Genomic DNA, 66099 nt, shown 5'->3' on the forward strand with positions numbered 1-66099 from the left:
CCTTGCCTTATCCTATTTTTTAGGGTTTGGTTGCCTTTGCCTTTGCCTTTGTCGTGCCTTACCCTATCTTTAGGGTTTATTTTCACCTTACCTTTGCCGTGTTCACAGGGTTTCTGTGTCCTTTACCTTACCTTTGCCGTGTTCACAGGGTTTCTGTGTCCTTTGCCGTGTTCACAGGGTTTCTGTGTTCTTTGTTTTGCCTTTGCCTTGTTCGCATGGTTTATGTGATCTACCGACCAACTGGCTGCACTTGGATTTGGTGTTGCCACCGACAGACCGAAATGATTAACTTCGATGTGGCCTTTGCTCCACGTGTGGCCCACCATGTAGTGGTCCCACGTGAGGGGGCATGTTGAAGTGGATCGACATTTTATTAAGAAGAAGCTCGATGCAAACATGTTAATGAGGGAAGTCTCTTGTTATAGCTTTTCACAACTCTCTTGGCAAGTTGGGCATTGGTGATATCTATGCACCAACTTGAGGGGGAGTGTTAATTATGTAGTCAATTAATGTGTTAATTATGTAGTCAATTAATGTTTGGTAGCCTACAATGTTTGGAGGCTTGACTAGGTTGGTAGCCTACAATGTTTGGTAGCCTACAATGTTTGTAGGCTTGACCTTGGGAATTCCAAGTTGCCTAACTTTGGGGGCTTGCCTAACATTGTGGGCTTGATTACTTGTATATATATGTGTTGATTGTAAGTAATGAAACATAAGTGAAAATCAGAAAATATTCTACAACTCTCATTCTCTCTACACTTTCCACTCTCTACTCTCAATATTCTCTATGTTTTAGCAGAATCCAACTCTTATAAGCATCAGTGACCTCAGTAGTGACACCGAGCTCAATATCAATGACAAACTTCGGTGGACAAACAAAGGAGCCATCAAAGTGGTCAAAAAGATCATAACCTTGCAAAACTGATTGAAATTGAAAGGACCACTTTACGAAATTATCATCATTCAAGCGAATGGTAAGCATCCCCAGCAAACCCTCAATTTTGGGCGAATTCACCGTCATGACCAGATTCAAAGAAGAATTCACAGAAAAACACACCGACCCAAAATCAAACACAATCGATGCAAGAAATCACTACAAGGCTTCGTGCCTGAACAAGAATGCGTTACACAAGGCTTCGTGCCAACAAATCACAGAAAATCCAAAGAAAGAAGGCTTCGTGCCATGAAATCAACAAAATTCACTAGAGATCAATCACCAAGAATCAAGAGAAATCGAAGAATAAGCAACAAATTTCATATCACTGTCACCAAATGTCGAAAAATCACTTCAAGGAGACACAAATTCACCATTCTTAAAGATAAACAGTGAACCAAGAACTGAGAGAAAGAATTAGAGACCTGAGAACAGCAAGCGAAAAGAGCAAGAAATCACGTTAAGAGGCACAGCGATCGACCGAGGCTTTAGACTAATAACAACTCACGTAACACATTGACAGCTGGCACACCAGCTTAAGACAACTTGGCTACACGTAATATATCTTTAACATAACTTGGCTACACGTAATGTACTCCATGGTTGCTTGAAACCAGAAGAGTTAGAACCAGGCTATGACTGCTCACGCACAAGGGTTTGAGTCTCAAGACAATTGGATTGCAGACACAGGAGCAACTCATCACATGACACCAAATTTATCTGTGCTTAAGACTGCTACTCCATATGATCAAGATGACAAGATAATTGTTGGTAACGGGGAAGGTTTGCATGTTCAACATATTAGCCATGCCAATCTTCCTATCACTTCTTCTCAGTCTTTATTATTACCTAATGTTCTGCATGTTCCACAACTATCAACTTATTTGCTTTCTGTCTACAAGCTCTGTCAAGATAATAACTGCATGGTTACCTTTGATGATGTTGGTTTTTGTGTGCACGACAAGGCAACAAGGGCAGTTCTTCTCAAGGGAAGGAGTAGCAAAGGCCTTTATCATTTTCCTAAATATCTACCATTCACTTATGTTTCTTCCCCCACAGCCTTTCTTGGTCAGAAAATAAACCGCATCACGTGGAATCAACGCCTAGGCCATCCTACTAATGAAGTACTAGTGAAGATGTTGCACTTTTCTCAAATAGTATGTTCTCCCGATTCTTCATCCATTTGCTCAGCTTGCTTAGGTGGTAAAATGTCTAGGCTTCCTTTTCCTGTAAATTCTGACAGAGTAGTACATCCCTTTCATAAAGTTCATAGTGATATTTGGGGTCCATCTCTAGTTGTATCCATTGAGGGTTATAGATATTTTGTCCTGTTTGTTGATGATTGTACCAGATTTATCTGGATGTTTCCTCTTATCAATAAATCAGATGTTTACTCTACTTTTGTCAAGTTTCATGCCTTTATTTCTACCCAATTTTCTGCTTCTATTAAGATTTTGCAAATTGATGGGGGAGGAGAATATCAAAGTCATTTGTTTAAATAGTTTTTGACATCTAAAGGGATATTGCATCAGGCATCTTGTCCTTACACTCCCCAACAAAATGGGTTAGTGGAAAGGAAAAATAGGCATATAATTGAGACTTCTGTTACCTTACTAACTGTAGCAGCTTTACCTCTTCAGTTTTGGTCACATGCCTGTCTGCATGCTAGTTTTTTGATCAATCGAATGCCTTCTAGGACTTTGGGATTTTGCTCACCTTATCAAAAATTGTTTCAGAACCCACCTGAGTTACAGTCCCTACGGGTTTTCGGGTATGCTGTGTTTCCATATCTTAGACCTTATAATGATAACAAGTTGCAGCCTAGGACTTGTCAATGCATATTTCTTGGATATGCTAATGGTTATAAGGGAGTTATTTGCTATAACAGAGATTCAGGGAGATTATTTTTGTCTAGGCATGTTGTTCATGATGAGACTGTGTTTCCTTTTAAGCTAATGCACTCAACCCATACCTCAAGTTCTTCTCCAGTGCCTAGTTCTCCCTTGCTTCTTCCAGTCATTTTACCTTCAGCCCCTGCTCCACCCACAGCTTCTGCTAATATCCCACTTAGGTCATCTATACCACCATCTTTACATACATCTCTGCAGGATTCTACTTCATTTGCTACTCCTCCTTGCCCTTCCACTATGTTGCTTGTCCTTACAGATGCACAATTACAAGTGATACTCCCTATGAGTTCTCCTTCTCCTCCTGATAACGGTCATCTAAAGCAAACTTCTGTTTCAAAAAGTTCTACATAAGCCGGGTATAAGGCTTTGGCTCATTCTGCATCTGAGGTTTCGTGGATACGACAGATTCTTAAGGATATGCATCTATTTCTTGCAGCCCCTCCTCTCCTGCATTGTGATAATTTGTATGCTCTTGCCTTAAGTTCAAATCCTGTCTTTCATTCCAGGATCAAACATTTAGACACCGATTTTCATTTTGTTCGTGAAAGGGTTCAGCGTGGGGACATTCACGTTCAATATGTGCCTACACAAGAATAGGTAGCTGATTTGCTCACCAAGGGGCTTCACAGTCTAGCCTTCTTACAACACTGCTCCAATCTAAAGCTGGGCCTGCTAGCTTAGCTTGAGGGGGGATGTTAGAGATCTATTACATGTAGCCAAGTTGTCTTAAGCTGGTGTGCCAGCTGTCAATTAGTTACGTGAGTTGTTATTAGTTTAGAGACTAAGTCATTTGATAGCTCATTTATTCAGTTAAAAGCTAAACTCTATAAATACTGAGCCAACTAATATTGTAAGGTTTAACAGAGAAAATCAATAAAAAAAATTCCATAACCTTTCAGTTTCTTCTTCGTTTCCTCTGTTCTTACTTGCTTGATTATCACCAATGAGCTAAGAAAACATTTCCACCTCATGTTCATCCTTGCGTTGGTTTTGTAGCCATTCATGCATTAACCAACTCATTTTATGGTTTTTCTTTCCTTTTAACTTTGTCTTTATCTCTCTCTACCACTAAAGCAAGGATAGCCTGCCAGTCTCCCCCTCCCAACTTAGGTATCATGCATGTTGCCATTATGTATAGCCCTCTAACTCGTGAGGCCAAATCCAAAATATCCCAAATTTTAGCCCAATTTTCCTTTCAACCCAAGAAAAGTAAGGGGCCAAAATTTGGGAAAACTCAAATTTGGGGTCAAATACCAATCCAGCTATTGCCTGTACTGGATTTTTTTTGATGGAGCCCACTAAAAACTGACGCAAACCATATGCAAGCAGCTGTGAAAAGGGCTCGCGCTGCTACTGTTGTAGACCTTCTAGCGCCACATGTCGCGCGCTGTGATGTAGTCTTTGGAATCCAACGTCACAATTCAAACCACCCTTTTTTCTTTTATATATATATATATATATATATATTTTATTTCAATAGTAACCCAAATCAATGATTTATATTAAATCCAAGTTATTTTAATGGTAAAATAAAGATCCAATGGTCAAAATAATATTTTAAATTAATCTAAATCAGATCCAACCCCAAAACTCACTCCGAAGTCTATAAATACCCACCCATTTCTCAAATAATCTACCAAAAATTATATTTGTGGAATTTCAATTTTAAAAAAGATTAAATGAAGAAAAGTTATCCATTAAAAAAAAAAAAAATTAAACTATTCTTAAACAATTTAATAAAGTTGCGGACTTAAAATTTGAGTTTGAAGGGTTGGAGTAAAAAAACGGTTTGAGTCCGAGCAAAATCAAATAGTTACTTTTAGAGGGGGGAAATTTGGGTTTAGCCCCAAATGGGTTGGATAAGGCCTTAAGAGAGAAAAAAAAAATTAATTGAAGTCCAGTTAGCCCACAAATATATATATGCTGGATGAAAAAGAGAGTGCATCAAGAGAAAAATCATAAATTTATATAATAAAAACTGGAAGCCCAGCCCAGTACTCCTCTAAGGAGATTGGGCCCAACGAACTCATCCACGTTTTCAAGTGTAAACTCACCATATCCCAAGCTTGGGGGCCAATTCCGCGTCCCATATGCCTCGTCTATATATAAATTCCTCTCAGGTTCATCCTCAAAACCCTAACAAGCTGCCAGGAACTCCTTGAATTCGAGTGGTTTAGCAAGAGGACCATTTCTCTCATCTTGGCCGTGGCAGCGGAGCAAACATGAAGGTTTGTATATCCGTCTTACTTTCTCCGATCCCCAATTCTAATGCATTTCAGTCTTTCACCGATCGGCTTTCTGTTGTTTCAGTTTAACATTGCGAATCCCACCACTGGGTGCCAGAAGAAGCTCGAGATTGACGATGACGCTAAACTGTACTAAAACCCTCCCTCTAATTCTCCTCCATTTCGTATTTTGCTTACTTTTGGGAAAGGATAGTATCATTATTTGTTAGGCAATAGAGGTTGTTGATAGATTTGGATCGATCTTATGAACTTGAGGTCTGTTTGGTTGCGGAAAAATTATTAGAAGAAAACGAAAACTGGAATTATGAGTTTAGGGTTGTGAGCTTGTCGATTATAGCAATCATTTCATCTTGAGGAGACTGGAGAAGTTTTATTTTTCAATTTAGCTATATGTTTGGTTAGCAATGTAGTGGATGGATGTAGGCGGCATGAATTGCATCTTCTTTGTATGAGTAACGATCATTTTATCTAACTGATGACTAGGAGGTTGGTGAGAAATAGAATTGCATTCTGGGTTTATTTCATTACTTGATGAAAAAGGAATTTCTTTTGGTATTTCCACAATTACACCAAATGAATTGAGTATTTTAGAAAACGATGGATGCATTTTATGAGAATAAAGATTACAAATGGAGTGAATGATTTTAAATTTTTACTTCAAAATGTCATGCTCATAAGTAAACTTGTGGTAACAATTCTTTTATTCATTTTAGTTAGTATGTAGCCTTCTATTAAGGTTAACTTTTTGCACTATGTGCTTATGGATAAGTAGAAGGATTGCCCTGCAGTATATTTCTTTATGGAATTCCAGCTCTGTGTCAGAGAATTTGTTCTGAATGTGCATTTTACCTTTTGCTTATTGACTAGGGTTTTCAAGTAATATTTGTGTACTGTGGTGATGCCATATGATTCTTTTTTTATACCTGATGTATATGTACTTCGTAAATACCAAGGAAATTAAGAATACTCTTGGGTTATAAAGAGCGAATTGACTTCAAAGTGTTTTATAGTTGCTGGAAGTACATTTTCCAGTGACAGACACATCGTGTATTGTTAATTATGTTCACATGTTTCTATTTATGGTTTTGCCAATTTCATTCTAGACTTTAGCTTGACATATCTTGTGCTCAGGTTTTTTTAATTTTTATTAACAGATTGTATCCTAAACAATGTTTTATTTAATGTATCTTAGATTATGACCACTAAACTCTTTGACATGTAGTCGTGCATTCTGGGACAAGAGGATCTCTCAAGAAGTCAATGGTGATGCCCTGGGCGAGGTATTTATCGTTTGCGAGATTTGATGTTTTAGTTATCTTACAATAGAGTACTCATTACAGTTTTTTTCCTTCTTTTACAGGAGTTCAAGGGCTATGTATTTAAAATTATGGGAGGCTGTGACAAGCAAGGCTTTCCTATGAAGCAAGGAGTGTTAACCCCAGGCCGTGTTCGCCTTTTGCTCCATAGAGGTATGTTATAATGTACCAATTTGTGTATGAGAGAGACCAGCAATTGATTTTGAGTTCATGTTGTAGTACCTAATATTAGATTTCTCTTGGCTCAACACTTTTGGGCAATGAAACTGATTGATGCATATTGTTTATTTAGGTACCCCGTGCTTCCGTGGATACGGAAGGAGGAATGGAGAGCGAAGAAGGAAGTCTGTTCGTGGATGTATTGTCAGTCCAGACCTCTCTGTATTGAACTTGGTTATTGTTAAGAAAGGTGACAATGACCTTCCTGGACTGACTGATGTTGAAAAGCCAAGAATGAGAGGTCCAAAGAGGGCATCAAAGATCCGGAAACTATTTAACCTCACCAAGGATGATGATGTGAGGAAGTATGTCAACACCTACCGCAGAACATTCACAAGCAAAACTGGTGGGTTATATTTTCGGTCTATAAATTTTGTTTTCACACAACAGAAATATGAAAAAGATACTCTGCTAGAATATTAGTCACCATGCAGTGATAAAATTTCCGTTTAAGTTTGTTGCGACTCTCTGCCCTTGAGATAAAATACTCAATTTAATGGTTTGCAGGCAAAAAGTGCAGCAAAGCTCCCAAAATTCAGAGACTGGTTACTCCATTGACTTTACAGAGGAAGCGAGCAAGGATCGCAGAGAAGAAGAAGAGAGTTGCAAAGGCGAAGTCTGAGGCAGCAGAGTATCAAAAGCTCCTTGCTTCCAGGTTGAAGGAGCAGCGTGATCGACGCAGTGAGAGCTTAGCCAAGAGGAGATCGAGACTTTCTGGTGCTTCTAAGCCATCTGCTGCTTAGGTCTCTGGAACAAATTTTGATCTTTTAGTCAATGAGTTAGTGAGCGAATGAGCATCATAGATAGTTTAATGTATTTTTGATTGCTTACTTGAGCCTTCGTGATTTTATTATGGATGTCGAGCATGTTAAGTGGTTGACATTTCAAATTTTGTTTGCGCATTTAATGTTGGAATTTATTGGTGGTATACCTTCTCTCCCTTTCTCTCCCTGTTCTGCAATTCTCCCCTATTCTCAATTTCGTATGATGAGAGAAGCCAAAATTTATAGCATACTACACCATCTTGAAAGATCCGAGCCTTTGTATTTAGCATCGGCGCAGTTTTACACATTTGAACTAATACTAACCATTAGATTAATCTAATGAATTCTAATTAGTCCACACCTATATATATAAAGAAAAAGGCAAAGAATGGTGAAATATTCAAAATACTAGAAAATGCTCTTAGTTAATTCAAACATTAAGAATTGAAATGATTAATTAAATGAGGATAATATGATAAATTTATAATTTTTTCATATTAAAAAAAATTAAAATTAAAAACAAAATCAAATAATAGGTCCTACTTTTATAGAACATAATTACCCATGTTATCTTTTCTTAATTCTAAAAATAAAAATAAAATTAAAAAATAAAACCACTTGGGACATGCGTGCCAAGGGGCTAGTTAGCATTATTGTACTAACATAAATAAAACTCACAATTTGCACCTTACTCTCTGTATCCAACTTTTGAAATATAAATATATAAAAAATGTCTCATCAAACATGAACACCCCTCCCGACCCAGCCCCCTTACCTACCCCACTGCCAGCCACCCATGGTTCTATTCTATCTCTCTTAGTTTTGGATCACTGACTCTCAACAAGACCTACGGATTGAAGTCCTTCATTGCTAGGAATCTCTCCTGACTCCAGAACCAACCTCTAGTGATAATCCAGTTCTACAACTAGGGAATAATTTTATCAAATCTTGATCACGAATAATTCTCCACAAGTACTGCAATTGATATCTTATATATGCCTACCAATTATGGGACCTAGTGAGCGGCGGCCGTGGCTGGCTGTGAGGGGCTGGGTAGGGAGGGAGGTAGCTGTCGCTTGTTGGAACTTTTATTTATTTATTTTTTATTTCATAAGTATTGGCTAAGGTGCAAATGGTGAGTGAGTTTGAGGTTAATAAATGCACCTATGATAAATGCAGAGACTCGGAAACTTCGGAATTCCATACTAAATGATGTACAATGTTGAAAATTCAATTAAGTAACATTGGTTTGAATTTTAGATGAACGCATTGGTTTTGGAATTAACCTTTTGAAAAGCCGGCATGAACAATAAACCAAGAGTACAGAAAAATTAGATGGATTGGCCCTGATCAGCAAAAACAAAAAAGTTTTAAGGATTCATAAATAATCAACCACCCAAAAAAAAAAAAAAAAAAAAAGAAAGAAGAAGAAAAAAGTGACGATAAAGATAAAATATAGTCAATTCCATTGATGGGTGTTTATTCTAACATCACCATGCCCTCTCAAGTCAGGTACGTGGGGTTACAGGAAGACCGCTGTTAACCACCCTGCAATTTCTTCTCACCTCACCTTGCTGCTCAACCTGCAAGTCACCCATCTTTATCATCCCCTCAACAAAGGCCTTGAAAAACTCATGTTGGTCCCTGCTAAACAGTTCAACAAATGCCCTAGTCTCTGGAAATGTGAAAAGTGTTTGATCTGAATTCAGAAACCCTCTTCCCGCAACCAAGTCCTTGAAGTACTGGTTATCGAACACTACCGGTGTAGCGTCAAGGTCTCCGGTCACGTTTTGATCCACATTCAAAGGGCAGAGCTTGTTTAGCTTTCCTCTAAACTTTGGATCAATGACAGGGTCTGGCCGGCCGGTCCCAGATTGGTTGTACAGCCTGAACATGATGGAGAAGCACCGAGCTTGGCCGATGGAATGTGAACCAGAAAGGGCAACAAGGTCTTTGACAGACAGATTGAATTTGCCAAACAGGTCAATGAGGAAGCTTGCGTTGGCTCTTGGACTTGGCATAACGTTGTCTGAGGCTTCTTGGCTGGCGCTTAAGCTATCCAATCTGCCTAACTTCACTTTCCAATCAGGTCCTCCTGTCTGATTAACACTAATTTTTTTAATTATGGACAAAACATAAACAGAAAAGAACTATACACTTTGCACTCAAACCAAGCCCATGTTGATTATTATTCATCACTTTTTTTTTCATTTTATATCAACAGAGGGGGGTTCGAATTCGGATCTCTTCAAATATTAGGAAGAGAAATTCCACTAAAAGAAGATCGAAGTAACGATATAGAGAAGAGAGTTTCATACCAATGCAACAGCATCTTTAGAGGCCATGATGATGATATCTGCACAAGAGACAATCCCAGGGCAGACCTTCTCCAAGGCTTCCTTGACTTCATCAACAACCTCATAAGATCTCAGTGAATTTATGTTTGCAAGGGCGAGTTTTTCCCCAAGCATTGTTGGTGTGTCATCAAGCAACAATGAAGCATCACAACCCTATAGATTTTTTTTAACCAAAGAGGGAACCAATTAATTAGTTGTTGAAGAAAAGCTTATAAGGAAACGCAGGATTGTAATTTTTATATATAGTTCACTTACATTAACAAAGCAATCATGGAATTGGAAGCGCATGACAGAAGCAAGGCTCCGGGGCTCTCGGATCAGAGCCTTCTTCATGACCTGTCGGACCACAGCTTCGGCTTTTGGGCACGATTTTGAGTAGTAATGAGGCCGGAGTTGTGCACCGGCTGCGCTGACTATTATGTGGAGGAGGAAGAGTGAAAAGAGGGGAGACATTGAATTTTTGAGACAATGCTCACTACTAGGTAGGTGTGTATATGAGCTGGTGAAGTTTGGAGTTCCGTTTGAGGGTTTTTAAGCTTGTTTGATGCTTCTGTGCATGTACAGAATCAATGGGTGTGTAAAATGATTCTTTCCCCTTTTTTTGTTTTCTCTCTCTCTTTTTTGTTTTTAGTGATATGGGGTAAGTTTATGACACAAAGGCAATAGTATTGGATTACCTGTTGCATCCCTATTTATCAATTCAATACTACCGCCTTTGAGTTATAGGAGGAAACTTTATTCGCGCTATTCACTTGTATTCGTACACTCTTATGAAAGAATATAAATAATACTGTCATTTTAAAAATGTGAAAAAAATAAAAAAAAAAATTACATGAAATGTTATTTTAGCTCTTCACTTGTATTCCTGCACTCCTATAAAGGAGTGTAGATAACACCGATCGTGTTATTTACACTCCTTGGTAGACATTCAAAAGGAGATTACACATAACTCTCTTTAATGAGTTCAAAACGGTTGAATTTCTTTAATTATAGACTGACATTAATGGTTATTTGACTCATTTTCAAAAGATGTTATGTATTAATCCATTGCTTTGCTTTACCAAATCCCAACACACAAAGGCCGGTAACGTGGAATGGACTAAAACAAATATTAGCAGCCATTTAATGTCTGCAATTAATATTGCATGAAGAAAGAGCAAAGCCAGCTCAATTTTATGCTAAATCTTGCAAAACAAATCCCCACATGTCTTTTATTTGCTCACTTTTATGTTGAAGGGAATACAAATCCCCACAGTAACTCTTTCTCTTGACCAGAACGTCCATATTCTCCTTGAGTATATAAACTTGATAGATCCTTTTGTCAACGCTAAGAATAAAACCTAGTGGCTTGAGAATAACCCTTTAACCGGCCCAAGAGATAACTATTCTTCTTCAGTTTACCCAATTGGTCATGATGAGACCTTTTTATGTATATTTGAGATTTGACCCTTAACACCTTTTCCCAAACAAAATAGGCCGAAAGGAAGCCATGAAGATTGAATATTGAACAACTTACTAAACTATATCTAAGAACTAAAGTTGTAGAATTCTATTCTAGATTCTAGATTAACATTGTAAATCATCCAAGCCATCACTCCAAAAATAATAAAAAAAATGTTTGTTTTTCTGTCGATGTGGTGGCCCATGTATTGAATGAACCCATATGCTACAAGTGTCCTAGTTTCATGTAGGACCCCAAATACCAAGAAAGACTTCCATGTCACGGGTATAACACTACTTTGCTATCCCCGTTCAATAATGCTATAACATGTGTGATAACAGTTCCACGTGACATAGCATTATTAATCGGAGATAGATTCCCATTACAACTAAGTTTTTCTCCAAAATACCAAATAAATGGAAGTCCCCTCCATTCACATTCACCAAGGCTGATCAGACCAAAATTTAAAAGGTCAGAATTTGCATGAACCTTTGATATAGATAGATAGCCATTGTCAGAAACAGTTTCTTATCGTGCTGCAATTACAAACTTCTTTAACAACAGTTTCTCATAGTGAGCTGACATGGTTCTTTTTGTTGAAAATGAATGTTATAGTGTGATTTGAAACTAAAAGTTTGCCACTCACCCTTTGTGGTTGGGGGACCCTACTATAATCTGAGGATAAAGAGTGTGTTTTGTGCGACTTCACCCACCAAGCGTGAACAACTCAAGACCATCATGCCTCATTTCAGAAGATTTCAATCAAACAACTAATTATTTTAATGCCCTACTTTGTTACAAACTCACGCTACCTACATGTGAAAGACATTAAAAAAAATTATTGAGTTGAAAGGAAGTTCTTATCTTTGACCAAATGGGCGCACACAGAATCACTGAGAGTCATCCATCAAAAACAGCAATATTCACGAGCTTTTCAACATTCATGGATATCTCACTTCAAATAATTCTGGTTTGTTTTTTCCTTGTAGTGCATATTGTTCCATTTTCAAGAATAGATTGATAGGGTGCTCATCTCCAGGAGCATTTGACCCTTAAGTGGATGATTGCCAATCAATCACTTTTTCCTATTTTCTATTATTTGTTATCTTTCTTCTTCTTCTCTTTTGCCAAATTTATGTATCTTTCTATGGATGGAAATTGAGACCCTTATCTCTCTCTTCAAAAAATTATATTTAATATGCTAGTATGGTATAGCTTAGTTGGTTGAGCTCTTACACCTCCACTCTACTCATGTGTGCAGAGGTTCAAAACCTCCAAACATCCAATGAATATTTGTATAAACCCCCTCCCCTAATTTATTGTACTCAAAATAAATATATTTAAAAATATACCATGATCATAATACTAAATTACTAATTGTGAGATTGGTATGCATTTATGAAACAAAATGGGGACACATGAGGGACACAAAATGAGACATGTTACATTTAAATGACACTAAATTTATAGTTTAAAAAATTTCTTCCTAAAAATTTCTCCAAATGAGGCTTGGAATTTTAGGTGTGAAGTACATCAATGAAGGATGTACTTCAGAGCCAAAAGCACTCTTCTCAAATATACAATGGAATACCAAAAGTTTACATGCTTTTGATAATTGATAGTATTTAATCTGTAGTTAAAAATGCATGATAAGGGTGGCACTGTCAAACATGTATGTTTTTTTTTTCCTAGGGTTGGCATTTTAGACCGAAAAATCGAAAAGTTACAAATATCAACTGAGGTTTTATCGCAACTAAACTGATTTATCATGAAAACTGATTGCAACATGCGGTTTATAAAACTGACCGCAATATGCAGTTGCGGTTCCACATATACCATAAATCGCAATCTAATTTAATTAATTATTAAAATGGATACATATAATTATTTTATATTAACTAACAGAGGTTAGGACTTCATCATTTAGATGAATCTTTCTCTCTTCTTCTTTTCTTCTTTTCTTCTTTTTCTTTTTATTCTCTCTCTCTCTCTCTCTCTCTCTCTCTCTCTCTCTCTCTCTCTCTCTCTCTCTCTCTCTCTCATCTTCTTCCTCTTAGTGGGACTCATCTAGGCTCTGAATGTATTATTAATGAAGTGTATTCTTTGCCAATCTCTTGAAGTTCCCTCTATTATTTTTTTATTTTTTGTTTTAATCTCGTAGGAACCTGGGTTTCAATTAGTATTGCAAACTCATCGGTTGTGTTGGTAATTTTGTTAGGTTGTTATTAGTAGGTTAGCCGAGATAATCTTTAGCTTGCAATCAACCATTTAGTTTATTAATTGTGCATTAGCAAGATTGTGGATTGTAATGGTTTATTTTTAATAATAAATTTCATTCTCTTCGTATATGAGAGTTAAAGAATCATTGCCAAAGATATAAAATTCTGCTTATTTCATCAATATTTTTAGGCATGAGCAGACTCTAATTTTGTTGATAGAAAGTGTAATTTTATGTTGTTCCCTATACCGACAATTGCGGTATACCGACCATAATATACTGACAATTGCATTATACCGACATGCAGTATACCACAATATATTAGTATGTTATAGTTCGTCTTTCCACCATACCGCAATATGTCGTTCGGTTCACAATTTCATTAAAAGTTTGCGGTAACCAAACTGCAACCACCCTTAGTTTTTTCTATCTTTGTCAATTGCCAAAACATGTTTCATAACTAACTTAATAGACCCAACACTCTTATATAAAAGATAAATGAGTTTTAATTTTGAGGTCATTTATTCAAGTGAGTTTTTGACTACATGTCAAAGTTTATATAAAAGTTCCCATTTATGAAATTAAGGTCTAAGTTTAGGCTAATAAAAAACTTTAAAAAGAGGATTGTAGCTCAAATGATTAAGAACATTTAAATCACTTTGACAGTGTATGTATGAGAAAACCTTCCTCTCCCCCAATATCGTTTGTATAAAAAAAAAAACATTTAAATCAACATACTTATTCTAAAAAGTACAATAATAATAACCATTTTCATATATTCCAACCAAATTATACCATATTTTTTTTATTATATATAAGGGATAATAGGGGAGTGGGAAATCGAACTAGGACATGGAGTAAATGCTCTTAAGCACTTGAGTCACATACCCCTTACAAATTAGACCAATTATGTGACAATGTTGGGGAGATAACTATTAACCACCCTGCAGTTCTTTCTCACCTCCCCAGGCTGATCCACCTTCAAGTCACCCATCTTTAACATTCCCTCCACAAAGGCCTTAAAAAATACTCCTTGGTCAATGCTGAACTGCTTCACAAGTCCTCTAGTCTGTGGAAATGTATAAAGTGTTTGATCCGAATTCAAAAACCCTCTCCCTGAAACCAAGTCCTTGAAGTACTGGTTATCAAACACAACAGGTGAAGCATCAAGTCCTACGGTAACGTTTTGGTCCACATCTAAGGGACAAAGCTTGTTTAGCTTTTCTCTAAACTTTGGTTCAAAGGCAGGGTCTGGCCGGCCTGTGCCGGATTGGTTGTACAGCCGAGACATGACGGAGAAGCACCGAGCTTTGCCAATGGAGTGTGAGCCCGAAAGGGCAACAAGGTCTTTGACAGAGAGATTGAATTTGCCAAAGAGGTCTATGAGGAAGGTTGCATTGGATGTTGGACTTGGCATGACATCATCTGAGGCTTCTTGGCTTGCTGTCAAGCTATCCAATCTTCCTAACTTCACTTGCCAATCTGGTCCTCCAGTCTAATCAAGGAAAAATTAAGTTAGTACTAAAATAACACTCTTTTTTATACATTGTATTCGACATCATCTGAATTGGACTAGTACGTGTATAATAGAGTGTACGTATTCGTCCAATCGAATATGGTTCAATACAATGTTCGTACAAGTTAATATTAACGTTGGCCTCAAAATAAGTCCACGTAATATTGATAAGAGAGTTTAATATACCAGGGCAACAGCATCTCTAGAAGCCATGATTATGACATCGGCGCAAGAAACAACTCCGGGACAGGCCTTCTCCAAGGTTGCCTTGGCTTCATCAATAACTTCATAAGATCTTAATGAATTTATATTTGCGAGGCTGAGTTTTTCTCCTAGCATGGTTGGTGTGTCATCAAGTAACAAAGAAGCGTCACAACCCTAATATGAAGCATTAACAAAGCTACTGTTAAAGAATAATGATTATAAGGAAATATAAAATTTTACTTTGTATATATAGTTTTATTTACATTAACAAAGCAATCATGGAATTGGAAGCGCATGATTGAAGCAAGACTCCGGGAATCTTTGGTGAAAGCCTTCTTCATGACATCTCGGACTATGGCCTCGGCTTTTGGGCAAGTTCCCAAGTAATAACCGGGGTGGAGTTGGGCGGCGGATGCGGTTACTATGTGTAGGAGGAAGAGTGAAACAAGAGGAGACATTGAGAATTTTTGGAGGCACTAGCTGCTAGAGAGAAGGTGAGGATGAAATTTAATTGGTGCACTTCAAGTTGTGTATGGGGCTTTTTAAAGTCGTGGGATGCCCTCATGGGCATGTATAGAAATTAAGAGAAGCAATGGATGTGAAATGGTTCTTTTCCCTCTGTCTTTTTCTGATTTTTGTCAAGATGGAATGCAATTAATTTAAAACGGTTGTGTTTATTGTTCGGTTCATTTTTACACATGATTTTTCATGTTATTCACCCACTATTTTGAGTTAGTTCTTGACATTTTATAGCTTTTTACTTCTTTTTTGTGTTTTAATAGGTTTTACCTTGGTTTGTATGAAAATGAGCTAAAAGTGCATTATTTGATATAAATTCTGTTTTTGTTCATTTTCGTAGGTCAACTTCGTGGCCTTGGATCAGCATGTTCCGGTCCTTGGATGAGGTGATGATCTTCATAAGACTTGTTCCAATAGATGTTAACTACAACATATCCAAATTTGAGCTCCATTGGGCAAGTGTAGCCTATCCAGCTGATCGGACAATTGACGCTGGCTCTGGATGTTTGTTTTGGCCCAGTTTTCACCCCCACTTAATAGCATTTTATTTCTACTTGTTACCACACCTTTTGGTAACAATGGATTGCATTTGAGTGGCATTTCCTGAGTCAATTGGAGCCTTGGATTATACCTTAAAACAAGGTTTCATCATTTGCAAGGGGACAATGGGCAATAGCTTTAGAGAAAGAATAAGTTTTATACTAAAGAAAAGCTGGAAAGGAGGAGAGAGAGAAGTCAAAAGGGATTGCAATCAGATTTGGGGGAGTTTTTGCAACGGGAGAGAGGGGATTCCACCATTCTACACAATTGAGAGCAGATTTTGGAGCTTGGAGCTAGGAGAAAGCCAAGGTGCAGTCAAGAAAAGTGGAGAAGAAGACTTCCACCATTGATGATCTTGAAGCTTTCATCATTTTCTGAAAATCTGTAAACTCTTTCTAATTTCATTTTGAATTTGTGTTTGAAATGATTATGAGGAACTAAACTCCATAGCTAGGGCTTAGGTTGAAGCCCTAAACATGATTACCTTTTTGTTTTGATGCTTGAGTGTATGAATTTCTAGATATTGTTGATGAATTCCAATTCACCAAATTAATCTATCCTTGATGTATGTTCTTCTTTGATTGATCACCTTTGAAAGCATGCTTCTTGAGATTGTTGGGATTATGTGTATCCTCATGTTATCCTAAGCAATAAATGGATGAAGTAAGAATCATCCATGTGAATTGGTTTCTTGAATACCTAATGTAAACACCATGCTATTAGGATTCTTGTGATGTTCATATTCTCTTTGAACTTAATGGGTTCTCCTTGTAATTGAATCGAAGTACGAACCATACCTAGGTTCGGTTATGAGGAGGGCACAAGTATTGTAGCACGAACCATGCACTTTACGTATATTAGAGAGAATCAATGCGTCTTGAGCCACGACCCATGGTCTTGATTGCGAACATCTTCATCAACACGTTTAGAGTTCATTACTTGAGTATTCATGAACTTGGGTAGAATTGTTTAGGGTGGATTCCGAAACCCTAGTGTTTGTTACATTTTGATTTCACATCTTGATAATTCATCTCTTCCATTCTCATTTAAATTCGAAGTCCATTTACTTACATGCAATAGAAATAGATCACTTGAACCAAATCAAAACCCCCCCCAATGTGTGTGTGAGTTGCGTGTTTGACACGTTACGTGTCTTTGTTACTGAATTTTATTTCTTTCTGTAATTATTTTGGACTTTTGGTCCGCGTTGTGTTCTTCCATTTTCTGTGCTGAATCCAACCGTATAAAGAACGTGAATTTTGGACGTACGGTTGGAAAGTTATAGGCAAAACACTGGACAGAGGTCGAAACTGAAAAACAGAGAAAACGAATCTGCCCAAAAACGACCGGTCGCTTTTACCTGACGACCGGTCGCTTTTCAAGTCAAATTTTGAGTTTCGAATCTGCCCAAAAACGACCGGTCGCTTTTACCTGACGACCGGTCGCTTTAGCACTGTTCATAGGTGATAAATGGGTGATAGAAAATGCTGTTTGTGTTTTTGTTTAGTTTTCTTGTGTTGTTTCATTTCTTTTACACTTCTTTACTCATTTTTAGTTTCCATTTTGCATTTGTGCATTTGTGGTGTGTCAATTAAGTGTTCTTTACGTACTCAAATTAGAACTTATAGGAAGCCGACAAGTTCTTCGTGGGATCGACCCCGTACTTACATAATCTATACTTCAACAGATTCGTGCACTTGCGGGTATTTTTAATTGGTTGTTTGCACATTAATTTGTGTCCTCTTAGGAATGCAACAATTTTTGGCGCCGTTGCCGGGGAGACTGGCACGGTTGCTTATATGTTTTGTTTGAGTATATTTAGAGTACTTAATTTTATTTTCATTTTTTTTCTTTGTTTGTCATTTCATTTTATTTGAGTTTGTTTTTGTTTTCTTCTTATTGCAGGAACTTTTTGCTTATGTCCCTTCTGAATTTGGATATTTCATTAGATTGCACTGTAGAAGATATCCAAGCTCAAGCTTTGAGAGAAAGGAACATCCAACTAGCTGTGTCTACTCCATTGCCTTTTTCACTCTCGCCATTTTCATCATCACCAAGCTCACCAAAAGTCGAGTCACCTCCACCTTCACCAATGGCGGCAGCAGCTGCAAATGCGGAACTTACTATGCAAGAATACTCTTCACCGCCAACAACTGGACAACCATCTTGCATAGTATATCCCGCAAGCACTTTGGAAAACTTTGAGTTGAGATCGGGCATGATACACATATTGCCTAAGTTCTTGGGAAATCCTGGAGAAAATCCTAATGCACATATCCTAGACTTCGAGGAAGTGTGTTCCACAATAAAGATCGAAGGCATGAGTAGTGATGAGATAAGAATGAGACTTTTCTCATTTAGTTTAAAGGATACAGCAAAGGAATGGCTTCACTATCTACCTCCAAATTCCATCACAACATGGACGGATCTTGCTTCAAAGTTCTTGCAACATTTTTTCCCAGCACAAAGGACAAATGAACTCCGAAGTCAGATTACAGGAATTCTGCAAAGGCCGGGAGAAAGCTTCCAGGATTATTGGGACCGTTTCAAGAAGCTTCTAATCACTTGTCCGCATCATAACATACAAGCTTGGCTTCTAATGCAACACTTCTATGAAGGACTTTTTGAAGCGGACCAAAATAATGTGAATGCAGCTGCAGGAGGAACTATAATGACCAAGACTCCAACAGAATTGCGAGCAATATTTGATCTTGTTGCTGCAAATGCTCGCCAATATAATTCAAGGCAAAGACCAGTCAGAAAAGGGGAATCCTATGATGTAAGTACCCTTTCTAGTATGGAAGCTCAGATTGCAAACCTAACCAACATGGTGAAGAAATTGGCACCGGGATCATCCAAGGTTTGTGCATTTTGCTCCACAATTGGTCATGACACTGAAGATTGTCCCTTGGCACATGAGGAAGCAAATGCAGTGGGCTCATTTCAGAGAAATCAGTGGCCTAAGAATGATCCTTTCTCACAAACATACAATCCGGGGTGGAGAAATCATCCAAATTTCAGGTGGAGTGACAATTCGAATGTTCAACAAGGGCCAACTCAACCATCTCAAGGGCCAACTCACCCACCTCAAGGTCAACAACATACTCGCCCACCTTATGGTCAAATGCACTACTACAATCCACCACAACCACCACCTCAACCACAATCTACAGGAAAATCTTTGGAAGAACTTGTTGCTTCCATGGCTAGAAACACAGATAGTTTCATCACTGAGACAAAAAGCTACATGCAGAGGAATGACACCCACATGCAGAAAACGGATAAGGCCATTGCCAATCTAGAAAATCAAGTGGGACAAATTGCTCAAGCTTTGAGTCAAAGGGAACCTGGTATGATGCCTAGCCAACCAGAGATTAATCCAACTGGGCGTGAGCATGTTCAAGCAGTTACCTTGAGAACTGGTAAGGTAATTGGTGAAATAAAAGGTTCTAAAGATTTGATTCACAATGTTGATGACATGCAGGTTGAACAAGTGGCTGAGCCTAAAGAAAAGGATGAAAGCAACAAAGAGAGAGATAAGCAAGCAGCTTCTTCATCCGAGTGGATCCCAAAGCATGAACTTGCAAGAAGGGCAAGAAAGGAGAAGGTAAGTCGTGAACCTACTGACGAAGAAATCTTACGTGCTCCTTTTCCTCACAGGCTTATGAGTTCTAAAAAAATTCAACAAGCCAAGGAAATATTGGAAACCTTCAGAAAAGTGCAAGTCAATATTCCTCTCCTGGATGCAATCAAGCAAATTCCGAGTTATGCAAAGTTCTTGAAGGACCTTTGTACCAACAAGAGGAGATTCCAAGATCATGAAACGGTTGCACTAACGGAAGAAGCTTCTGCTGTTTTGCAAAGGAAGCTCCCTCCCAAATTAAAAGATCCAGGAAGTTTTACAATTCCTTGCATTATTGGAGATAAATTGTTTGACAAAGCTTTACTTGATTTAGGTGCTTCAATTAATCTGATGCCTTATTCTGTTTTTGAAGCCCTTAACTTAGGTGATCTTAAACCAACTTCTGTCAGCATTCAATTGGCGGACCGATCAGTGAGATATCCAAGAGGAATTTTGGAAGATGTACTTGTGAAAGTAAATGATCTCATTTTACCAGCTGACTTTTTGGTGCTAGAAATGGAAGAAGCTCCTATTCCGGGTGCGGATCTTCCATTGATTCTTGGCCGCCCTTTCATGGCCACTGCAGATACTGTGATCAATGTTCGACAAGGAACATTGACAATGACAGTTCAAGGGGAAACAATAAAGTTCAAAGTTTATGATGCCTTCAAACTCCCCAATGATGAACATGAATGTTTTCGTATTGATACATTGTGTCATATTGTGCAAAATACATTTAATAGTACTCATGGTACAGATTCATTAGAAAAGGTGTTGACACAAAATCCTCAAGTTGCTGAAATTGTTGATAATGAGTTACTTGAGGCTGTGAAATTCCTTGATGCATGTCCAGCCATACCACGTAAGTACACTCCAAATTTTATACCTTTGCCAGTCAATACTGAAAAGCTTGTTCCTTCTCTTGACAGGGCACCCGAGTTAGAGCTCAAACCATTGCCATCCCACTTGAAGTATGTTTATTTAGGTAAAACAGAGACATTGCCCGTGATTATTGCTAGCAATCTCAATGTGGAAAATGAACAGAAGTTGATGCAAGTGTTAAGAGAACACAAGGGAGCAATTGGTTGGAGTATTGCGGACATCAAGGGAATAAGCCCAACAAGATGCATGCATAGAATTTTACTGGAAATTGATTCCAAACCCACAAAGGATGCTCAACGCAGGTTAAACCCAATCATGACAGAGGTAGTCCGAAAAGAAATTCTGAAGCTATTGGATGTGGGTATAATTTATCCTATTTCTGATAGCAAGTGGGTAAGCCCGGTCCAAGTGGTTCCTAAAAAGTCAGGAATAACTGTTGTAAGAAATGAGGAAAATGAACTTATTCCTTCTCGTGTCAAAACGGGATGGCGTGTTTGTATTGATTATAGAAAATTAAATACCGCCACCCGAAAAGATCATTTTCCATTACCATTTATTGACCAAATGCTTGAACGTCTTGCAGGTCACAGTTACTACTGCTTCTTGGATGGGTATTCAGGATACAACCAAATTGCCATCGCTCCTGAAGACCAACACAAGACGATGAAGTGCTCCACTTCATTGATGTACCTGCTGGGATGCAACACTGAGTTGGGAAGGTAAGTCCCTAAAAATAAAAAAATAAAAAAAAATATTTATAAAAAAAAAATAAATAAATAAAAATAAAAAATAAAAGACGACCGGTCGTTCTTCCATCGCGACCGGTCGCTCTGCGCGAATTGCTGAAGATTTGATTATGTATAAAAACAACCGGTCGCTTTTGCCTTGCGACCGGTCGCTCATTTGGTGTTTTAAAAAAAAAAAAAAAAAAAAAAATTGAATCTGTGAAGAAACGACCGGTCGCTTTTCACAACGACCGGTCGCTCTTCGCGAAATTCTCTTATTTTGAATCTGTTTCAGAACGACCGGTCGCTTTGCACTTGCGACCGGTCGCTCGTTGCGTTTTTTTTATTTTATTTTATTTTTCTACAACCGCCTCTGTTTTTCTTCTTTTCCCTCTTGTCTCTTCTCACATTTTTCCCTCAAGTATTTCATCAATTCTTGAGAGATTTGCAGTTAGGGTTCCAAGCCATCCAAGGTAAAGTTTCGTTTCGTTTTTTCTTGTTCTTCCTCTTTGATTTTCTAACTCTAATTGTTTTTCTTATTATTTTTTTTCTTGTTTCTAACTTGTTTTTCTTTTGAATTGTGGCATATTTGTGCATAATTGTGGTTAATTTTTTTGGGTATAATTGTGGCATATTATAAGTTTGGGAAGTGTTTTCAATTCATTAATGCACAATCAGAATTGGGCGTGAATGCTTCTTCTATTTCATAACATGTGATTACATACATACTAGTGAAAATGCGTACAGTAAATTCCTAATCACATGTTCATTGTTGCATTCTGCGCCCCCAGAGGCTTCTGCTAATTGCCTCTGTCTGTTCTTGCTTGTAGAATCTGCAGCAGCTCTACATGATCTTCGTTCCTTTTCTGCAGCATCTCTACATGCTGGTTGGCGCTGTAGAGCCGCTTCTGCAGGTCCGCCACCAGAGCTTTTAGGGCCGCCACTTCCTCACTCAGTGCCCCGCACTCCCGTGTTCTCGCCAGTAGGCGCATGCCCAAATTTGTGGCCGAGACCGCGTTGAGCACGGTTAGGTTGTGGGACTCGTCCACTGCCATCTGGTCAGACCTCTGCGCCACATGCAGATGATCTGCAACTGTCAGTCTGCTGACAGTCATGCCCTCCGGCATTACTGCCCTTCGCGGCACCACCTCAGAGAAGTTTGAGGCCGAGCCATGGTGGTATGAGGAGTTTGGGAAGATAGGGTTTGGAGGAGCCCTTATCTGGGAATTTGGTGGTGCTAGTGACAGCTCAAGGTTGAGATCATCAAGGTGAGTACATGTGGATGCCATTGTTTTGTCTTTGGATGTTTTTGATGGTTTTCCTTGAGTTTGCAGAAAGAATTGCAGGGTACTCTTCCGCTTGCAGAGGCGTGGCTTAAATAGACATATGCAGATGAGAGGGAGAGCCAACGCCATTTCGGATTTCCCGGGCATGCTCGACCTAATCGCTTCAAGGGGGAGCACATTAACTTTCACTTTACTTTTCTTTTTTCCGTGTTTTTCTAGTGTTTTGTGTTTTTGCCTTTCCCTTTCGGCTATCACCTTTGTCTTATTTTAGTTAGGGAAGTGTGTTTTCCCTTTCGGCTGTCGTCTTTGTTTTGTTTGGGAAGTGTGCTTCTTTTTCTTTTGCAACTTCATTTCTTTTATTTCTGACAAAAAAAAAAAAAACAACAAACAAATACACGGAAAGGGCAAAGACAACCAGGCACACCACTAATACATTAGAAATTATTCTTTCACAGTGCTCGGTGTCTCGGCCATTGGACCTTTGAGTTTAGCCCTATGGCTATCCTCTTCCGGGGCTTCACGCACAGCCTCTTGGGGCTCATCACTCGAGCTCCCAAAGATCGCACTCTTAGCTTGAGCATACCTACTCTCGCGATCGGTTTTCTTGCGTTTACCCGGTTGGTCCAGGTCCTCCAGCTGCTTTCTCATGTCATGGGCGTAAACACTTACCATCTTTGAGAGATTTTGGTTCTCTTCCCGCAACGCCTCTAGCTGGTGTCGATTCACCTCCACTATCCTTGCCCTTTCCCTTTTTAAACTTTTAATAATACTCTGGCACTCTTCCACCATACTTCGCTCCGCCGCCAACTGACCTCTTAGCACCTCCACTTCATGGGACTTCGCAAGTAGGCGATGACCCACACTTGCGACTGTTGCGGTGCTTTGCACGCTTAGTGCCAGAGCATCGCTCACGACCCGGTTGTCATCCCTTGATCCCAGCACCCGTATATCCTTGGGAGTTACTAGATTTCTAGCAACTCCAAGGGCAACATCGTTGTCCAGCAGTATCGAGTCATTCACTGTCACGTGCCCCCGTGCAGAGGCAAAGTAGGGCATCCACACTGGTGCCACTGCTTGGCCCCGAGTCTGAGTCGGTGGAGCTAGGTTGAGATCCAACGAGAATGGGTAGGAAGACGCCATTTCAACTCTTACTTTCTTTTGTCTTTCTTTTCTCTTTTGTGTGTTTCTGAGTTTGTGTGTTCTTCCCCAACTCTTTCTCTTCTTCTTTTATAGAGTTAGTTTTTACGTAACCCTAGCCACTGCGCTTCTGCGTTTTGCGCGGCCCTTACGGCCTATCCCCTTAGGTCACCTCACCTGGTCCCCAACCCCTTTAATTACAGTTCCGCCTTTCAGCGCTTTTGAGAAACGAAAGTCGTCACACCTTCCTATGAAGCCAATAATTCTGGCTTGGGACCGTGAGAGAGACCTCTGCTTGTCGACACGTCTCTCACTTTGTATCCCGTGACTCACAGGTGCCGAGACTTTAGGGCCCACTTTTTCTATTTTACTGAGCCCTCGCATTTTGTGCTTCTGACTTGGTTTCTTTGTTTTATTTACTTTCTTCGCTTTTGGGCTTTCGTTTGGGTTGGGCTTTCATTTGGTTTGTGCGTTTCTTTGGGTTGGATTTCTGCATGTGTAAGACTGTTGTTAGGGCTTACTGTTTTATTTGTTTCTGTTTGGATTCGTTTTTGTTTTTGTTTTTGCGACCGTGTTGTAGTTGTTTTTCGTGTTTGTTCTTGTATTTACTTGCTTTATTCCCTTTAATTCTTGTTATAACGTTGTTGGTGCCTGAATTCTTTAACATTGAGGACAATGTTTGTTTCTAAGTTTGGGAAGGGATAGCAAGTCTTTTTCGTTTCACTTAAATTCTTACTTTCTTTTATTTTGTTTTCTTTTCTGTTTTGAGTCTTTTTTGTTCTTAAGTCACTTTCCGGACATATATGATGAGATTGTGATGAATGTTTAAATGACTTGATTGAAAATGCTTTAAAATAAAAAATAATAATTTGTTATTCACTAAATGGCATCGTTCTAGCATGATATGTTTGAAACCCTCTATGCACTTGCCATTTGTTTCATAATTCTCCAGTTGAGGGACTTGCATGATCCAAAGAATTGTATCAAGCATGAATTAGACTTGTATAACCATATAATGTGAGCTTTGAGCCTTGTGCTTCAATTCATGAGTGTTATACACATATTCTTACTTTTCTTGTCATCTGAGTTGTTGTCTGATCTCATTATTCATTGATTTGGTTGAGCACTTAAAAGTTACTCATTCTTGTGCAATTTGATTACATGACATTTGAGAAATGATATTAAGGCCCTCTTTGGACCGTTTGTGCCTTTCAAGCTAACCCTATGCATGCTTAAGCATGATTTTCCATTGTTAACCACCTTGAGCCTATATGTATGCCTTTTCTTTCAAGTAACCAATTATTACTTCTAGCCTTAGCCTGAAAAACAAGAATTCACCTTTCTAAGGAACTCGTGAGCTTTAATTTAGATGTGTTTTTCATGCTAAGTTTGGGAAGGGTTATTACATTCTTTAATCTAAAAAAAAAAAAAAAAAAAAAAGTACTTCACTCAAAGGGTGAAAGAAAAGAGAAAAGTCGTGGTTAAGTGGCAATGGTTTCAATTTCAATTCCATGTTTCTTGGTTGTTCAAATGGAAGGAAGGAGTGTGAATCATAATTAGTGGAGGTATAAGGCTTTGTGGTCTATTTGATCACCAAAAACTGAGTGAAAATCTCAAGCGTGATGTTTCAAAGTCTTTTAGTCAACGATTATATGCTCTTACATTGTGAGTTCCTTGGACTTTGTTGTATCCATATCCTTCATTTCTTACTCACCTTACACCCTTAGCCCCATTACAACCTATAATAAAGACCTAAATTGATCCTAAATGTCATGTGGTTGATTTGCACACATTTTTCAGCTTTTAAGTGTTTAGCATCCTTCTTGAGATCATATTCATGCATGTTTTTCATCTTGCTAATTTTGAGTTAAGTCCCGTATGGTTTAACTCTATTCTCATATTTATTATTGAGTGATGCATTGTAACCCTCTTCCGAGTGATTCATTTGTGAGAGGACAACTTTGGTGAGATTTGAAGTTACATTTGTGCTTGGTATGATTTTTGAAGTTGTGTGAAAACTGAAATTGGAGAATGAGTTCCATTTGGCCATCACACTACTACACTTGAGCATGTTGTGTTATGAATTTTGCCGCCTTGTGAATAATGTGTAAACTGAGTTTTTCTTGTGAAAACTTTTGAGTCGTTTGCATGAGTTGCTCTCTCCTTAGAAAGTGTTCGGAAAGTTTTGTTTCGAGTCTTGTTTTAATTTCTGTTTTGCTCGAGGACTAGCAAAAGATAAGTTTGGGAAGTTTGTTCGGTTCATTTTTACACATGATTTTTCATGTTATTCACCCACTATTTTGAGTTAGTTCTTGACATTTTATAGCTTTTTACTTCTTTTTTGTGTTTTAATAGGTTTTACCTTGGTTTGTATGAAAATGAGCTAAAAGTGCATTATTTGATATAAATTCTGTTTTTGTTCATTTTCGTAGGTCAACTTCGTGGCCTTGGATCAGCATGTTCCGGTCCTTGGATGAGGTGATGATCTTCATAAGACTTGTTCCAATGGATGTTAACTACAACATATCCAAATTTGAGCTCCATTGGGCAAGTGTAGCCTATCCAGCTGATCGGACAATTGACGCTGGCTCTGGATGTTTGTTTTGGCCCAGTTTTCACCCCCACTTAATAGCATTTTATTTCTACTTGTTACCACACCTTTTGGTAACAATGGATTGCATTTGAGTGGCATTTCCTGAGTCAATTGGAGCCTTGGATTATACCTTAAAACAAGGTTTCATCATTTGCAAGGGGACAATGGGCAATAGCTTTAGAGAAAGAATAAGTTTTATACTAAAGAAAAGCTGGAAAGGAGGAGAGAGAGAAGTCAAAAGGGATTGCAATCAGATTTGGGGGAGTTTTTGCAACGGGAGAGAGGGGATTCCACCATTCTACACAATTGAGAGCAGATTTTGGAGCTTGGAGCTAGGAGAAAGCCAAGGTGCAGTCAAGAAAAGTGGAGAAGAAGACTTCCACCATTGATGATCTTGAAGCTTTCATCATTTTCTGAAAATCTGTAAACTCTTTCTAATTTCATTTTGAATTTGTGTTTGAAATGATTATGAGGAACTAAACTCCATAGCTAGGGCTTAGGTTGAAGCCCTAAACATGATTACCTTTTTGTTTTGATGCTTGAGTGTATGAATTTCTAGATATTGTTGATGAATTCCAATTCACCAAATTAATCTATCCTTGATGTATGTTCTTCTTTGATTGATCACCTTTGAAAGCATGCTTCTTGAGATTGTTGGGATTATGTGTATCCTCATGTTATCCTAAGCAATAAATGGATGAAGTAAGAATCATCCATGTGAATTGGTTTCTTGAATACCTAATGTAAACACCATGCTATTAGGATTCTTGTGATGTTCATATTCTCTTTGAACTTAATGGGTTCTCCTTGTAATTGAATCGAAGTACGAACCATACCTAGGTTCGGTTATGAGGAGGGCACAAGTATTGTAGCACGAACCATGCACTTTACGTATATTAGAGAGAATCAATGCGTCTTGAGCCACGACCCATGGTCTTGATTGCGAACATCTTCATCAACACGTTTAGAGTTCATTACTTGAGTATTCATGAACTTGGGTAGAATTGTTTAGGGTGGATTCCGAAACCCTAGTGTTTGTTACATTTTGATTTCACATCTTGATAATTCATCTCTTCCATTCTCATTTAAATTCGAAGTCCATTTACTTACATGCAATAGAAATAGATCACTTGAACCAAATCAAAACCCCCCCCAATGTGTGTGTGAGTTGCGTGTTTGACACGTTACGTGTCTTTGTTACTGAATTTTATTTCTTTCTGTAATTATTTTGGACTTTTGGTCCGCGTTGTGTTCTTCCATTTTCTGTGCTGAATCCAACCGTATAAAGAACGTGAATTTTGGACGTACGGTTGGAAAGTTATAGGCAAAACACTGGACAGAGGTCGAAACTGAAAAACAGAGAAAACGAATCTGCCCAAAAACGACCGGTCGCTTTTACCTGACGACCGGTCGCTTTTCAAGTCAAATTTTGAGTTTCGAATCTGCCCAAAAACGACCGGTCGCTTTTACCTGACGACCGGTCGCTTTAGCACTGTTCATAGGTGATAAATGGGTGATAAAAGGGTGATAGAAAATGCTGTTTGTGTTTTTGTTTAGTTTTCTTGTGTTGTTTCATTTCTTTTACACTTCTTTACTCATTTTTAGTTTCCATTTTGCATTTGTGCATTTGTGGTGTGTCAATTAAGTGTTCTTTACGTACTCAAATTAGAACTTATAGGAAGCCGACAAGTTCTTCGTGGGATCGACCCCGTACTTACATAATCTATACTTCAACAGATTCGTGCACTTGCGGGTATTTTTAATTGGTTGTTTGCACATTAATTTGTGTCCTCTTAGGAATGCAACATTTATGCTATCATTAGATATGTTTTGAGTTTGCTCTCAAAAAATAGAGTCGTTTTCACTTTGAGGGGGAGGAAGCCACTGTTCTTCCTCCCTCTCTTCTCCCCTCATTTTCAAAGATAAAATTTTTTCCCTATTTGTCTTCGTTTTGTTATGATTTTCTTCCAACCGTCACATGCGGCTGCGTCTCGTCGTCAGATCTCCACCTGCGTTTCGGCGTTCGATCTCCACCACCATTCTTTTTGCGATTTCTTTATGTTTGGAATAAGTCATAGAGACTCCATGGGTTCTCTGTGTAGTTTTCACTTTCATCTCTCATTTGTGAGAGTTATATTTGTATTGTTATGGCTTGGTTTTTCAAGCTTTATATTTTTTTGGTTATTTTGAGTAAGCAATCTTAGTTGGGATGCCTATGCCAGAGTTTATTCGATCTAGAGTGATCGTTAATGGAAGCGCACCAGATTGTCTTAATTTTGATGTTAGACAGCTCCGTTATTGTAATGTCCTTTTGTGGCTAGTAGCTTTTTTGGCTGAATTAAGAATGCAATCCTATAATTTCAATATATATAAAAAAGATGTTTTGATTTTGATGCCCATTATTATTTTGACTATTTATGGGTTGAAACAAATATTGATAAGCCATTTGATATATAGTCAAACAAAAAATATTTGGGTTTAAAGTAAACTTGGTGACTAAGTTCTCCACAAAATTACAGAATGAGTGTACTTGATGGGATCTCTATTCTTTTTTTATAACATAAGGTTTTTCCTTTTTAATATAAACTTTAGGTTTAAAGTGTATGTATTTGATGGGCCATGTGGGGGCTCCACCTAAGAAAGACCTAAAAAAATTAAAAAATATGAGTTGGGTGGGATTATATAGCTGCAACTTTTTTGTAAGTGTGGGCAAGTGCCCACAGTTGTCCTTCATTGGGTCCGCCAATGTTTGCAAGTAGTGGTAAATGACTTGAAGAATGGTGAGGAAGAGTCATTGGCATTAGATGGGCATCTCATTGATGATAATAAGAGGAGTCTACAACAATTTGATGATGTTAATTACTGTTTTATTCAGTCTAAGGAGGTGCAATCAAGTAGCTCATCTTCTAGCACTTAATTGTAATTCTATTGCAACTTGGATTGAAGATGTTCCCCTTTGGCTGGAGCCAATTGTACGAGATGATATTGTTGTATGCATCCTCTTAATTGTTATCAATGAATTCCTCTTTGTTTTTTTTTTTAAAGAAAAAAGAAAAGCAATGAATGTATATCATGTAAGACATGTTCATATTATAAGCTTAAAAACATTCATATTCCTTCTTTTTGGGGTTGATGTTCCCTCTATTATATTTTGCTTCGAATGATGTGCAATGGTTAATTGTGTTCAGCCACTCCAAAAACGTTTATCTCCCTGTTAATAGTGTGAATTTAGTTAGCGGCGGCTATCCTGCATTTCGTATTCAATGAACCAACTAGTGTCATAGTTGCAGGGCCATAATACTAGAGAAATAGGGGTCTCCCTCTAGTCACATTCATAAGGCTGACAATACTGAGAAGCATTAATATTGCAATTTTCAAAGGCCGCGATTCGCAGGGAGTTCAATTTTTCTATTATCAAATGACTTGTGTCCACTCTGTTTCTTTTCTAACTTTTTGATGTGTGCCAAACCATTAAGAGCACTTTTAACTTAAGACATGTGTTAATTATTGAAAAGAATGGCTATATTGGGTTAGTGTGATGAGCAAAAATGCTTCTTACTCACCGCTAAAAGATCTTCTCTTTCCTCTTTCTCTCTCCCTCTCTATTACTCCAATGGCGACCCCCACCTTGCACCATCTATCTAGTGAGGGTATATTTCTAAGGTTTGGGAATTGAGCCTCTTTTTGTCCAAAGAGCAGAAAGAGTGGGGTGGGCACATGGAATTTGGTAACAGGAAAAAGGTTATTGAAATGGATAAATGGGTACAGTTTAATTGAAAAAACTTTTTAATGTGCATACTACAAACTTTCTTCAACTTGATAGTGAACACTCATAGATTCATTCATCATACATAAATTTAGGTGTCATTTTCACGTAGTTTTGTTTTCAACTTATCTTAGGGAGATTCACTATTATACCCAATATAGGGACACAAATTATAAAAATACCCTATATGAAATGGACTTTAGAAACACACCCAAACCCCATTTACAACATAACAAAAAGGCTTTTAACTTCTTATAAATTGCAAAATTGCCATCGATTTCTTAAAACAAGCCCAACCCCAAAACCTCATAAACAAACCCAAAACACTCAATAGGGCATCAAAGTAATTTAATAATCAAAATTAAATTAAATAGAGCCAGCTGTTATTTTTTTGGGTTTGTTTATAGAAATTAAATGTTATAGGATTTAATTTATATTTTTTGTGCTAAAAATGGTTATATGACTAAATATCTCCTTATCTTATTACCCGTCATTTACCTTTTCATGAATGAGGTAAAGAAGACTCGAACTCGAGATATCTTCCAACTTTAACTACGTGATCCCATCATTCATTTGAAAACACTTCTATACGTTATTCGACCAAGTCATATTAATTTGTTTAAAATTAAATTGTTAAAGTCTCGTTAACAAACATTTGCAGTCTACACTTACTTTGCTTAGGGTTTAGCTCGTAAATATTAGAGCACTTCCACCTCTATGGGCAAGGACAAGGGTAATTACTATTCACATGAGATATGAGGAGATGAATTTGTATAGAGTTTTTGGTGTGCGAAGTAAAGAATATGGCTAAGTATTTATAATTAAAAAATTCTGAAATTTTTGATTTTTTTTTTTCAATTTGTTTTAGTTGCTAACGTCATTATGACATCAGCATTGTGTCATTTAGCACAGGCAGCAGCCCGAACTGGACTTGGCACGGTGGAGTTGGATTCTAGACCTTGGGCTACCTCTGCCTGAGTTGGCCTTGCGCGCTGGAGATGCTCTTAGGGCAACCATACTAAGAAAAATAAGGCAAAAAGTGTTCTTTCAAAGTCCAATGAAAAACAACTCAAGCAGTAAACGTAAACTTAAAAGCTACAAAAAGAATAGGGGCACACATAATAAAGAAAAGAAGAAGGGTTATACTAAAGTTGAAAGGAAATTTTTGTCTTTGGACAAATGGGGCACACACAAAATCGCTTGAGTGGTCCATTCAAAACTTATATGCTTGCAGACCCAACTTACTCCATTGCCAAATTCGAAACTCCTGTGCGTCTTGACTTTCCAATCCAAAACAGTAATAAGCTTCCCCCATATCACCAATGGTGGGGTTGGGGACACATTCGACATCTGTGCACATCTGACTTCAAACACTTTCGGTTTACTTTCCTTTGAGTGCAGATTCTTCTTTTAAAAGATTATTGTATTCAACTCAAACATCATTTAGCCAAAAGTACAAGATTTACAAATCAATATTTCCTTTTTCTATTATTTGTTATCTTACTATAGATGGATAGGGAGACACCTTTATAGTTCTTTATTTAAAAATATATATTTAATAGTGTGACCATAATATTTAAGAGAACCTCGACAGAATGAGGGAAACTTTACCGTAATATTAATTTAATGTGATGAAATATATATCCAAGATGGCTTAATCATTAGCTATATCCGTTTCAAGATTATGCTCATTGGGTGAATTTGGTATAGTTAAAAAAAAAACTTTCTTACCAATCCAAATGATGGTAATTGGAATTTTCAAAATGTGCATAGTTTCTTGTTGAACTTTCTTTATTGAGGTCTCTTTGATTGTTCTATGATGTGTTCTTGTTTTCTTTATTTAATGAGGAAGCCTATCCATCACTTATATCTTTAGTTGATTTTCTTTGGGTTGAATGTAGTGCTTTCTGACTGTATGCTGCATTTCTGCTTAGTGTGTGCTGCATCAGGTTCATAGAACACTCCAATAGCTTGAGATTTTACACACACATCAACAAAAAGAATGTGCATAGCCAACTTGGTACCCACAAATCATGAACCTCGCAACCGATCGGCTTACGGATTAAGTACACAAAAGTTCCTTTGCTTTTCAAAGCACATCTTAATGCATTCAGATACTTCTGTCTTAATGTATTCAGATACTTCTATAACTAGTATCTTGATTCCTGATTTTGCTCATTCCATCACAATTGTGATTTCTTTTGTGTAAAATGAATGGAACCAAAAAATTTTGCACATGCAATTAGCTTGTTTCTCATTTTAATTCTTCTTCCAACATTACATATGAAGAGATCACTAGTAAGCTGTCTTTGTGAGAGTTCATGGGTCTGAGGAGGTGGTTTTGGAACTGAAAAAATGGAACAAAGTTCTGTTTACTATTGAGAATAAAGAGTTCTGTTGACTATATACGTATACGTACTGTTTTCATATATTCCAACCAAATTAAACCGTCCACATTATGATGAAGGCAACAAATCAGGCTCAGTTACATTGATGCTATGGGATAATGTGTATTCTTTCTAATCTCTGTTCAAGTCCCATCCCTTCAAGACTGAAAATGTGTTGACAGAAAGACTGTTGGCCACCCTACAATTTCTTCTTATCTCCCCAGGCTGCTCCAACTGCAAGTCACCCATCTTTATCATCCCTTCAACAAAGGCCTCGAAAAATTCGCTTTGGTTAATGCTAAACTGCTTCACAAATTTCCTTGTTTGTGGAAATGTGAAAAGTGTTTGATCTGAATTCAGAAACCCTCTCCCTGCAACCAAGTCCTTGAAGTACTGGTTATCGAACACAAAAGGTGTAGCATCAAGGTCTCCGGTCACATTCTGGTCCACGTTCAGCGGGCAAAGCTTGTTTAGCTTTTCTCTAAACTTTGGTTCAAGGACCGGGTCTGGCCTACCTGTGCCGGATTGGTTGTACAGCCGAAACATGATGGAAAAGCACCGACCTTGGCCAATGGAGTGTGACCCAGAAAGGGCAACGAGGTCCTTGACAGAGAGATTAAATTTTCCAAACAGATCAATGAGGAGGCTTGCATTGGCTCTTGGACTTGGCATAATGTTGTCTGAGGCTTCTTGGCTAGCTGTTAAGCTATCCAATCTTCCTAGCTTCACTTCCCAATTGGGTCCTCCAGTCTGATTAAGAAAATAATTATACTCCTTTCACAATTTTTCTTTAGTAACATTAATTTTCTACAACAGAAGGTACAAATGTCATGGCATAATACAAAATCTACAGTTGACATACAATTCTTCAAGTTTGGCCTACTTCACCCCTAAGCTGAACAGTTCTTTCTAACCAAGACCAAGTGATGTTGGAATTTGATTTGAGAAAATAAAAAAGAGTTTATAACCCATCAATTATCTTTCCACAGTTTTACCCTTTTCATCCTTTAACGACAGGTTGTTACTCTCTCTCTCTCTCTCTCTCTCTCTCTACAGGCAATCCCATCTTGATGACCTTGGGTCAATCAACTGGTTTCAGTAATTGTGTGTACGCACTTAAAAACTACAAGTCTTACCACTCTGTTTTGAAAGGTGACATATGGTATAGATAAAGAGAGTTTAATACCAGGGCAACAGCATCTCTAGAGGCCATGATTATGATATCTGCGCATGAAACAACTCCAGGGCAGACCTTCTCCAAGGCTTCCTTGGCTTCATCAACAACTTCATAAGATCTCAGTGAATTTATATTTGAAAGGGAAAGTTTTTCTCCAAGCATGGTGGTTGTGTCATCAAGTAACATAGAAGCATCACAACCCTATTAGTATGCAAGTTAAATCATTAACACAAAGGTACAAACCAGAAATCTTTAACACAAAGGCCTCTGCAAAATATTTATTAAAAAAAAACAAAAGAAGTATTGGGAAATATAAAATTTTACTTGGATAGGATAAGATAGTGTTTACTTACATTAACAAAGCAGTCATGGAATTGGAAGCGCATGACAGAGGCAAGGCTCCGGGGCTCTCTAATCAGAGCCTTCTCCATGACATCCCGGACCACGAATTCGGCTCCCGGGCACGTTTTCGAGTAATGGCCTGGCCGGAGTTGCGCGGCGGCCACAGTTATGTGAAGGAGGATGAGTGGAAACAGAGGAGACATTGAAATTTTGAGGCAGTTAGGCAGAGGTGTGTGTGTGTGTAAATTGGTCCAAAAAAACTGTGGGTGTGAGATGGCTCTTACTCTTCTCTCTTGGCAATATGCATGTCTGATTTTGATAAATTCCCTTCAAAAAAGAGTGTTTGGATTCTTTGTTTCTCTCTCTTCCTGGTGTCAAAAAATTAAAGGGTTATTATGTTGTGAGGAGAGGAGGCAGCAGAAGCCAATTGGCTGAGAGAGCCGCCTGAAGTCAAGATCGATAGGTTGTTTTGTGGGTGGGGACAAGTGCGTCAACAATTACGACAGCCACGATGCTTTCATTTCTGCATCCAAATTCGTAATGCAAATTTTGGGTTTTGTCTGAAGCTATCTACCCCTTTTTTTTTATTCATCTTGACTCAAAAGAAAAACAAGCTTTTAGAACAAAAAAAACAGAACCAGCTTTTAGCAAATAAGGCAAACGATTGATGCAGAATGAGCAAGTAGGTCTTTATTTTCTGCACTTTGAATTGAATGCTTCATTGTAGTGGATAATCGTATCCAAGAATGAAATGGGGTTGGGTAGGCTGTCAAAGTACTTCTGCAAGATGGACCTCAAGTGATGATTCATGGGTCCTATCCTAAGGCAGAAAAACTTGTATGAGATGGGGCTGTTTTGCTATCCCTGATCAATCACATTCACAGTTTAGAAAAAATTATCACGTAGCATACTATGATTGGACGGAAATAGCAAAATAATACTATCCCTGTTTCATGTAGGTGTTTCTCATCCCAAGGGGATTCTTTTTTTTTTCTTTTTTTTTTCTGGAGTTGTTTTGTTTTGATATTTATTTGTGTGGTCCTAGATCCGTCGTTGTTTTGGGGTTTTGATATTTTTTCCTCTGTTTGAGTGTATTGTTCTGATTGCATGGGAGAGAAATATCTTTACCAAATGGGTGCATGTTGGGCTAGGTCATTTGATGTGATATGAGGATTTGACTGCTAGAATATGTCGTTGTTGTTGCTCTTAGTTTGGGCTTCGGCTCCCATAGTAGTACCCAAAGCCGATTTCCGGTTTCAAGGTGAAGCAAACCCAACCATACTCACCCCTAAGAAGAGGAACATAGGTGAGTTTTCTGAAATCCACCGATCTGTGAGGTAAGGCTGGATTTGTTGTGGGCTGAAGCATACCCTTAAAATCCACTACTTCATAAATTCCTTCAAAATCACCAACTTTTCAAACGCATATGAATTTTTGTACTTTAAAAAATTTATGATTGAATACAATTGAAATTTTATGGACTTTTAAAAAACCCACCAAAGTCCAGATTGAATACACATGTACTTTTACAAGCTCTTCCCACCAGCATGATTGAATACCCGTAAACTTTTAAACTCTTTATATATATATACAACATAATAGATTTTTAAACTCTTAAAAAATCTCAATTAAATACACAACTGCTCAAAAAGCCCAACTCATAAGCCCAAACTAGCCCAAGGACCAGATTACGGTCCCCTAAAACCCACTGCTTAGCGAACGGAACAGCGGAGCTCTTTTCTCTTGTTTGTTCTCTGGGGCCAAGCATCAAACAGTTAAGCTACATACACAAATGGGAGGCGGCGGCGGCAGAGGCAGAGGAGGTTCTCGCACTCAGCGACGCCACTTCCGTCAGAACAGAGAGAACGTTTGGAAACGTCCCAAGTCTGACCCTTCTTCTGAGAACAACCCGGAAAACAATGGTGAAAATCGTGGCTGGCAGCCCTTTGCCACTCAGAATCCCGCATTCGATGAATATTATAAGGTGATATCATATTCTGTGTATACGTACATATATTGGATACAGTATTTCTTTTCTTTCTAAAAGAAGTTATGCTCTTTGCTAATTTTTTGGCATGTGTGTGATGGTTTGTAGGAGCAAGGGATAGTGACCCCAGAAGAGTGGGATGGATTCATTGAAGTTCTTCGAAAGCCGTTGCCTGCTGCTTTTAGAATCAATTCAAGGTAATTTAAATAATTTCTTTGCGATGTTGTTTTTGTTAGCATTTTCGTATTTTATGCGCGGCTTAATTCTATGTGAATCACATTTCTGAATTGAGTTTCTGTACATGTAGCCATTGACTGAATAATAGGTTTTGTTTTTGTCTTTAATGTTGCAGTAGCCAATTTTGTTCGGACATCCGAACCCAGTTGGAGAATGACTTTATGATATCTCTTCAAGCTGAGGTTGGTCTCTTGTAGGCTATTTTGTTACTACAATGTGGCGACAGATTGTGTTGCATCATTTGGTTTTTATTGTAATGCATTTATGGTTGCTTCTTGTTTATTATTTGAACTAAACTGTTCAGGTAAGTGAGGGGGGTGAACTGGTGCCTATTAGGCCATTGCCTTGGTACCCTGAGAATCTTGCTTGGCATTCAAATTTTTCTCGCATGCAGCTGAGGAAGAACCAAACACTTGAGAGGTAAATGATGCATTGTTTGAGAATACTTTGTAGTATAAGTGGTAGATATGTGCCTGGAACCAAGGTAACCTAAGACCTGTTTCTTGATGGTGCTTGTTACGGATAATAGTGGTAAAAGCCTATTTTTCGATGGGCTGGTAGTATGATGGGTTTTTTAGGCCACCTGTCCTGTAGTTCTTTCAGTTTTGAGATTAATGGATGAGATTGGCTCTTGTATTCCCAAAGGAGTTCCTATATGAGTACTACTAATACGTATCTACCATAACAGTTTTTCTGGTTTCCAGTTGATCCTCCTCCAATTGCTAGTGTGTATACAATTTGAACAAGTTCTCCATGATGCTATCAAATTATTCAAGCTCTCCATGCTAATATTTTTATATGTCAATTCCTGGTTCTGATGGTATGAATTTCTCAGGTTTCATGAGTTCTTAAAGCTTGAAAATGAGATTGGAAACATCACAAGACAGGAGGCTGTCAGCATGGTGGGCCAATGTTATTTGTAGTCTGTTCCTTTATGGTTTACAAACTGACATTGTGCTGTAATATTTATTTATATTTTATAGTGTTTCAGCGCATTTAGTTCACTTATCCAGTTAGTTTTTTAAAAATTTATTTGTAGTCTGTTCCATGATGCTCAAGTATCCAGTTAGTTTTTTTTAAATTTATTTATTTACTTTTTATGATACAGGTACCTCCTCTATTCCTTGATGTACGTCCAGATCATTTTGTACTTGATAGTAAGCAACTTATATTGTTTATATCTTTATTCTAATAGTGTGCAAATTTAAAAACCTTGTTGACCAAATGATGAGACATGGAATTAATGAGCATCAAGTGAAAATGTAATTGGTTCTGTTCTATAGCGAGTTTGTAAGCTTCTTCTGGGCATTGTAAAGGGCTGAATGAACAACGTAGTTTGGATGGGAGATGCATAATTTCTTGTGGAACTTTATTTCTTGAGAGCACTCTGTTCTGTGTTGTATAGTTTAGTTTTTATAAGGAAATCTATAACAGTACTCCAATTGCTTGTGACTGATCATTCATTATTTTGTTTTTGTTTCAAAGACTAAATCTAGTGCTTTCTGACCATTTGCTATAATTTTTCTCAGTGTGTGCTGCACCAGGTTCAAAAACATTCCAATTGCTTGAGATTATACACCGATCAACAAAACCCGGATCCCTACCTGATGGACTGGTATGCATCCTTTTAAATATATGTTGTTTTACATTTCTTACATCATATTTTATATAGTCTGTTATGTGTTTTCCTCTGTCAAGTGTGGATTATTATCCCGCCTTTCAATCTCATATATGATTCTCCTAGTTAGTATTTTTTTTCCTTGATATGACATGAATTTTCCCTCATTTTACTACTGTCTAAGACATTGATGCCTAGTTTTATTGTTCCCTTGATTAGGTTGTAGCAAATGATCTTGACGTCCAAAGATGTAATCTACTCATCCATCAAACAAAAAGAATGTGCACAGCCAACTTGATAGTCACAAATCATGAAGCTCAGCACTTTCCTGGATGCCGTTTAAAAAAAAGTTGTTCTACTGCTTCTGAAATAGGAGCTGAAAAGGAGCCACCCATCAACCAACTTGTCTTTGATCGTGTTTTATGTGATGTCCCTTGCAGTGGAGATGGTACCCTTCGCAAGGCTCCTGATATCTGGAGGAAATGGTAGAACTTTTACTTTCAATCACATTTTCTTTTGGTAGGTTGATGATATTTGTTTTGCTTATTTACAGGCATGTTGGATTGGGCAATGGGGTCCATCCTCTACAAGTTCAGATAGCTATGCGAGGTATCTTTGATGCAAAACTTTTGCTCCGAATTTCTATATAATTTTATGGCTCTATGCTTTGTGGTTTTATTCCCATAGATACTGTCCCATGTGCATATTCAGATTTCCTTGAAACGATGAGGATATAATCTGGAAACATCAAACATGTATAGCCCAGATGTGTTTCTTTCTGGATATTATTTCTGTTCTCCTGCAAGATAAATACTTGGATTTATTGGTGTGGTCAATCAGTAAAAATAGGACTTTCAATGCAATGCTTTTCATTTGGTGTGCATACCAAACATAGCTGAGGTTATATTGTTTTTTCTAGGTTTATCTTTGCTTAAAGTTGGTGGAAGAATGGTTTACTCTACCTGCTCCATGAATCCTGTTGAGAATGAGGCTGTGATTGCTGAGGTAATATGTTTGGTTATTTTTCTACACAAAAAGATGTAGGATCTGTGGAATTAACATTTTTGTAAATAGTAATTCTCTGTGCAGTTGCATGGTCTTTCATAAATTAAATTGTATTGTGTTAATTTATTTTCACTTTGTGATCGCTTGAAAGCTAGTTCTTCTTCTTATACAGATGTTGTTTTGTATAATGTTTGTATCATGCTATTGTTGTTATAAAAGTTTGTATCGATATAGCTACATTGCTCGAAACAAAATATTTAACTTGGGGCATGGTTCGTTCAAAGATTGTAATTTGTAAGCAACAACAGCTTGATTTATCCTTACATATGAAGAGAGCTTGTAGGCCATGATAGATAACCATTGGATGCTAACCATACAATTATTATTTCTTCTGGTTCTCTTGACTCATCATTGTTCACCTTTTGCCAAACTGTTCAGTGGGTTGGAGCATGTGTTGATCTACACATGATTAATTGATTTTCTAATTTGTTTATTTGGTTAGTGTGGACGTGTTTTATTTCTGATTTATAACACATTTTATTTCTGATTTATGTTTTAGCCTTTAATATATGTATGTTTTGTATGTGAAAAAGTTCCTTTGTTGCAGAGTCACATCATTTTTTTGTTTGGATGACTTTTCTTATTTGGAGAAAGTGTTCCTTTTTCTAGTCCTGTGACTTTGCATGGGTTGTGGTCTTATGACCCTATTTGACCATGTCTCAATTTTTTGCAGATTTTGCGGAAATGTGATGGGTCTGTTGAGCTTGTTGATGTCTCTAGTGAGCTTCCTCAACTTGTTCGGCGGCCAGGTCTTAAAAAGTGGAAGGTTAGTTGTTAGTTTTACCTTTGTGTGCTAGTGCTTACTGTTAAAAGTTTGATGTGCAAAACATATTATTGAATACAACTGTTCCCCTGGTTTGTGTAGTGTGGGTTTCTTTCTCAATTACCAAATAGGATGGATTCCGATATCTTTGCCATAAATAATTTGTTTTTACCTGTCAAAACGAGGGAGAGGAGAAGATCTCATATAGATATCCATTATTTCTCATGCTAAAACCTGCAGGGGTTAAGAAATTGTATTGCAATCTATGCATCACATCAATGTTAGGTGAAACCATTTTATACTACCTGGCTGCTTGATTGTGTATAAGTCAGGTCTACATTTTGATTTTTGCTTGTCTCGAATGCATCAAATTTAAATATATAGCTATCTCATAGCATGGAAAGCTAATTCTATAAAGATAGTGATCTAAATTATTGTTCAAACATCACCTACTGAGTTGCATCAGTTGCAGCTTTAGAGTTTTATGTTCAGTGTATAAATCAATATTCAATCACTTGGCAATGCAGGTACGTGACAAGGGTAGGTGGTTAGTTTCCCACAAAAATGTCAGCAAATATCGCAAATCTGTCATTGTTCCCAGCATGTTTCCTTCTGGAAGAAGGTTTACAGAACCAACAGACCATAATGGTAGTATGGAAGTGGAAGAAAAGCATGAGAATGGTGGAAATGGAAATGTTGAAGATGCATTGGAGTCAAGTGATGATCCTGCAACTCTAGCCAATGAACAAGATGAGGAAGTTTCTGATTTTCCACTAGAACGCTGCATGAGGATAGTGCCGCATGATCAAAATGGTGGAGCTTTCTTCATTGCTGTCTTCCACAAACGTTCTGATTTTCCAGGTGAGTTCAAGTATCTACCTAGTCATTGGATCTTTCTTAAGAATTGAAGTGCTTTGAGGTAGTGTACCTGTGCTAAAATGTTAGCTCTTATAATTATTATTATTTTCTTCTTTGGTATGAATCCGTTGTTTCCATCATATAGAGGAAACTTGTCTCTGTTTTGTGTCATTTGCAATATGTGAGGCCTGTACTTTGTTTAGGTCTGAAGCAAGTCTTGTGCTGCCATGTTTTGCTTTGGCTTTCCTCATAAGAGAATTCCAGTTTATTCAATTTTTTATTATTTTTAATATAGTTCCTCGTTCCCTTTTATTGAAAAGCCAATCAGGGAAAACCTAATAGTCTGGAAGGGGACTTGGGCCCTAGGAATGATGAGCCACAGGTACAATTACAAAATCAGAGCACTGAAGATACAAATGGGATTGTGGCTAGTTTAGCAGATGGTACAGATGAGACATTTTCTGAAGCAGCTTCAGAGGCAGAGTTGATAAAGGATGAACTAGATGGGGATTCTTTGGAACTTGATCCATCCGTTACATGTGAAGAAAATGTAAATGTATCGGAGGAAGCCCAAGCACCTAGTGATAAGGAAATTGATCCCAAGAAAGCTGGAGGAAAGAGGAAGTTGCAGACTCAAGGCAAGTGGAGAGGTGTTGACCCTGTTGTTTTCTTTAAAGATGAAGCCACCATCAATAGCATAAAGACATTCTATGGCATTGATGAATCATTTCCCTTTAATGGCCACCTTGTCACAAGAAACAGTGATGCTAATCATGTGAAGAGAATTTACTATGTCTCAAAGTCAGTCAAAGATGTTCTTGAACTGAATTTCTCTGTTGGACAGCAACTTAAGATAACCTCCATTGGGCTAAAGATGTTCGTAAGTATTTCACAGATAAATTTGATTTATATTTCTTTTAAATTAATGTTGCTCCGAATTTATAGAGACATAGGCAAAGAAAGTTGTGCAAAACTTTCATGCCTATAGATAAGTTGATCACTTGCTAATATCGTAGTGTGTGTAAAATTAAGATAATGAGCAAGAGAACTGTTTACAGGGTTATCCTTCTTGCTTAGCTTCCCTTGTGGAGTGTAAGAGCTAGTGCAAAATAGCCAAAGGAATATCTGTAAGGCAAAAGAAAAGAAGAAATATAATACAAAGGAGAACACCTATGATGGAATGCTCCTAAATGAGAAACTAAAGCATATGAGATATGTTAGAAAGAATATATTTAAATGCATTTATTTTGAACCTTATTATATTGTGAGTGCTGGATTCCGAATTTGTAGTTATATTTATAAGTTCATCCTAGGTTCCTCGTGCTCTAAGCTAAAGATTCTGGTACAGCCCTTGATTGTTGAACAAAATATTAGACAATCTGGTGTTACTAATATTTGGAAGCAATTTCTTCCTAATTTATTCTTGTTCTCAACAGGAACGACAAACTGCAAGAGAAGGAAATTTGGCTCCCTGTTCATTTCGGATATCATCAGAAGGATTGCCACTTATTCTTCCATACATCACCAAACAGATTGTATATGCATCCCCGGTGGACTTTAAGCATCTTCTTCAATATAAAAGTATCAAGTTTGCAGATTTTGTTGATGCTGAGCTCGGTCAGAAAGCATCAGGCTTAATGTCAGGATGCTGTGTAATAGTTTTGAGGAAAGGTACATGGCAGCATGTGGTCAAGGACAACTAATGCATATTCATGTGTATAATTTTTAACCTAAGTAAATTTTACATCTGCAGATGGCAAAGCCTCGTCGGATTCCATTGAAGTAGATGAGTCAACAATAGCCATTGGATGCTGGAAAGGTAAGTCCAGTTTGTCTGTGATGGTCACTGCAATTGACTGCCAAGAACTGCTAGAAAGGCTTTTGATGCGCATGGAAACTGAGAAGGGATCTTCGGAGAAGAAAGACGAAGCCTCTAATGCCAAGGGGGATGAGGAACAGGATATAGAGGATATGGAAAAGAATGGTGACGAGGAAAGTATCACACTGGAGACTGAGGGTTAAGCGACAACTTCTGGGCTTCCAGATTTCCATTGTTGTACTCTAATTTCATAATTTAAAACAGGTGTTTTAATTGATATGCCATGACTTCATTTTATCTTTAATATTTCAACAAAATTGGATTTTCTTATTTTAGCATGGAAGACATCTTTGTATTTTGCCTCATCAAGTTATTGCATAATCTTGAGAACAGAGCAATTTTGATCTAGCATATTAATCATCTCCATTTGTATTCTTAATCATCATTGCTGGTTGGAATCATGTTCGTATGGTGTAACCAATGATATTTGCATTTGGCGTGTAATCATGCTGCCCAGAAATTGCTACAAGAACTGTTATTCCTTGTGAATGGATTCCTCCCTGCATCATTGGATAGGTTGAGAGGGTTGAAATCGCACGCTACAGTCTTCCTCTTACAATCACTAGCATTTTATATGTAATTATCACTTACGTATCTTTCCATATGTTGTCCTTTCCAAAAGAAAACACTGAACTCTGCTCCTGCTAGTAGAACTGGTTAACCAATTTTCTCCGCGCGCGCGCACACACACACACATATATATATATATATATATATATATATATCCAAGTCACTCACAACATTCAAATAAGTATTCAATTAAGTTCTCTTTATTTCTTTTTCATTTTTCTTGTTTTGGACATTCATAACTCCAAAAATGTTTTTAATTAATGAAAATATTACGAAATGAAACCATTCAGTAAATGAGGATAATATTAAACAAATCACACCCACGTGAAGGAATTATATAATGGTATTATAGTATGGCCATGTGGGAGACTACATGAGAAGGCTAATTGACAGGCTCAAAGCGCGTGTCAAAGGACTAGTTTTAATAAATTAAACCGTGGCCATCCAGAGGGAAGAAGATTGTTCTTGTGACTTTTCTGCTTCAGGTTAGAGTTTCTCCCTTCTATTTGGTGTCTTGTTGATGACATCAAAGGATAGATGCATCTTATACAGTGATGAGTAGGGTTTGCGTAAAAACCATTCATACTTAAAAGAACAGATCATAAAGAGGCAAACCCAAATCAGCTTCATTTCAAACAAGAAATTAATCAGCTCATGCAAACTAAACTAAAGCCATGTAAAAAATATACAAAGGAAATATATAACACCCCTCAAAATTTGCTAGTATTAAGAACGTAGAAGAAAGCATCCGGGTTCAGAAATCAACGATCCAATGAAATCACGATGTACAGCACACCTTGCTCTTAGCTGGGATTTCTTGTGCAGGGCCTGGGATGACGATCTTCTTACCAGACAGAGATGCAGGGTTGCCATTAGCTTGATTTTCTATGGCAGCCAGGCTCTTCTTGTTAACAATGTTGAATATCTCTGTCAACACAGTCAAGAAAGCAGACTCCACGTTTGTTGATTCCAGTGCTGAGGTCTCCAAGAAAAAAAGTCCTTCCTTTTGAGCAAACTCTTTGGCATCTTCAGTGGGGACTGCACGCTGGTTCTCGAGATCACTTTTGTTGCCTATCAGAATAATGACAATATTCTTGTCTGCGTGGCTACGCAACTCTTCCAACCAACGGGGTATGTGATCAAAGCTCTGGCGTTTGGTTATATCATAGACAAGCATTGCCCCAACAGCGCCCCTGTAGTATGCACTTGTAACTGCTCTATATCTGCTCAAAACACCAGAAGAGAAGTAGAATAATCAGTTGCCAATACACCATTTGTGAAAGTTAACAGGAGTCAGGTGGGAAGATTATTCCATAGCGTGAAAGTAAACAAGTGACAGCAAAGAGTGAAGGCTTCGAACCCCACCTAATTTACATTCCAACCAATAATAATTTCTTTTCAAATGATGTACTTTGTTTAGTTACATTGAAATCTTTGTTTATGCAAAAGGGAGCAAAAGCCGAGCCTCATATGATTGTGTGAACATATCGACTTGGGTCATGAATACTCCTTTAATTGGCTTCATAGTTCATCCAGTGATGAAAGAAGTCATATAGAATCCAACACTCCAACTACTCTAACTTATGCGATAATAGCTCATAAAGATAGCATAAGACTGAGAAGCACATATCATCTGATACGAAACAAAGATAACAATAAATTTATCCAAAATCGTTCATCCTATAAAAGACAACAATCTCACCCATGTAATCATCCATTCCCACCCCGAAATAGATCAACTCAAAATCTGGGACCTCATTTTAAAAAGGGTAACAATTCTTACCACGCTGTATCATCCATGACAACATCCAAGATTGCAAGGCGGCCAAAATGGCATCAAAGGTAGGATATGGATCCAACACAAATTCATATCTTTGAAAAGCATATTGCTAGTGGCCGGTATTTACAACTAAGCAATGCATGGATCACATAAAGAAAGGGTATCTAATTTCATTCTATGCATTTAAAGTATCTAATCATTTGAGTGGAGTGCATTTATGAGATAAAAAATACATGGATCTATATTCTTAGGTAATAAGAAAATGTAATACAACATCACAAACTACTAATCTTACTCCTACTTTTCCCTCCCTTTTTCCCCAGTTTAATAATCTCAATCAGTTCAATTCTAGCATACAGATGAAAAATTTTATCAGCAATCCACTTAAACCAATATCAGCATCACAGAATGTAATCCACCTTATACTTCAAAAGAAAATTAACCCAGAGAAAAAAAAATTTACACAAAGCAACACCTAAAAAGTTCTACTAGAACTGAAAAACCCATCAAGTAGAGTAGAGCTGCTGCAAACTTTCAAAATCCTAAAACCCACGTAGCAGATCGAAGAAAAGGGCTATAAGCTACAGAAAACAGAAAGAGAACAGAGAGAGAGAGAGAGAGAGAGAGAGAGAGAGAGAGACCGTTCTTGGCCAGCAGTGTCCCAGATCTGAGCTTTAACACTCTTGTGCTCGATGACAAGGGTCCTGGTCTGAAACTCAACGCCGATGGTGGCCTTAGAATCCAAGCTAAACTCGTTTCTAGCAAACCTGGCCAGAATCTGAGACTTGCCCACTGCAGAGTCCCCTATCAGCACCACCTTGAACACATAGTCTATCTTCTGGTTCGAGTCTCCATATCCTCCTCCACTCGCCATTTTCCACCCAACCCAGTAAAGTAAAAAGAAATCCCAGATCGCTACTTCTGCTATTAAAACCCCAAAAAGGCCTTAAATTTATTGAACTCCCCAAAAGACGATAACTTTTCCTTTTGCTGCTGCTTGCAATTATGTTAGAGTCTAAATGTGGTCACCCCCATTGCCTTGCCTGTGAGCTGACCAACCAGAGCGTGACACGCTTGTGGGAATGATAGGTAAGTGGTGACGTGGAGGTCTGGGATTGATTGGGTTGGTGGTGGGCTCGGGGAAGAAGGAACAGTGTGAAACAGGGTATTTGTTGTCCATGATTGATGTGCGCGGTGTCAGACAGCGTATGTCTCGGGTGAGTTGTCTGTTTTGGCTGGTTGACGGTCACGCCGATGCCCCCTTTCTTCGGAAACTTAAAACGACTTGTCGCTTCGTCCAGACTTTAGAACCACAGATAAAAAGGATAATGGGCTTTCTTATTTGGGCTTGGGCCTCTGTCCAAAATACAAGCTGAGTTTCATTTTCTGGCCCAACAAAGGACTAGATTTTGTTTCCTAATTTTAACCCACATGGGGTTTAGGGAGTGTGTCGAGGGATTCAATCCAATCGTCCAAGAATAACATTTTTATTGATTGGATAGTAGTGCTTTTGATTGTGAACCTTTTGAGTGTTTTTAATTGTTAACCTCTCCTTCTATATTAAAATCTCTAATAAATTTAAGAAATTAGTTCATATTAAATGAATCGCATCAAATCTTTCAAGTTGCGGCCCGTGCTTATGTTAATTTTGCTTTTTGAAATTGTCAAATCTTCTAGGAGTTGAAGCCCCAATTTTTGTTATTTATAAAACTTCATATCCCTTTCCTGGCTTTAAATAGACAACTTTTTATTTTTCTCCTACCAATGGTTTGGGAGTTGCTAACAGAAAAAAGACTAATTATATAACATGCATAGTAACGTTGAATGTGGAGTCCTTTTATCCTTAAATGTTCAAATAGTGATCCTTAACATATAAAGAGTGCTGCTATTTCCACCCCCCAGTCCTATTTCCCCACCCACCTTATCTTCCCACCCACCATGTAAATTTGAAAAAACATAATCCTATTTTTACACCGACCATTATTCCTAAAATACCCTTTAATTATTAATTCAAGCAAATTCTCCTTATTTTCATTCTAAGCATGCTTCAAACCTTCAACCCCTGTCAATCAAAACACGTGGGATCCTCTGTAAAGTATTATTAAAAATTAAAAAAAATAAAGAAAATCTCTCTCAATGTTCATCGTCTCTCCACCGAAAGAAAAAAATAACGGAGAGAAATGCCAGAATTAGAAAGAAGACGAAGAGCAAACTGAGCAAATGGAATAGAAAGCGTGTGCCCTTGGGTTCAGAAACTGAGGAGAAATCTGATGGAATTGGATTGGACCCAGCTGGAAATTTTGAAGCTTTATTGGAATTTTGATTTGGGTTTGGTCGGGATGAGGGAGAGAGGGAGGGGTTGGGGTTTGACAAGGATGAAGGAGAATAGTTGTTTTTTTTAATCTAAAGTCCTTAAAAGTCATTTTACAAATGGATAAATTTGTTTTTAAATTTTGAAGTTAAGGTGGGTGGGGAAATAGGACAGGTGGGTGGAAATAGCAGCACTCCATATAAATGACATTTCCATCCAACATTTTGGGAAACAGAGTACAGTTGACAATTGTTTCTATAAATGCACACCATTTCTTCTGTACCTTTTGGTTGACCAAAAAAAAAAAAAACAGGACTTTTTTTGTTCATGGTTGCTAGCGATAATTGTTCCTATATATCACAAAAATGACAAAGTTTTTAATTTTTTATACTTTTTTTTATACAAGTTATAATCTAAATTACTCTAATCTACGGAAAATGGGGAGTTGAACTTGGATGCAAAAGGACTGGCTCACTGCTCTAACCAATTGGCCTAACTCACGTGTGTTAATTGTTTACACTTATTATTGATTTGCATGCAGACAAATTTCTTCCTCGAACTTAAAATCAAACCCAAATGAAAAAGTTATTTGCTATTTCCAGCCATTTTCTTGTTTAAAAAGTTTCCATTTGACAAGAAAAGAAGATCAGCCTCCATTTAACCACATTCAACCCACCTTATTATAGTAAAACAAACCAACTTATAATTAGCAAACGTATTTCATCAATCCACACAATTTGCAATGATTGATTCAAAACTCTGCTTTGGACCTCTTCGGATCGGCCTGCCAGGAGATGATCCTTCTTGTAACTTCTCCTGGAAAAGAAGAAGTTTTACCATGTGGTTTTGTATGATGAATTGGATTAATTAATCTCTTATTGAATCACCATGCGGCTACAATTGAATACTAACTCCCTTTATTAGTTTGTGTTAGTATTAATCAAATACTTTCTAAGGGTTAATTGTCGATATGAAGAAAAAAATTATCGGGATAAGAGTTTGTAACTCAAGTGGTTAATAGCAGTTATCATGTGCATGAGGTCATTTCGTCGTATTTTAGTCAAATGGCTTAATTCAATAGCATGAATAGCTAGTTGGAGGAGACCATATGGAAAGGACCATAAACACACTCAAACAATAGCTCTTGTGTAAGTATAGTTGTTTGGGCCTGGTTGAAATTTGACCGGGTCAGGCCCAAGATACAACAATTAAATTAGCATTGAACCCAACTAGTGGGCCTAATCAACAAGGTCGGATAAAAGCCCAAAATCATAAATATTGCATAATATCTACATATTCCAGAGTATCTACATGTGGCAAAATACATTAATCTGCCGAACACATCAATATGGCCGAGAGCATAAAAGTGGTCGAGAGCTTATATGCGACTGAAAGTGTAGATACGATCGAATGACTAAAAGCGGCCGAAAGTGTGGATACGGTTAAATGACTAAAAGCGACCAAATACATAAAATCAGCCAATACTTAAATAAGGAGAGAGATAATTCGTAGGAGGTTACAATTCAAATATAGAAGGAATTATGCCAGCTTGATGGTCAACCAAAGTTATTGTGGGAGAGCTCAAGATGGAAGGAAGATCAAATCAAATATTATTATTCACATTAAATCACATGCATGAGACAAGGGATTGAAGATATTCTGTAGCAATTATGATTAATTTGAAGGCCAATTGACGACCGACCAAATTGAGATGCACCGAAGCCCTTATAAATACCAAGCTTATGAAAGAGAGAAAGAACCCCCGACACAACACACAACTTGTAATTTTACATTCTCTTCAATTTCTATCCTAGAAGTAGCATAATGTAACCATAGCCTAGTTCTTATTTTTTCCACTCTAGTTTCTGTATATTTCAATTATGCCTTTACATTCTTGTTCTTGTTTTTCAATTCCATTTTAATTACAATAATTTCAATTCACGTTATCTTTACTGTTCTTCGTAATCTAGTTTACTTTCCGCCCTTTCTTTACGCACTCGCATTTCAATTATTTAATTTACGCAATTTACATTACGCACTCGCATTTCAATTATTTAATTTATGCAATTTACATTACGCACTCGTCTTTACATTCATTATTTTACGCACTTTAAATTACACACTCTTCTTTACATTCTTTATTTTAAGCACTTTAAATTATGCACTCGTCTTTACATTCTTTATTTTAAGCACTTTAAATTACGCACTTGTCTTTAAATTATTTATTTTACGCACTTTACTTTCCGCACTTATCTTTCAATTATATTTAAATTCAAGCACCTTTTACTTTATGCGCGTGTTCTTCGTTTCATTACATTTCACCTTCAATCTTCATCTCCACCCACTCCACATCATTTGGCTGCTCACATAAAGCCTTGACTTCGAGGTAGTGAAAGAACTTACGCCATGATAAGGTTCCTTGCTCAGCCGAACAATCGTTTGATTAAAGTCAGATTTCAGACGCATTATCTACTCACATTCCATTCAAGCCCAAATTCGTGGCTTGGTGGTGGCACGCCCCACACTCAAAAGAAGAAGGACCAAAAACTCCTTCAATCGGCCTACCCAGCTGAAAAGAGGGAAACAACAGTACATGCAATGAAGACGCACATTTATAAGGAGGGTGGATATATAGATACCAGCCTACCTCCATACCTAAAATGGAAAGGACAGATATGACAATAAATTTTTGGATGGGAAGTTGGAAGGCTCTCCAACATCCAGCAAATCAATGGAATTGACAGAGGACAAAACTCAATTAATACGTTCAAATCATCAAAAGTCCAAGCAAGCAACCAAAGATTATGTATGAAAGTAGAACACACATTTGTCTTTGATGACAGAGCTTAGATTTGCAATAAACCATGTGGTTTTATTCGTTCTTTTTTAACTGCACAAATAAACAAAACAAGTTTATTTTTCTTGCTAAGCAAAAGATGAAAGAAGATCTGGTCATAGCTCACAACCTGTCAAGCATTTGGAAGTACTTTAAATACCAAGAAACTGAGAAGTTAGAGTTTAAGTTGGCCTTTTCAAATTTACTTGAAACCAATTGGCATGGAGTTGAGTTCTTCAACTAATGTCCCAAGATGGACACCAAGTCCAAGCCCAACAAGATCCTTGTTGGCATCAGCTGTGGAAGGCTCCAGCTCCAAGGAAAGTCATGTTCTTGATGATGATCATGCAGTGATGAAGAGGCAAAGCAGCACAACTTCTGCAGATGATGGGATTTCCTTGTCCTGCTCTAGCATGGACAGAATTTTCCCATTTAGCATTGTGTTTAAAACTGGAGCTGCTCAAAACTCTGGTTTAGATATTCATGAAGCCCCATCTCTGAGATTGGAATCTACGGTGGAGAAGTCAGTAGGGATTGATCAAACGGTTGTGAAGCCAGGCTATGGAAATGATCAAAGTTATGTTGTTGGTGATGATATTGAAATTGGGTTGACAAAGAAGGGTATTTGCTTGACATGGAAGGACCTGTGGGTTGGTGTATCTGATGGGAAATATGGGAAGAGAATGATTTTGCAGGAGCTTACAGGGTTTGCTCAACCTGGTGAGATGTTGGCTATCATGGGTCCTTCTGGCTCTGGCAAATCCACCCTTTTGGATGCTTTGGCAGGTAGCTCCCAATTTCAAATTTATTTTCTTATATTGTAAGTAATTTTTTTTGGATAGCTTTTGAAATGGCTAAAAACGCTTTCTAACAACGAAAAAGGGGTCGTATAAGCACTTTTTGGAGAAGCACCTGCTATGTCCTTATTCAAGAAGTAATCCTGAGTGCTTTTCCATGAAGCACCTGGATTTCTTATGAAAATTTCAACATTTTTATAATAAAAGCTGTTTTTCTAGAAGCGCTTATGACCATAGGTGCTTTCTAGATAAGCAGTCCCAAACCAGCCTGTTCAAATCTACTCTGTGTTGACCTTTTTGTTAATTTGAATTATTTGATAAAGTCAGCTTGGCAGCTATGAAGTTTTCTTTATTCCATAAAAAAAGATACTGCTGAAAAACATTTGAATATTGCAGGCAGGCTAAGTTCAAACACACAGCAGACAGGGGAGATTTTAATCAATGGCCGTAGAGAAACACTTGCTTTTGGAACTTCGGTAAGAATAGTGAAGGAAGGAACACATTATGTATGCATATCTAATCACATACAATCCACTGTAATGAACCAAACCTTCACACCTTAATGTGAAATCTTCTTGATTGCCATCTGAACCTTCCGATTGCCTGAAATCTGGTTTATGTACAATACTTTCTCATTTTCATATCAAAGTGTTCTCTAACTACTCTTGTAAGAAATAAGAATTTGGATTGTCTCTTTTTCCTGGAAAGGTCAATAGTAATCGCTGCGTTTGATTTATTGATATGCAGGCATACGTGACTCAAGATGACACTCTAATGACTACATTAACAGTCAGGGAAGCTGTATATTACTCAGCACAACTCCAACTGCCTGACTCCATGTCCAAAGTAGAAAAGAAGGAAAGAGCAGAGATGACAATCAGAGAGATGGGCTTGCAAGACTCCATGGACACAAGAATTGGCGGTTGGAGCGTAAAAGGCCTCAGTGGTGGACAGAAAAGAAGAGTTAGCATTTGCATTGAAATATTGACTCGTCCCAAGCTTCTCTTCCTTGATGAGCCTACAAGTGGGCTAGACAGTGCAGCATCTTACCATGTCATGAACCGCATTGTTAAGCTAGCGCACCGGGATGGAAGGACCGTTATTGCATCAATTCATCAACCTAGCAGTGAAGTCTTTGAGCTTTTCCAAAACCTTTGCCTTCTATCCTCTGGTAGAACAGTCTACTTTGGCCCTGCTTCAATGGCAGAACAGGTATTTGTAAGAAGGTTTATTGCCTTAATCCTACTGAAGTGATCTCCTAATCAATAAAGGATTGCAAGAACTTATTATTCATCAAGGACTCAAATTCTATCTCGTTTGGCAGCCTGCTATCAGTATTTAAAGTGGTTTGCAAAGGCTTAAGGATTCCTAATTCTATCAGGATTGAAATACATTAATTCTATAGCATGAAGGATATCTCTAAGTGTTCCTTGATGGGCAAGGACACTTAGAGAGATGCACATATAAATAGAAGGCTCCCTCCTAGAACCGAGATACCCAAGCTAATCAGAAATTCACCCCATCTAGAATTAAAGCTATAAGGATCGGTTTCTAAAGGAGAAGAGCTTCTAACCTCTCTGCACAATTGGATCTGCACCAGCATCATGTCGGATACAGGTTAGTGTTCAATTTGATATGACTTTCAGAACTTACATGTGGTATCAGAGCATAGTTATATCATGTTCTACCTAACAAATTCAGTGCAGGAAAATTAAAAGAAAATAAACTGACAGTTATTTAAGTTATAAAGCATGAACATGATAACAGTATAAAGTATGAACTTTATCATGTTCTTGACAGTTTTTCAGATCTATGCTTACAGTTCTTGTGTAGTAATTGAGCAAGCCAAAGCGGCTCAATTTTTGCATAATCACTGTATTCAAAGTTTATGATCTAAAAATTTGCATCATGATACAAAACATATTGAAAGGCTTTCTGTCCAAAGATGTAAGCAGTTTGATATGTTTTTATCATGGTGGAACGACATGGGATGTGGATAGATATGGATTAGTGAGAGATCTTCTTCTGTCTAAAGATGTGGAAGTTTTTTTGCTCAGGAAATTCACATCTATTTATATTTCAGTGTCGATAAACGTACTTAATTTACTGTCCAAAGATGTGAATTGAGTGTGTTTGATTAAAGTTTTTGGGGAAAGATGTTTATAAAGTGTTTTCTTGTTTTAAAAACATGTACAGTCAACCATAACTCGATTCGAACTCTCACTGGCTCCAATTATAAGAAATGGAGAGAAGATGTGGAAATTGCTCTCGGATTTTTGGATTATGAAATGGCTCTCACTGATGAAGCCCTAGCAGTACCTGCAAATGATGCATCTGCCGAGACTAAGGCAAAATATGCAAAGTGGATTAAAGCCAATAAGATGGCAATTCTGATTATGAGGAGGTCTATTTCAGAAGAAATCAGGGGCAGTATCATTGAAACTGAGAATGCTAAGGAGTTCATTGAAGCTATTGCAGAGAATTTTCAAGGATCCAAGAAAGCAGAAATAGGCACACTCATGAGCAAACTCACAGACATGAAATATAATGGAGAAGGCTGCATAAGGACTCACATTCTGAACATGGTTGAAATAGGAAACAAACTGAAAGCTTTGAAAGTCAATGTGGATGAAACCATGATGGTGCATTTTGCCATTAACTCTCTGCCTAGCATCTTTAGACAATTGAAAACAACTTACATTGCTCAGAAAGAAATATGGTCAGTTGCTGATCTAATAGGTATATGTGTGCAGGAAGAACAAAGCATAAGAAAGGACAAAGGTAAAGAACAAGTGCATTTTGTGCAGGATATTAAGAGCAAACCTAAGGAATGGACTAAGAACAAATATGCAGGCAAGCAACAAAAGAAAGATGAGACTGCAAAAGGAACAGGTCCAGTAGGATTAAAGTGTTTTTTCTGCAAGAAATTTGGGCACATGAAAAGAGATTGCAGAAGGTACAAACGTTGGTTGGACAAGCAAAAGGCTAAAGGTAAAAGTGAAAAAGTTTCTGTAATTTATGAATCTAATACAGTTGAAGTTTTATCTAATTCATGGTGGTTAGACAGTGGTGCAACAGTTCATGTGACTAATTCATTGCAGGGGTTCAAAACAAAGAGGGTGCCAAACAAGGATGACTTGAAGGTGTTCGTGGGAAATGGAGAAAGAGTTAAAGTAGATTTTGTTGGTTTAGCTAGTCTTGAGTTGGAGTCAGGTTTTATTTTGGAATTAGTTGATGTCGTTTATGTTCCTTCTATGACAAGGAATTTGTTATCAGTTAGCAAGCTTGTAAAATCAAACTTACAGTTTGAGTTTGATGAGTCTGGTTTCTCCATTTTCAGAAATAAAATTTTTATTGGAAAAGGATTGTTGATTGATGGAATGTTTCGTTTGAACTGCAAATTGCCAAATCAAAATACAGAAATGGTAAACGTGATAAGCACAAAGCAGTTAAGTCACACAGAATCATACACACTATGGCATAAGAGACTTGGACACATCTCTAAAGAAAGAATGAACCTCTTGAGCAAGGAATCAATACTTCCTCCACTTAACCACCATGAAAGAGATAAAACTTGCATTGAATGTGCAAAAGGAAAGTTAACAAATCTCAGAAAGAAAGGAGCTATAAGGAGTGAGAAATTGCTTGAAATAATACACACAGATATTTGTGGTCCTTTTCCAGTGGACACTCATGATGGTTACAGATATTTCATCACCTTTACCGATGACTTTTCAAGGTATGGTTATGTATATCTGATAACAGAAAAATCAAAGGCACTAGAAATGTTTAAAATCTACAAAGCAGAAGTTGAAAATCAGTTAGATTTAAAGATAAAGGTAGTGAGATCAGATAGGGGAGGAGAGTTTTATGGCAAGTTCACAGAAAGAGGAAGGAATCCTGGACTTTTTGCAAGTTTTCTGCAACAAGAAGGTATTGTTGCTCAGTATACCAATCCTGGGACACCACAACAGAATGGTGTTTCAGAAAGAAGAAATAGAACCTTAGTAGAGATGGTGAGAAGTATGATGTGCTGCACAAAACTTCCTGTTTTTCTGTGGGGAGAAGCTTTAAAAACTGCCAACTATCTAGTCAATAGAGCACCTACCAAAGCTACAAACCATATACCTTACGAAATCTGGTGCAAAAGGAAGCCTAGCCTAACTCACTTAAGGACCTGGGGGTGTAAGGCAGAAGCAAAGTTATATAATCCAGTACAGAAGAAGCTTGACTCTAAAACTGTGAGTTGTTATTTCATGGGATATCCAGATAGGACAAAAGGTTACAGGTTTTATTGTCCTAAACATAACACTAGATTTGTAGAAACACAAAGAGCAATCTTCATTGAGGAGGAGAAAGAAGAATTAGACAATGCAGATTTTGATTTTGATGAAGTTTTGGAAAATCAAGAGACTGCAGAAGAAAATGAAACAACAGAAGTGACTATTTTACCTTTTGATACCTTGGAAGGAAACCAAGCCTCACCAACACATGAGGACAGAAATCATGAACAAAATCCCGTGACAGAAACTCAGCAAATTGCAGTAGAGGAAAATCCAGTGACAGAAACTCAACCAATTGCAGTAGAAGAAATACAAGTAGAACAGGTAGCACAAAATCCACACTTACAACTCAGGAGATCACAAAGGCATAAGAGATCAGCTTTGTCAAACGATTATTTTGTCTACCTACAAGAATCTGAGTTTGATATCAACACTGAAGAGGATCCTGTAAATTTCAAACAAGCTATGGAAAGTGACAAGTGTTCACAGTGGTCTGCAGCTATGGAATCTGAGCTAGAATCAATGAGCAAAAATGGAGTATGGAAATTAGTTGAATTACCACAAGGTTGTAAACCTATAGGATGCAAGTGGGTTTACAAAACCAAAAGAAATGCACAAGGCAAGATAGATAGATTTAAAGCCAGACTAGTGGCAAAAGGCTACACACAAGAAGAAGGTGTTGATTACAATGAGACTTTTTCTCCAGTGTCAACAAAAGATTCATTCAGGGTGATTATGGCTTTGGTTGCACATTTCGATTTGCACCTTCATCAGATGGACGTAAAGACAGCCTTCCTAAATGGAAATCTCATGGAAGAAATATATATGAAACAGCCAGATGGTTTTGCCTTAAAAGGGGATGAGAATCTGGTATGCAGGTTGCAAAAATCGATTTATGGCCTGAAACAGGCATCAAGGCAATGGTATCTCAAGTTTGATGAAGTTGTCAAGTCTCAAGGTTTCATTGATAATCCATTAGATGAGTGCATTTATATGAAATTCAATGGAAGGAATTTCATTTTCATGTTGCTATATGTGGATGACATTCTTTTAGCTAGCAGCAATTTGTCCATGTTGCATGACACCAAAAGAATGCTATCAAATCATTTCGATATGAGTGATCTAGGGGAAGCAAATTATGTTTTGGGAATTGAAATCAGCAGGGATAGAGAAAGAAAGATGATAGGTTTGTGCCAAAAAGCTTACATTGAAAAAGTGCTTAAGAGATTCAATATGGACAATTGTACCGGATGCGATGTACCCTTCTCAAAAGGTGATAAGTTAAGCAGTGAGCAATCTCCTAAAACTGAGCAAGAGAGACTAGAGATGAAGGACAAGCCTTATGCTTCATTGGTAGGAAGCCTTATGTACGCACAAGTCTGCACTAGACCAGACTTGGCATTCTGCATTAGTGTTCTTGGCAGATTTCAGTCTAATCCAGGCCAAGCACATTGGATTGCAGGGAAAAAGGTACTAAGGTACTTACAAAGAACTAAAGAATACAAATTGGTTTATAAAAGAGTTGAAAATCTGCAGCTAGAAGGATATGCAGATGCAGACTTTGCAGGGTGCTTGGATACTAAGAAAAGTACATCAGGTGTGGTTTTTCTATTTGCAGGAGCTGCAGTGGCATGGAGAAGTGTGAAACAACAGTATGTGTCCACCTCCACGATGCAAGCAGAATTTCTGGCAGTTTATGAAGCCACTTCAATGGCAATGTGGCTTAAGAATTTCATGTCCATGTTAAGAGTTGTAGATTCAATACAAAGACCAATTCAGTTATGGAATGATAATTCTGCAGCAGTATATTTTGCACAAGGGAACAAGAGGTCAAGTGGAATGAGACATGTACATTTAAAGTTTTTGTCTGCAAAGGAAAAGATCCGAGATGGAGAGACTGCTCTAAGTCATATTGGTACAGATTTTATGATTGCAGATCCCTTAAATAAGGGTTTACCTAATCATGTCTTTCATAGGCATGTGGCTAGTATGGGACTGCAGTTAAGTTTTGATGCCTAAAGTCAGTGGGAGTCAGTGGGAGTTAGAGCCTTACAGTTTTGTTTTGTTTTAAATTTTGTTATCTAATTTTGTTTAGACAAATGTTGTTTTTGCAGACTTAATTGATGGTATTGTTTATTTAAGTTTTGCATATTCTGTTTTACTGAATGACAAATAGAAGAAGGCCAAACTGTGATCATGCTAGCAATTGTTTACAGTTTGAATCTATAATTTGAGTCATTAAAGTTTATTTGAAAAGAGACCTTGGTAGTCTTGAAGGGTGAGCAAGAAACTGTTTTGTTTTATCACACTTACTGAAAATCAAACAATTTCTCGTTTTTCAATCTAGTTGGAAGCCTTATGTGTTTTGCAGATTCATATATGTGGTTGTATAAGTCTTGGATGTTATATATCCAGTGTACTTCGATAGTCCCTTATGAATTTTCAAAATGACAGTGGCTTGATAAAAGGAATAAGAGAGGATCTGAGTTCCACATGGCCATTAAGTGATGAATAATAAGTCTTAATTGATTATGTGATCAAGTGGGAGAATGTAAGAAGGTTTATTGCCTTAATCCTACTGAAGTGATCTCCTAATCAATAAAGGATTGCAAGAACTTATTATTCATCAAGGACTCAAATTCTATCTCGTTTGGCAGCCTGCTATCAGTATTTAAAGTGGTTTGCAAAGGCTTAAGGATTCCTAATTCTATCAGGATTGAAATACATTAATTCTATAGCATGAAGGATATCTCTAAGTGTTCCTTGATGGGCAAGGACACTTAGAGAGATGCACATATAAATAGAAGGCTCCCTCCTAGAACCGAGATACCCAAGCTAATCAGAAATTCACCCCATCTAGAATTAAAGCTATAAGGATCGGTTTCTAAAGGAGAAGAGCTTCTAACCTCTCTGCACAATTGGATCTGCACCAGCATCATGTCGGATACAGGTTAGTGTTCAATTTGATATGACTTTCAGAACTTACAGTATTGAACTTATTTGAAGAATGAATGTGCAACCTCGAATCATTCTGACTTTCATCAGCATGAATAAGTTTACTTCTTATGAGCAATTAAATAATTGTGCCAATCTAAATGGTGCAGTTTTTTGCTTCAAATGGCTTCCCTTGCCCTACTCTGAGAAACCCAGCAGATCACTACCTTAGAACCATCAACAAGGATTTCGATGTTGTAAGAACAGTCATCCCTTCATTTTAAAAGCAATTAGCTTCATTGGATAAACTTACGATTACTCCAACAACCAAAAAATAAAAACAAAAACTTACCTTGAATATTGACGCTAGGATATCGAACAAGGGTTTGATGGCAAAACAAGCACTGAGGAAGCAATTAATATTCTCATACAATCATACAAGTCTTCAAATCATTTCCAGAAAGTTCAGAAACAAGTAGCTGAGATTTGCCAACAGGTAAATAAGCCTACGGTTTTGAATGGTTCAAATTTAATTTTAAGCATTAGCTGATCAAACACAGAATAAAAGGAAAAAGAAGAAGAAGAAAAAACATAGCTTGAGTTTCTTTTGTTTTGTAGAAAGGTGGGGCTCTAGAGAAGGGTAGCCAGGCCAACTTCATAACCCAATGCCTGGTTCTTACAAGGAGATCTTTCGTGAACATGTATCGTGACCTGGGCTACTACTGGCTTCGCCTTGCAATTTACATTGCCTTGTGCTTATGCGTAGGGACAATCTTTTACGACATTGGCTCCACTTTTGGCTCAATACAGGTAATTGGGTGAATTCTAGTGATATATTTCTCTAATGTTATCGCACACATTAGCCTGTTAGTATAATCTAATAGCTTCAAAATAACTGATTTTCAGGCTAGAGGTGCAATGCTCATGTTTGTTGGAGCATTCTTGACTTTCATGGCAATAGGCGGCTTCCCTTCTTTTGTAGAAGACATGAAGGTTAGTCAGTTTGGTTGATACATGTCCTGGTTTGTTGAGCATTTGTGGTGATCTGACCTTTTTTCCTCTCTTACTAACCAGATCTTCGGGCGTGAAAGATTCAACGGGCACTATGGTGTTTCGGCATTTGTTGTTGGAAACACATTCTCCTCCATCCCATATTTGCTGATCATCTCTTTAATTCCTGGAGCAATAGCCTACTACATGGTTGGCCTTCAAAAGAGCTTTGAGCACTTTGCCTATTTTGCACTGCTGCTCTTTGTGACCATGATGTTGGTTGAGAGCCTAATGATGATTGTGGCAAGCATTGTGCCAGATTTTCTCATGGGAATTATTACTGGTGCCGGAATTCAAGGAGTGATGATGTTGAATGGAGGTTTCTTCCGATTGCCGAAAGATCTTCCTAAGCCTTTCTGGAGATACCCAATGTACTACATTGCATTCCACAAGTATGCAAATGAAGGATTCTATAAAAATGAGTTTGAAGGACTAACATTTCCTAATGATCAAGCAGCAGGGCCGTCCACGATTACTGGCGAAGAAATATTGCGTAGTATTTGGCAAGTGCAGATGGGCTACTCTAAGTGGGTTGATCTTGCCATTTTGTTTGGGATGGTAATTGTTTATAGGCTCATGTTTCTGGGGATCATAAAGACCACAGAAAAGTTTGTACCAATTATCAAAGCTCTCTTAGTTGGTACTCCCAAGCACTCTTCTTAACAGATCACAGAGAACCAATCCTCCAAGCCTCTCTGTGAACTTTTCGGAAAGGCATGCTGGGTATAATTGAAATTTCTTTCAAATAAAATTACTCTATAGTCCGCACTTGTAAGATTCTGACACCATGTCAAAGACATGGTTTTCCAGAGGATATAGCTTCTGCTCATTGTTACTGGTGGTTAGAGGCTTTTAAAAGAGGCTTCTTCTATCACTGAAATCAGACCACTCTCACTCTATACCTTCCAAATACAGATATTGTGGCTCATACCCTTTGTGCTTAAGAACGTCTCCTGCTCCGTTAACGTAAGTTGAAAATCTCAAGTTCAATATCCAAATGGGATCACCACAGAACCTGTTTTGGTGGTTCTGCACTGGCACAGGGAGAAAGCAATATTAATGCAATTTTACAAAGGGCTTTCCGGCCTTAGAATTACATTCCATCAGAACAGCCTGCATTAATATTGTTATAGGTTAACTCCTTTGAAAAGAAAAAAAAAAGGACAGAAAACAAAGAAACAAATCCACCCTAGTCAAGCAATGTGCTCCGATGGACAGGGAGAAAGCAGCCTTCAATGTACTAAAATTTAAGCCAAACTACTGTTAGCACTCCTCATTTAGCTTCTTCCACTCCAAAATTGACAGTCACGCCGAAGCCTTGGAAACTTAAAACGACTTGTTGCTTCGTCCAGACTTTAGAACCACAGAAAAAAAAAAAAGGATAATGGGCTTTCTTGTCTGGGCTTGGGCCTGCAATCTGTCCAAAATACAAGCTGAGTTTCCTTTTCTGGCCCAACAAAGGACTAGATTTTGTTTCCTAATGTTAACCCACATGGGGTTTAGGGAGTGTGTCGAGGGATTCAATCCAATCGTCCAAGAATAACATTTTTATTGATCGAATTGTAATGCTTTTGATTGTGAACCTTTTGAGTGTTTTTAATTGTTAACCTCTGCTTCTATATTAAAATCTCTAATAACTTCAAGAAATTAGTTCATATTAAATGAATTGTGTTAAATTCTTCAAAGTTGCGGCCCGTGCTTACGTTAATTTTGCTTTTAGAAAGAGTGCTGCTATTTCCACCCCCTTATCTTATGTTCCCACCCGCCTTATCTTTTCACCCACCATATAAATTTGAAAAAATACAATCCTATTTTCTCACCCACAATTATTGCTAAAATACCCTTTAAATTAATTCAAACAATTATAAAAAAGAAAAAAGAAAAAAGAAAAAAGAACCATCAACCACCGCCCACCACCCCTCTTTCTTCCTCTTTGTTTATCTTCTTCTTCTTCTTCTCTCTCTCTCTCTCTCTCTAGAAAACAAGGAATACATAAGTTGATTGTGGATCAACCCTTAAGTTGACTAGGGTTCAGTTGGACCTGCGATCCATATCCCACCGTCATTGACCAGGGGAGGTAGTGCTGGGTTTGTGATGACTGGTGGTTTCTGTACAATCTTTTTATTTTTTCAATTTTTTATTCTTTTAATTTTGAGGAAGATGGAGACCACCCATATGAAAAGATTGAAGGATTGAGATTAAGATTACGTTGTTGTTGATGTTAAGGAAGAAAAGGACAAATTTTGAAAACAAACAACAGATGTTAAATAAAATTGTTCTTTGTACATGAAAGAGAGATAGAGGAAGGAATTTTTTTCCCCTTTTTTTTAAAAACTAATATATTGTGTTGTGAAAGAAAATTAATTAACTTTATATGATTTTTTAAATATGTTTTTTCAAGTCCTTTGAAGTAATTTTATAAAGGGATAAATTTATCTTTAAAATTTTGAAAATAAGGTGAGTGGGAAAATAAAACAGGTGGGTGGAAATAGCAACACTCTTTAGAAATTGTCAAATCTTCTAGGAGTTGAAGCCCCAATTTTTTTATATATATAAAACTTCATATCCCTTTCCTTCCTTTAAATAGACAGCTTTTTATTTTTCTCCAATGGTTTGGGAGTTGCTAACAGAAAAAAGACTAATCATATAACATGCAGAGTAACATTGAATGTTCAAACAGTGATCCTTAACATATAAATGACATTTCCATCCAACATTTTGGGAAACAGAGTATAGTTGACAATTGTTTCTATAAATGCACACCATTTCTTCTATACCTTTTGGTTGACCAAAAAAAACAAGACTTTTTTTGTTCATGGTTGCTAGCGATAATTGTTCCTATATATCACAAAAATGACAAAGTTTTTAATTGTTTATACAATTTTTTTTATACAAATGATAATCTAAATTACTCTAATTTACGAGAAAGTTGACTTAAATTTGGAGGGACTGACTAACTGCTCTGACCAACTGGCGTAATTCACGTGTGCTAATTGTTTGCACTTATAATTGATTTGCATGCAGACAAATTTCTTCCTCGTTAAGACCAAGCCCAAATGAAAAAGTTATTTGCTATTTGACAAAAAAAGTTTCCATTTGACAAAAAAAGAAGATCAGCCTCCGTTTATACATAGGTGCCAAAAGAACTAACTGCAATGGTCGCAAGGTTTGTGGCATACTTTGTTTGAAACGCGCGTTCAACCCACCTTATTGTAGTAAAACAAACCAACTTGTTTTGAGCAAATTTATTTAATGAATCCACACGATTTGCAATGATTGTTTCAAAACTCGGCTTTGGACCTCTTCGGATTGGCCTGCCAGGACATGATCCTTCTTGTAACTTTTCTTGGAAAAGAAGAAGTTTTACCATGTGGTTTTGTATGATGAATTGGATTAATTAAGCTCTTATTGAATCACCATGCGGCTACAATTGAATACTAACTCCCTTTATTAGTTTGTGTTAGTATTAATCATATACTTTCTAAAAGTTAATTGTCGATATGAAGAAAAAAATTATCGGGATAAGAGTTTGTAACTCAAGTGGTTAATAGCAGTTATCATCCACATGACGTGATTTTAGTCAGATGGTTTAACTCAATGGCATGAAATAGCTAGTTGGAGGAGAACATATAGAAATGACCAATAAACAGACACTCAAAGAGTAGCTCTTGTGTAAGTACGGTACATGCAATGAAGACGCACATTTATAAGGAGGTTGGATATATAGATAGCAATCTACCTCCATACCTGAAATGGAAACGACAGATATGACAATATAATTTTAGATGGGGAGTTGGCAGGCTCGCCAATATTCAACAAATCAATGGAATTGATAGAGGACATAACTAAGAGGGGTGTATTCAATTGAAATTTTAATAGATTGTTTTGAAGCTTAAAAGTCTAGGGGTATCCAATTAGGATTCTTAAGTAATCAATAAAAATCTGGTGGTATTCAATTAGGATTTTTAAATAATCAATCCAAGTCTTGTGGTATTCAATTAGGACTTTTAAAAGATAAGAAAAAGTACGGTGGTATTAAAAAAACTTTCCAATTTTGAGGTATTTCGTTAAATGGTGTATTGTGTGAGACTTTTGAGTGAGTGATATAAATACTAAACCCCATAAAAAATCCCACCCTCCTATGCCTGATTCTCACGTTTTTTGTTTTTGGGGAAGATGAACAGATGAAGATAAACAAGGTACTCATGTCTTTACAAGGGCTTGGTTTAATCAAACTCGATCCTTTTATATTTAGTGGATAGACTCAGATTGCTGTCTTTTGGGGGTGTATTCAATTGAAATCTTAATAGATTGTAATTACATGATTTTTATGTAATAGATTTCAGCATGATTTGTAATTACATGATTTTTCTTATGATTTTAATAGATTGTAATTACAAGATTTTACTTATGATTTTAATTCACGTAGGACTTTCTTGTATTCTCCAAAGTAGATTTCACCAAAGTGTGGATTGGATTCGGGTTAGCCATCTTCCATCCATTAGTTAAAGGATGCCAAGCCTTTAAAGAAACAGAAAGTTGAAGTTACACCAATCTTAGCTCAAGTTATCATTACTATCTATCATGTATCAGGGCAGTCCCTGAGATTTTGAGGGCTCTATGTGAAACTTAAATTGGGGCCTCATATAATCTAATACAAAAATACTATATAAAAAAATTTGCCATAACTTAATGTTATAAACAATTTTTTTATAACTAACAGTCACCATCAATAAATATGTAATGACAATCAGAAATCAAATTCATAAAAATTTAAATGTGTCCATTTGATAAATTTAAATGTTTGGTACAAAAATAAGCTCCTTGTGCCCCTATAAGGTCCCTTGCTGCCTCCAATAAGCAATCTCTGGTTAATAGGAAAAAAAAATTGGCAATCACAAATTAAAGAGTAGTCTAACTATTTGATTTTGAGTGGTCTTTATGAATTTAGGAATTATGAATTTCTCTTTTTGGTGTTGAAATTCCTAAAATTGAAAGAATAACAAAAATTGTCAAAGGATTGAAAAAAGAACCAAAGAAAGATTGATGAATGATGATGATTACTTACCAAAAAATCAGAGTTAAAGAGAAAGAAAAAACCATGAAGTTTTTTTGGTTTTGAAGTAAAAAGTGTTTGGGGAATATATATACTCTTCTTGTTGTTAGCTTCGATGCTTCCCTTTTTTTTTTCAAAGGCTTTCTGTTTTTTAAATTTATATTTATAATAATTATGTAAAGTTTGTGGTTATAAAGAATAAATAATATAAAAAAAGCCAAATGGACTGACTTCAGAGAGAATCGAACTCTGGCGCTTCCGATAAGTGAACATGCGCTGAAGCCAAGGTATTAAATATTTGTAATATCCCCGATATTATCCCGATAATATCTGATTTTTGGGGGTCCGATATTTTAACAACTAACCATAGTGTTATCGTCAATATATCAATATTATTGTCACATCCCGGATCGGCTCCGCCGTAGCACGATATTGTCCGCTTTGGGCCCCCCCTCTCTGGCCCTCACGGTTTTGTTTCTAGGAGCTCACGACCAACTTCCCAGTGGGTCACCCATCCTGGGATTGCTCTGGCCCCCAACTCGCTTAACTTCGGAGTTCCTATGACTCCGAAGCCAGTGAGCTCCCAAAAGGCCTCGTGCTAGATGGATGCGGGCATGTACATATAAGGCACATCAACCCCCTCTCCGTTGGTCGATGTGGGATCTTACAATCCACCCCCCTTAGGGGCCCGACGTCCTCGTCGGCACACTCGCACCACACGGCAGAGTGGCTCTGATACCAAATTGACAGGACCCGACCCAAATTCCACTTTGGAATCCGAGCCGGACCCTGTTTGTGTCCGACACCTGGCAAGTGCCGAGCACCAAAGACCTAATTGCCCTTCTAGTCAACTTTCAACTAAAACTGGGGTTTGACTTTTGCTGAAAAATTCAGCAAGGTCTCCCCTGCAATTAAACCAATCCCAAGATTACACCTGTCAAACATGCATAAAAATATACACCAACTATCAGCATGCAAATAATTACATTCCAACAGTCAGACATGCAATCTAGGGCAATATCAGAGCTCTATATAGAAGATTATAAGTATAAAATAATTATACAAGACCCTACGCTGTTCAGGGATATGACGGAAGGTGGACTCGGCCCGGTGGTGGCGCGCTGATGCACGACTACTGCCTGGGGGCGCAAAACATTAAAAAGGTGAGTGGACCAAAAACAAAGTTTAGAAAAATAGCATATGAACATACTAACCCCACTGTAAAAACAGTTATGAAACTAAATCATTTCTTATATAAAGTCGTACTGAAATCAATGCATTCATATGTATATATATATATATATATATATATATATATATATATAATCAATCACACACTTGATTAAAACATTAAATCCTTGAAAGCATTGAAATCAACTTTTAATCTACCACCAGGTGTACCCATTTATAATTCCGTCAATTCATTATAATCCGTCAATTCCATTCTTGTGCCACCGGAGTGACACGTCCTAGCAGACCTCGGGAAACACAAGGTCACCCAATCCGCAATCCTAGCAGATTCAGGGGACACTTGGTCAGCCTGATCCGCAACCCTAGCAGAATTCAGGGGACACTTGGTCAGCCTGATCCGCAATCCTAGCACCACACGGTTCGAGCGTCCCCGAGACTCGTGGGGCTGTGTCAAGCATGCTGACCTACCCGAAGGCAACTGGATGTCCGTCGACATCAATAATACCGAAGGCAACTGGATGTCCGTAGACATCGTTATAACCGAAGGCAACCATTTAAATCCGAAGGCAACATATTATCGAAGGCAACCTTTATTAATCTTGGGTACCTATGGTGGCTTAAAAATAAATGTATATACATATATATATATATATATATATATATATATATATATATATATATAATTCTGAAAAAGATTAAAGTTTATAAAACTACTTATAAACTATTCCTTAAATCCTGCTGCCATTTAATCTGATAATACCTCAGTTCTAACTTTCCAAATCC

General features: G+C 37.5%; 8 protein-coding genes and 1 non-coding gene across 11 annotated transcripts; 4 read left to right on the forward strand and 5 right to left on the reverse strand.

Moving 5' to 3' along the window:
• Window positions 1–4920: 4920 nt before the first annotated feature.
• On the forward strand, window positions 4921–7553 carry LOC110758777 (small ribosomal subunit protein eS6). Its single transcript, XM_021960694.2, has 6 exons — window positions 4921–5072; window positions 5155–5219; window positions 6313–6370; window positions 6451–6559; window positions 6699–6971; window positions 7133–7553. Exons 1-6 carry the CDS (start codon window positions 5067–5069, stop codon window positions 7366–7368), a joined length of 747 nt encoding a protein of 248 aa, XP_021816386.2. The 5' UTR covers window positions 4921–5066; the 3' UTR covers window positions 7369–7553.
• Window positions 7554–8826: 1273 nt separating this feature from the next.
• Window positions 8827–10353, reverse strand: LOC110758776 (peroxidase 17-like). Its single transcript, XM_021960693.2, has 3 exons — window positions 10002–10353; window positions 9708–9899; window positions 8827–9488 (listed from the first exon to the last, which is right to left on the reverse strand). Exons 1-3 carry the CDS (start codon window positions 10197–10199, stop codon window positions 8898–8900), a joined length of 981 nt encoding a protein of 326 aa, XP_021816385.2. The 5' UTR covers window positions 10200–10353; the 3' UTR covers window positions 8827–8897.
• Window positions 10354–14122: 3769 nt separating this feature from the next.
• On the reverse strand, window positions 14123–15671 carry LOC110747690 (peroxidase 17-like). Its single transcript, XM_021947823.2, has 3 exons — window positions 15389–15671; window positions 15108–15299; window positions 14123–14900 (listed from the first exon to the last, which is right to left on the reverse strand). Exons 1-3 carry the CDS (start codon window positions 15581–15583, stop codon window positions 14313–14315), a joined length of 975 nt encoding a protein of 324 aa, XP_021803515.2. The 5' UTR covers window positions 15584–15671; the 3' UTR covers window positions 14123–14312.
• Window positions 15672–18660: 2989 nt separating this feature from the next.
• LOC148293676 (small nucleolar RNA R71) lies at window positions 18661–18767 on the reverse strand. The gene has a single exon (XR_015836910.1). It is a non-coding gene; the product is annotated as a small nucleolar RNA R71 (small nucleolar RNA).
• Window positions 18768–32551: 13784 nt separating this feature from the next.
• On the reverse strand, window positions 32552–34875 carry LOC110758761 (peroxidase 17). The gene is made up of 3 exons (XM_021960671.2): window positions 34113–34875; window positions 33769–33960; window positions 32552–33332 (listed from the first exon to the last, which is right to left on the reverse strand). The coding sequence occupies exons 1-3, from the start codon at window positions 34302–34304 to the stop codon at window positions 32715–32717; spliced, it is 1002 nt and encodes a 333-aa protein (XP_021816363.1). The 5' UTR covers window positions 34305–34875; the 3' UTR covers window positions 32552–32714.
• Window positions 34876–35786: 911 nt separating this feature from the next.
• Window positions 35787–42846, forward strand: LOC110758772 (uncharacterized). Its single transcript, XM_021960689.2, has 15 exons — window positions 35787–36085; window positions 36197–36285; window positions 36441–36507; window positions 36630–36745; window positions 37161–37227; window positions 37434–37482; window positions 37855–37940; window positions 38163–38428; window positions 38497–38552; window positions 38863–38948; window positions 39682–39774; window positions 40299–40632; window positions 40950–41509; window positions 42066–42300; window positions 42383–42846. Exons 1-15 carry the CDS (start codon window positions 35894–35896, stop codon window positions 42649–42651), a joined length of 2565 nt encoding a protein of 854 aa, XP_021816381.2. The 5' UTR covers window positions 35787–35893; the 3' UTR covers window positions 42652–42846.
• An 834-nt stretch (window positions 42847–43680) lies between these two features.
• Window positions 43681–45834, reverse strand: RABA4A (RAB GTPase homolog A4A). Its single transcript, XM_021960691.2, has 2 exons — window positions 45500–45834; window positions 43681–44301 (listed from the first exon to the last, which is right to left on the reverse strand). The coding sequence occupies exons 1-2, from the start codon at window positions 45730–45732 to the stop codon at window positions 43857–43859; spliced, it is 678 nt and encodes a 225-aa protein (XP_021816383.1). The 5' UTR covers window positions 45733–45834; the 3' UTR covers window positions 43681–43856.
• Window positions 45835–49473: 3639 nt separating this feature from the next.
• LOC110758773 (ABC transporter G family member 1-like) lies at window positions 49474–59949 on the forward strand. Of its 2 annotated transcripts, XM_021960690.2 has the most exons (8): window positions 49999–50791; window positions 51199–51278; window positions 51550–52014; window positions 58190–58276; window positions 58390–58515; window positions 58638–58829; window positions 58926–59012; window positions 59094–59949. In XM_021960690.2, exons 1-8 carry the CDS (start codon window positions 50227–50229, stop codon window positions 59730–59732), a joined length of 2241 nt encoding a protein of 746 aa, XP_021816382.1. In that variant the 5' UTR covers window positions 49999–50226; the 3' UTR covers window positions 59733–59949. The 2 variants fall into 2 exon arrangements, with proteins under 2 accessions (XP_088111024.1, XP_021816382.1); XM_088254898.1 differs by lacking the exon at window positions 58926–59012 and having other exon boundaries at window positions 49474–50791.
• On the forward strand, window positions 52021–54174 carry LOC110754471 (uncharacterized). 2 transcript variants are annotated; one of them, XM_088254901.1, is made up of 4 exons: window positions 52021–52419; window positions 52999–53444; window positions 53556–53793; window positions 53904–54174. In XM_088254901.1, exons 1-4 carry the CDS (start codon window positions 52407–52409, stop codon window positions 53936–53938), a joined length of 732 nt encoding a protein of 243 aa, XP_088111027.1. In that variant the 5' UTR covers window positions 52021–52406; the 3' UTR covers window positions 53939–54174. The 2 variants fall into 2 exon arrangements, with proteins under 2 accessions (XP_088111027.1, XP_088111026.1); XM_088254900.1 differs by having other exon boundaries at window positions 52999–53793.
• Window positions 59950–66099: the final 6150 nt, after the last annotated feature.

This window comes from Prunus avium, chromosome 6 (assembly GCF_965620075.1).
Source record: "Prunus avium chromosome 6, drPruAviu1.hap1.1, whole genome shotgun sequence".
In the NCBI taxonomy this organism is placed as follows: domain Eukaryota; kingdom Viridiplantae; phylum Streptophyta; class Magnoliopsida; order Rosales; family Rosaceae; genus Prunus; species Prunus avium.

Excerpts from the sequence above, each read along its gene's own strand:
- LOC110758777 (XM_021960694.2), top strand. Across the intron at positions 5,220-6,312 it reads ATTGACGATGACGCTAAACT|TCGTGCATTCTGGGACAAGA; the intron begins GTACTAAAACCC and ends TTTGACATGTAG. Across the intron at positions 6,371-6,450 it reads ATGGTGATGCCCTGGGCGAG|GAGTTCAAGGGCTATGTATT; the intron begins GTATTTATCGTT and ends CTTCTTTTACAG.
- LOC110758776 (XM_021960693.2), bottom strand. The coding sequence starts at position 10,199 with ATGTCTCCCCTCTTTTCACTCTTCCTCCTCCACATAATAGTCAGCGCA. Across the intron at positions 9,900-10,001 it reads TCCATGATTGCTTTGTTAAT|GGTTGTGATGCTTCATTGTT; the intron begins GTAAGTGAACTA and ends AAAAATCTATAG. Across the intron at positions 9,489-9,707 it reads CTAAAGATGCTGTTGCATTG|ACAGGAGGACCTGATTGGAA; the intron begins GTATGAAACTCT and ends AGTGTTAATCAG.
- LOC110747690 (XM_021947823.2), bottom strand. The coding sequence starts at position 15,583 with ATGTCTCCTCTTGTTTCACTCTTCCTCCTACACATAGTAACCGCATCC. Across the intron at positions 15,300-15,388 it reads TCCATGATTGCTTTGTTAAT|GGTTGTGACGCTTCTTTGTT; the intron begins GTAAATAAAACT and ends GCTTCATATTAG. Across the intron at positions 14,901-15,107 it reads CTAGAGATGCTGTTGCCCTG|ACTGGAGGACCAGATTGGCA; the intron begins GTATATTAAACT and ends TTCCTTGATTAG.
- LOC110758761 (XM_021960671.2), bottom strand. The coding sequence starts at position 34,304 with ATGTCTCCTCTGTTTCCACTCATCCTCCTTCACATAACTGTGGCCGCC. Across the intron at positions 33,961-34,112 it reads TCCATGACTGCTTTGTTAAT|GGTTGTGATGCTTCTATGTT; the intron begins GTAAGTAAACAC and ends GCATACTAATAG. Across the intron at positions 33,333-33,768 it reads CTAGAGATGCTGTTGCCCTG|ACTGGAGGACCCAATTGGGA; the intron begins GTATTAAACTCT and ends TTTCTTAATCAG.
- LOC110758772 (XM_021960689.2), top strand. The coding sequence starts at position 35,894 with ATGGGAGGCGGCGGCGGCAGAGGCAGAGGAGGTTCTCGCACTCAGCGA. Across the intron at positions 38,553-38,862 it reads AGTTCAGATAGCTATGCGAG|GTTTATCTTTGCTTAAAGTT; the intron begins GTATCTTTGATG and ends TGTTTTTTCTAG. Across the intron at positions 42,301-42,382 it reads TGTAATAGTTTTGAGGAAAG|ATGGCAAAGCCTCGTCGGAT; the intron begins GTACATGGCAGC and ends TTACATCTGCAG.
- RABA4A (XM_021960691.2), bottom strand. The coding sequence starts at position 45,732 with ATGGCGAGTGGAGGAGGATATGGAGACTCGAACCAGAAGATAGACTAT. Across the intron at positions 44,302-45,499 it reads GACACTGCTGGCCAAGAACG|ATATAGAGCAGTTACAAGTG; the intron begins GTCTCTCTCTCT and ends TGTTTTGAGCAG.
- LOC110758773 (XM_021960690.2), top strand. The coding sequence starts at position 50,227 with ATGGAGTTGAGTTCTTCAACTAATGTCCCAAGATGGACACCAAGTCCA. Across the intron at positions 51,279-51,549 it reads CACTTGCTTTTGGAACTTCG|GCATACGTGACTCAAGATGA; the intron begins GTAAGAATAGTG and ends ATTGATATGCAG. Across the intron at positions 58,277-58,389 it reads TCAACAAGGATTTCGATGTT|GATATCGAACAAGGGTTTGA; the intron begins GTAAGAACAGTC and ends TATTGACGCTAG.
- LOC110754471 (XM_088254900.1), top strand. Across the intron at positions 53,794-53,903 it reads GGACAAGCAAAAGGCTAAAG|GGGTTCAAAACAAAGAGGGT; the intron begins GTAAAAGTGAAA and ends AATTCATTGCAG.